The 72,089-nt window shown below is 41.4% G+C and overlaps 5 protein-coding genes and 1 pseudogene across 5 annotated transcripts in view; 3 read left to right on the top strand and 3 right to left on the bottom strand.

Moving 5' to 3' along the window:
• Positions 1 to 12,983: 12,983 nt before the first annotated feature.
• LOC105048385 (uncharacterized) lies at positions 12,984 to 20,975 on the bottom strand. The gene is given in 12 exon segments (XM_019851505.3): positions 12,984 to 13,234; positions 13,237 to 13,329; positions 13,332 to 13,379; positions 13,382 to 13,483; positions 13,486 to 13,515; positions 13,518 to 13,799; positions 13,802 to 14,063; positions 14,066 to 14,538; positions 14,541 to 14,910; positions 15,161 to 16,872; positions 16,875 to 17,106; positions 20,798 to 20,975. Coding segments are annotated over 11 exon segments (3,597 nt in total). The 5' UTR covers positions 16,981 to 17,106; positions 20,798 to 20,975; the 3' UTR covers positions 12,984 to 13,115.
• A 3,012-nt stretch (positions 20,976 to 23,987) lies between these two features.
• LOC105048246 (dirigent protein 5) lies at positions 23,988 to 24,941 on the top strand. The gene has a single exon (XM_010927502.4). The coding sequence runs from the start codon at positions 24,248 to 24,250 to the stop codon at positions 24,812 to 24,814; it is 567 nt and encodes a 188-aa protein (XP_010925804.1). The 5' UTR covers positions 23,988 to 24,247; the 3' UTR covers positions 24,815 to 24,941.
• Positions 24,942 to 27,753: 2,812 nt separating this feature from the next.
• On the top strand, positions 27,754 to 28,360 carry LOC105048247 (dirigent protein-like; annotated as a pseudogene).
• Positions 28,361 to 30,007: 1,647 nt separating this feature from the next.
• On the bottom strand, positions 30,008 to 37,319 carry LOC105048248 (uncharacterized). The gene is given in 5 exon segments (XM_010927503.4): positions 30,008 to 30,779; positions 30,782 to 31,162; positions 31,165 to 32,665; positions 36,123 to 36,281; positions 37,056 to 37,319. Coding segments are annotated over 3 exon segments (1,980 nt in total). The 5' UTR covers positions 32,405 to 32,665; positions 36,123 to 36,281; positions 37,056 to 37,319; the 3' UTR covers positions 30,008 to 30,420.
• An 11,574-nt stretch (positions 37,320 to 48,893) lies between these two features.
• LOC105048249 (uncharacterized) lies at positions 48,894 to 54,435 on the top strand. Its single transcript, XM_010927505.4, has 9 exons — positions 48,894 to 49,082; positions 49,160 to 49,225; positions 49,304 to 49,409; positions 52,129 to 52,171; positions 52,300 to 52,372; positions 52,572 to 52,659; positions 53,729 to 53,785; positions 53,868 to 53,946; positions 54,142 to 54,435. The coding sequence occupies exons 1-9, from the start codon at positions 49,012 to 49,014 to the stop codon at positions 54,153 to 54,155; spliced, it is 597 nt and encodes a 198-aa protein (XP_010925807.1). The 5' UTR covers positions 48,894 to 49,011; the 3' UTR covers positions 54,156 to 54,435.
• Positions 54,436 to 70,635: 16,200 nt separating this feature from the next.
• LOC105048251 (acyl-lipid (9-3)-desaturase-like) overlaps positions 70,636 to 72,089 on the bottom strand; it is a 2,289-nt gene continuing 835 nt past the window's right edge. The window contains exon 1 of the mRNA XM_010927506.4: positions 70,636 to 72,089. This exon is cut by the window's right edge and continues 835 nt beyond it. Within this exon, the coding sequence (XP_010925808.1) occupies positions 70,892 to 72,089 (1,198 nt within the window). The 3' untranslated portion in view covers positions 70,636 to 70,891.

Raw genomic sequence — 72,089 nt, 5'->3', positions numbered from 1 at the left:
CCCAAAAGCTGTGATCTCCAAACCCATCTCACTATCTTCTCTCAAATCTCAAATCTCAAATCTCAAATCTCAAACCAAAAAACCCTCCCCACCTCCTTCCTCTATGATCTTTGGTGATTGGCTGACTTTGGAATCATACGGCTCCAAAGATGCATCTTCTCCAACGCCAAAGAGTAACTAAAAACGAAGAAAGTACAAGAAGAAGAGGAGCAAGAGAAGCAACAACTCTAGCTTCATCACCTCTTTCAAAAATTCTAGTAAGTGCCAAAAATATTCTTTCTAGTTGTATTGTAGATATGAATTTTTTAGATTCAGAGGGATTCCGAATTGCAAACTTGATTAATTGGAAGTATGGGATAAAAATTCATCTGCATAACGGAAGCCTCAATGTTTATGAAATTAGCTAAAAAATTTTACTAGAACATCTCATTTGGAGAAGAAAATAGGGTATCATCTTTAGTAAATGGAAAGAAATTGATTTTGATGATAAAATATTTAAAAAAATTTTGAAACTTCCAACCGAAGGAGACCTACTGGACAGTATAAAAGATAGAAGTTCAAGAATAGAATGTATTCTTGGGACAGAAGACCACGATCAATTTAATAAAATTTACAGATGATACTTAAATATTAAAATGAGACTCTTCCACATCATTGTTTGCTGGATTATACAATCTAAAGCAAAAGGATTTGATATTGTATCGATAAGGACTTAGCTATCATGTATCGTGCAGTTCAATGTATTCCACTCAACCTTCCAGGAATGATTATCAGGACTATGCAAAAGGTGGTAGGTAGAGCAGAGACATCATTTTTCTGGATTTTTCTTCTGTTGGGTGGATGTCTGGCCAGGACACCACCTCCCAAGATCCTTTCAGTACCACGCGATGCAGCAGGAAGAAAGAAGAAATAAAATAAAAAAAAATAATCAAAATAGTGGATCAGCCACAAAAGGGCTCGCCTCCACGGGGCATGCAAACTTCACTATGAAAAAAAATTTTTACAAGAGGAGACCTCACCCTCAATCCTTGTACACCCAATTCTCTCTCACTAGAAGTTTCCCTCACAAAAGCTCTCTCTCTCTTGGAAGACCCCCTGAACTCCTGAAGTGCCTGGCGACCGCTGTCCAGGAGCCTCCTGCTCCTTCTCTCTCAGCACTTTTGCCTCTTTCTCTTCAATCGGGTTTGTACGGCTATGTACGGCGAGAAAACCCAAACCACTACTTTACTGTTCGTCCACAGGCCCTTTTAAAGGGTTAAAACCTAATTAGATTAGGTTTAAGAGTCCTTAATCAACCCAAATCAGGTTCTGAACCGTCGGATCAAAAAACAGATCAACCCACGCCCTCCGATCGAGATCGGTCCACAAAATAGTACCGTGGACCGCACGAAACGCGTGGAAAACGCCTGCGCGGTCCACCGGCCCACCCGTGGACCGCCCAATCCATGGTGGACCGGGGCAAAGGGCCAGCAGGCCGCCTGGGCCTGAGCCGGCCCACGCACGCGGCCTGGGCCGCGCTTGCGCGCGGGCCCATGTGGGGCTAGGCCACACGCCCGCCTGGGTCGCCGTCCGGCGCGCCGCCGCCTGCGGCCGCACCGTTGCTGCCCGCCGGCGGTCCTCCATCGCCTCGGATCTCGTACCGACTTCAAAAGCTCGTATCTCCTTCATCCGAGCTCCGTTTCGGATGATCTTGATCTCGTAGGACTCCATTTTTCATCGCAAACCTCGCTATGGGCTCAATGGGAGCTGAATCTCGAGGTATCAAGTCCTAACAATCTCCACCTCGATTCGATATTCGACCTCTTCCAAACTCTGAGAGCTTCTGGATCTCCTCGCCCCCATGCCCTGGGACAATCGCTTGCTGATCATGGATGGGCAAACATGGGAGTCGAGCAAGGCTGCTGATCCCATCTCCGTCGTATGCTGTGCTCCTCCTGACCTGAGACCTGCTCGGGGCATCATCCTGCGGCAATAGGAATCTCACCTTGCGACGTCGCCTCTCGTCCTCTCGAGTCTCCTGTCTCGTGTCCGATCCACCTCTTGGAGCTCCACCTCGCTCTGGGCTCCACCTGGCTCCCGAAGCTCCACCTCGCACTGGGCTTCCAGTCAGGTAATAATGTCCTCCGCTCCCCTTCTTCCCCTTTAGCACAATCCTATTACCGCGTAGCACCCTCAGGATTTCTCCACCAGCTACCGTCCTGTAGCCTCTCGAATCCAGTCTGCTAAGTGAGATAAGATTTCGTCTGAAATCGGATATGTATCGGACCTCCTCCAATCTCCTCACTGCACCGTCATGTGTCCTCCAGCTGACCGTCCCAATGCCTCTGATCGTACAGCTCGATCCATCCGACAGATATACAGTACCCTCACTGTTCTCCAGGGAGTCAAGCTGCTCCTCTCTGCAACATACATGATAGGGGCATGCAGAATCTAATATCCACTGCTGGAAAGAAGTAGATACCTCGTCAGATATCTCAAAGACATCTCCATTGAATCACTGCCGGCCGTCGCTGCAGCAGCCACCGTCCGATTTTTAAGTTGAGGGCAATCTCTGGCTAGATGCCCCAACTCCTCACACCGGTAACACCTGGTTTTGCTCAAGTCCCTCCTCGACTTGGACCGTCCTCATTGCGATCTTCTGTCACTCCGTCTACCGCCTTCTGCTCCTCCAGAAGCCACCAAAGCTGAGCTACCGCCACCTGAGCTCGAAGCTGGGTTCTCCCTCCTGAGAACCTCGTTCTGGAGTATCACCGCGGTGACCTCGTCCATCTTGATATTGCTCTTTCCCACTAGAAGAGCAGTCACAAAGGACTCGTACGAAGGAGGAAGCGACGCCAGCAAAATAGTGCCCTGGTCTTCTCCTCAATGTTCTCGCCAATGCTCAGGAGGTCGGTGAGGATCTTCTGAAAGTGGCTCAAATGCTCCTGCACGCTCTGTCCCTCAGTCATTCGCAGTTGGTAGAACTGCCTCCAGAGGAAAAGTGTGTTGGTGAGAGACTTCGTCATGTACAACTCCTCGAGCTTCGATCACAGCACCGTCGGGGAAGTCTCGCTCAGCACATGGATCACCACCTCATCTGCCAGGTACATGTGGATGGTACTCACCGCCTGCAACTGTAATCGTTTCCAATCCCGCACCTCTATGGTGGTCGGCTTCTCATCGCACAAGAGAGCATCGATCAATCCCTGTTGGATGAGCACGTCCTTCACCCTTGCCTGCCACAAGAGAAATTGCTCTTACCATCGAACTTATTGATCTCCATCTTAATTGTTCCTGTCTTCTCCATCTTCAGTCTTGCTCACCACCGCTACAATCTGCGTCCTTGTACCGCCTTGCTCTGATACCACTTGTTGGATGGATGTCTGGCCAGGACACCACCTCCCAAGATCCTTTCAGTACCACGCGATGCAGCAGGAAGAAAGAAGAAACAAAACAAAAGAAAAAACAATCAAAATACGTGGATCAGCCATAAAAGAGCTCGCCTCCATGGGGCATGCAAACTTCACTATGAAAAAGAATTTTTACAAGAGGAGACCTCATTGTCAACCCTTGTACACCCAATTCTCTCTCACTAGAAGTTTCTCTCACAAAAGCTTCTCTCTCTTGGAAGACCCCCTGAACCCCTGAAGTGCCTGGTGACCGCTGTCCAGGAGCCTCCTGTTCTTTCTCTCTCAGCGTTTTCGCCTCTTTCTCTTCAATCGGGTTCGTACGGCTCTGTACGGTGAGAAAAACCCGAACCATACTTTACTGTTCGTCCACAGGCCCTTTTAAAGGGTTAAAACCTAATTAGATTAGGTTTAAGAGTCCTTAATCAACCCAAATCAGGTTCTGAACCGTCGGATCAAAAAACAGATCAACTCACACCCTCCGATCGCGATCGGTCCATAAAATAGTACCGTGGACCATGCGAAATGCGTGGAAAATGCCCGCACGGTCCACAGGCCCACCCGTGGACCGCCCGGTCCACGGTGGACCGGGGCAAAGGGCTAGCAGGCCGCCTGGGCCTGGGCCGGCCTGCGCACGTGGGCCTGGGCCGCGCCTGCGTGCAGGCCCGTGCGGGGCTGGGCCGCCCGCCCGCTTGGGCCGCCCGCCCGCCTGGGTCGCGCTCCACCGCCGGCCACCGACGGTCCTCCACCGTCTCGGGTCTCGTGCCGACTTCAAAAGCTCGCATCTCCTTCATCTGTTCGGGTGATCTTGGTCTCGTTGGACTCCGTTTTTCGTCGCGAACCTCGCTGTGGGCTCAATATGGGCTGAATCTCGAAGCGTCAAATCCTAACATCTTCCCTCCAACATGCTAGATGCTTGAAACATAATTCTTTTTTCTTGTTTAACCTACTACGGTTGTGATTCCAAAACCGAGTCTTCTCGCATAACCATTATAGAAATTGTATACTTCAGCTGTTGAATCGAACTCCATTCCAACATAGGGTCAACATTATGGTACACTAAAAGAAGGTAGATTCTCGAGATAACTACTTCTGGCAGTATCATCGACTTTATCATTTGCATCAGGCTCTGTAGAAAATATACACAAATATCATTGGAGTCGGACAACGAAAATAGAATGCATAAACCGACAATACGATATAATATTATGCCAAAGTTATCATTCATTACACATAGGAAGTCATTTTGAAGTCATAAAAATCTCACAAATCTCATTAAAAATGCCTTGAGAAAAATATTTAGACTATAGGATGTTAAAATAGGTCAGAGTATAAAAAAATATTGCTAGAAGTCATAAAATAATAGAGAAAGTCATAAAATAGTGGAAGAAGTCATAAAATGAAATATAAAGTTATGAAACAATGTCGGAAGTCATAAAATAATGCAGGATATCACAAAATATTATCGAAAATCATGAAACAGTACTGAAAATCATGAAACAACATCGGATGACATGAAACGATGCCGGATGTTATGAAAAAGTGCTAGAAATCGTAAAACATTGGTGGAAGTGATAAAACAGTATCATAAGTAATAAAACAGTACAAGAAGTCATAAGACAGTGCATAATATTATAAAACATTGAGGAAGTCATAAAATAATGAAAAAAATTATAAAATAGTGCATGATGTCATAAAATAGTGCCAAATATCAAGAAACAGTGGAGGAATTGATAAAATAGTTGCGGATGTCATAAAATTATGCAAAAAATTATGAAACAATGCCGAATGTCATAAAATAGTGGAGAAAGTCATAAAACAAAATATGTCGTCACAAAATATTGATGGAACTAATAAAATATTGTCGAAAGTGCAGGAAGTCCTAAAATAGTACAGAAAGTGATGAAATAGTATCCGAAGTCATAAAATAGTTGAAAAAGTCATGAAATAGTGTCGGAAGTCATGAAACAGTGCAGGATGTCATGAAATGGTAAAAAAAATCATAAAATAGAATAAAAGTTATGAAACAATGTTGGAAGTCATAAAATAATGCAGAAAAATATGAAATATTGTCAGATGTCATAAAATAGTGAAGAAAGTTATAAAATAGAGCAGGAAGTTATGAAAGAATGTTCGAAGTCATGAAACAATGTAGAAAATCATAAAATAGTACAGAATGTCATGAAACATTTTCGAAAGTCATGAAACAGCATCGAAAGTTATAAAACATTGACGGAGTTCATGAAATGATGAATCAAATATGAAGCAGTACAGAATGTCATAAAATATTAGTAGAAGTCATAAAACAGTATCGTCGAATATCATGAAACAATGTCGGAAGTCATAAAATAGTGCAGGAAGTCATGAAACAGTATCGGAGTCATAAAATAGTGCCGAAAATCATGAAACAGTGCTGAAAATTATGAAACATTGGCGAAACTCTTAGGACTGCAATAAGTTATAATCCGCACCCAAGATGTCATGAAGTACAGGATGTCGTTCTCCTATAAAAAAAAATATCATTGGATGTCATGTATGGGCTCTAGGATACCATAGAAGAGTCACAAAAAGTTATAATCGGCTCATAAGATACCACAATTGATTGTTCGATCATCTTTAGCTCTAGAATGTCATACTCGATTTGTAGAAACTCATAATCGAGAGGTGTGATGTCATATTTATCTGAAAGGACACCATCAAAAATTATTTCGACACTAAAAATCATGATTGGATGTCGAAGGTCAAAATCGAAGACAAAACTCGACGTGAAACCTAACCAAAGTATTAGCTTCGTCCAACTATCCACGGAGATGCTGTAATAAATAAACTACTTGAAAAAAAAGGGGAGACCACAGATTCTTAGTTCTTGATTGGCCCAACATGCTGCCGTCAAGTAATTTAAAGAAAAATGATGCTATCCAAAACCTTCTATGATATGGAACAATCAGAGCATAATCGATTTGAGATGCTCCGAAGCTCAGGAAGGAAGGCGAGCATCTCCGAGAATGAAAAGAGAGGGTAGCGTTTGAAATGACAAAGCGAGAAAGAATGATTAGCCACAAAAACCCTCCCACAGAGGAAAATGATATTTTCATCCATAAAAATTAAAAAAAAATGGATGATGATAGAAATTGAATGGACACCACGATTGGAACAGACGCACATCCATTTTTTTGATGCGAAATGAGATCTCATTCCATCTTCCACGTAGATGACATGCAGTCCAACCGTAATATATGGTGCGCTCTGTGTCGGATTTATGGCTCCATAGGGATCACGACCGTCCAACCCTCCCCAACTTCTCCCGATCCAATCTACGCTGCGTCGGAAACCATGCCGTGCTTCCCGTTTCCCACTCCGCGCTTTTCCATTCCTAGAGGTTGTTAGGCTCCTACGCACATAAAGACCCCAAGTGTTTATATGAATAATCCCAAAAGTATAAAAGAGTTTTTAACATATCCGATATAGGATCATAATTCCTAGCATAAATTTGTGGTAACCTTGTCACCCACCATCTCGCCCGTGATGCGATATGCGTATTTCGAAGTTACTAAAACGCCATGCTCCGGTCATGATTTAGACACGTGCGGCGGATTTCAGGAGAAGATGATTATTTTAGTATGGTAGACAGTCAACATATAATAGCAGCAATCATGTCATGTTCGCATAATTTACAATTTAAGAACGAATATTTCTTACATATGTAAACGCATCTCATTCTATATAAATTTACATTATATATATTGTCTTTAGGCTGTTTATATGCTACATAATAACTTAAAATGAATGTTGAATGCAAAGATGAATTACAAAGCAAAATAAATTTAACTAATCTTTACTTAGATAATGATCCATCATAATTATTAGAATAGTTTACTTAGATAATGATCCATCATAATTGTTAGACTTCCCCATACAACCCCAAAAAAAAAATTAATCCTTCACAAGACTTTCAACGTATCTTTGCCACAAACAAATTCAGATGACAAACCAAGCATTTACTTTTAATTGGACATCGAAATGATGACACCTTTAAATATAGGGGTGACACAGCTTGTAGAGGTCATCAGAATACTTTTTGCCCAACTCCATTGCGCCTTCAGCAGAGAAAACACTGTATAAACTATAAAGAATGACCCTAACATGTAATGGCCATCGCAATTTACAAAAATGTGACAACAGTAATAATATCTAGTTCTGGAAATCCTGATTTACAATATCAATTAAAGTATAACTATGATAACTTCTTGGATGCACTCCAAGACAAATAACTAATCATATGGTTACATTCATGCAGCAATCTGTTATAAATATTTTAATGGTTCATAATCAGTGTTGTAAGGTGACATTTTTAATGCCCTAAAATTCTCCATAATGGTTTTGCCACAGTCATTATATTTGAATAACAGGAGCACCATGGATGGCATGTTTATGGACATTCCACTGGGAAAATTAAAAAAAACATCACATTGCATAGCAGCTCATATTAAGCTTCAAAAAACACCTTACACCACACCCCTAAACCAAGAGGATATTGGTCATGATATCAGACATCTTATTAGGACTCCCACCAGTACAAAGAAAAGTAGAATTGACCATATGTCCATGCGTTAATCCTTAATGAAAAAGAAGAAGCCTTCTGGTGGTCTATGTTCTTGAGCTAGGTAATCCTCTTCGCTTAAAATCCACTATTCTTTTGCCCTTTTTCCACCCGAATTCTGCATATTTATCTTTAGGCAGATTGTTCCTAAAAGACCATCCTCTGAACATGCTGATAATTAATTATGGATAGGTCTAACTCTTCTGAGACTCCCAAAAACTAGTCATAATTTTGATGAACCATCATGACAGATAATCAAGGTCGATAACTTAAACACTACCCATCTACCATGATAATTGCTCAATATTGCATATTTTAGTGCTTTAAATAGAACTATGTAATAGAAAAACAAAAACACAAAAAATATCCTTCGATATGTGACAAAAGCTATTAAACTTCATGCTTGGAAAATGAAGCCCTTAAGTTCCCAAATCCTTTAGGAAACTGCCTTTTTGCTTAAAACAGAAACATATAACAGAGTTGACAACAAACAAACAACTTGAGAAAGATAGAGGGGCATCCATTTCTTAGTAGATCAGGAGAACACATAATATGGAAAAAAATTGACATGGATTTTGCCTCAATTGTTGCAGATGAAACAATTATAAATAACCCAGATTTATGGCAATGAATCTGGTATATTCTGCATTAAAAAAAAAAGGGCTTAAATATGATACACAGAAAGCAGCACAAGTAAAACTAAGAAGTGAATCAAACAAGAGATTAGCTCATAAGCCAATAAAGCAAACAAGTCAACAAATGAAACATCAATAAAGCAAACCGTTCAAAGAAATAGATGCACAATAAAGTAAGCAAGCCAACATAAAAAGAACGACCATCCAATTCTTGCAGATGCCGACAATGTGAACAAGTCAGAAAAGCAGGTGCCAGTGAAGTAAACATGTCAAACAAGTCAACATATATTCATCTAAGAAAATTAGCTTACAAATGCCCAAAAAAAAAAATTTTAAGTCAAAAAAACAGTTATTCAATTCTTAATGGATCAGGAGAAGACCCAATATGGAAGAGCTTGACATAGAGTTTGTCTCAGTTGTTGCAGATGACATGATTACGAGCAACTCAGGTCTAAGGAATTGGATCTGACACATGGATGCAAGAAATTAGGTTAAAGATTATATGTAGTAAGCAGCACCTAGGAAGAACTAAATAAGATAGTTTACAATATATACCTGGTAACATGTCTGTTAAATGAGATCTTTCACGAACCTCATCTACCATTATGAACTAATATAAGAGAAGATAAACAGATAGAAGATTAAAGAAAAATTTGCTCAAAACACTCCAAAACCAAAGAAGAGGAAGGAGTAGTTTGTGATGCCAAACAGAAGAGAAGTTCATATGCTTGGAAAAGTCAAATCAAGAGACATTGGTAAAAGAAAAAACTACAAACGTTGATAGAGTTACATGATGATCATATCATGGCATTGCTATCATGATAAATTTCTCCGATTATTTAGCTCATCTAGCAAATAAAAGAGCAGCATTCAAGATACCTAAAGTGTAATATCACCATGGTATGCCTTTAAAAGTGGCGTAAAAAAATTTCTGAACTATAGTAAGAGGCAAACTGTTGTATGAATCAAAATATTAGGCTACAAAAAAGAGAAGCACAGAATATAAGTACCAAGATGGTAACATGGTGCGTACCATATGTAGCGGCATGCTGATGTCCGGTGTTAGGCATAGTCCATTTGTAAAGGCAACTTTCAACAGACAAACAGGAGGTAAACTGAGTAATAATGCGTTCACATGAGTGATGAATATATGATCGCATCATGGTAATGTTAGATGTCTCAACTTTCACCATTAAAGGATAGAAAGACCAGCAATGACCATGTATACATCCTTTTAAGAATGTATGGTGAAGAAGAACCATAGAGTGACATGTGCCCACAGGCCTGCAGAACCTTTTGTTCTCTGACTTTATGGGTTGTACTCACACCAGAGTGGTGTGATCGCCCACTTGTATCAAAAGAAGAAGAAGAAGAAGAAGAACCATAGAGTCACCACCATGGTAGTTAGTTTAAGTCTTGTTCGAACATGAATTTTATACACAATTAACAAGAAAGAATCAGAATAATGCATGTTTTCATTTCACCAACTAAATGTATATGGGAAAGGAAAGCATCTATATTTTGAATCGTAACCGAGACCTGTACTAGATCAGAAGAGGATCATCCATCATTTCTCTAAGCAACAACTCATCAGTTAAAATTTGATCTTGGTCAACACTCTGTGACAATACACATTGAGAAAAAAAGGCAAATACCACCAAATCTAGGAGTACACTCTTCATTCAACCATACCCCAAGTAGAAAGCTAATAACCCTGTGTCCATTTGAAGAGGTCTAATAATACAAGCCTAGATGCTGCTTAAACTAAAGCAATATTTAAACAAAGAGAATGCCAATGGCCAAAAAGTGGAAGAGGTGATACAGGATTTGTTTGATATTATAATGAATAGCATATCCAACCCCTTCTCCAAGTTTGATTCCCATATCTTCAGATACTAGTAAGGAAACATAAGGGAATATGGTGTAAAAAAACAGCCATGGGATACGGCAAATCAAAGTATACTATAACAAATTACCTGTTAATGTCTTGAAACTAGCGTATTGGTGTTGATTCTAACCAATGAGTGTTTGATAGTCAAAAGGGCAAATATCATGCAAAAGGTTCCCTAGACTATTTCCTTTATTGAGTGCTTTGAATGTCTTGCATTGCAATAGGACATTTGCAAATTTTCCAAGCTCTCAGGAACTCAAAGCATCTGTTTTTGTACAATGAAGACCATAAATATGTGAAATATCACAAGAAAAAATACAGCAGGTAAAACTTAGTACAGAGGACATGGTAGAGCACAAGCACCAAGTCCAGCAAAGAAAAAATGCCAGTGAGCTCTCAATAACAAAATATCAAGACCAAACAACCCAACAAACATATAGCTACAAGATCAAAGAACTGAAAAACTATAATGGCATGCAGTTTTTGACATTATGGAATGGTTTCAGTATACCACTCCCAGAGGCCAGCAGCCAAGACATTCTTTCTTCAGCCACTAGAAGTCAGAAAGCACAGGTCTGGAAGCTAATAGCTTGAAGTATACTAAATAGATAGCAGGTCAGAAACATGATAGCAATAACCATATTTCCTTAAGATACTGAGGTAAAAGAAGTGGATATGAAGTCCACTAAGGTTAATCTTTTAAGTTATATTTTCCTAATCCAAAAATATTGTACAAATATAACCCAAAGACTTCAATTTTTTTCCTTTCATGGCAGCAAGAAATCAAAGTTGCACTGAATCCGTAATATTCACAATATAGCAACTGAAATTCGAGATACTACTTGATGTTACACTCAGATGCAAAAGATAATGAATGAATGAATGAATGAATAAAATTGAATGAAATAATTATTATAAAAGGATTTGAACCTGTCTAAATAGTTGCAGGTAGGAATCCTCTAGAAACCATGAACACTGATAGTACTATATTATTAAGGTATTTAAATAGTTAATACAAATAACATGCTGAGGAATGCGAAGAGAAACTAAATTAACAAAAAGAAATAAGAAACAAAGAAAGACATAAATAATTTCTGTTAGGAAAAACTCTAGATCCCACTCCCAGCTGTGATATACGTCAATAGCAGCAGCCATTTTGAACAATCATCGCGTCTTGTATAATACTCACATTGCCTCAGAATTAAGTGTTTCATATCGTTCCCGTTCCACAGCTGATATCAGACTTCTTTCTAGAGGATGGCCTGCACCTCTCAATCACCAAGTACAAGGAATCTTGAAGAACCTGCAGAAAGAAAGAAAGGAGAAAAATTATAACCTGGCCAAACACAAAAGAAATTGAAACATCCTGCTCTATTGCAATAAAGATTTTAAGAAACTACAAGAACCTAATTCTTGAAGAGAGCGCCGGAAGCATCGAACACGAAAAGAAATTGAATTGCCTAACTCCATCGCAAGAAAGATTTCAAAAGAACGTAAAAAAAACTCGATTCTTGAAGACGGTAGCGGAAGCATTGAGCACAAAATGAAACCGAAAGCCCCAAGAAAGAACCCGTGGTATTTGGGTGGCCGATGCTCGGACACGCAGCCTCTGCCGCTGCCTCGCCGATATTGCGTACACAATTTTTTTTTGATCCAAGAATCGTTCCTGCATTAGGGTTCGAAGGATTCGATCGAAGGGGAAAGAAACCATGGGGAAGGGGATCGAGGGGATTGAGAAGAGGAAACGATCTGAAGGATTAAAGAAGAGCACATGGCGGAGGAGAAGAATAACGGACACATTTCGTGAGAGCACCAGGCAAACCACCAGGCACTGCTCCGTTATTCAGCAGCAACTAAAGAAACATTCAACAAACCACCAACTGTCGTCCTCAAATCAACGAACTTCCTCAATTTAGACCTTTTCTGTAGTCATCACCAGGGTTATACATACATACATACATATGTATGTAGATATGAATGTTAAATTTGATAAAGTATATGATATATTGTAGGCATTAGTCACCACAGGCAGGACCAATACTGAACCTACTTTCAAGCAAAATGCTGACCACATTCTCTAACAAATTGCCAAAAACAAATTACACTATTAATTCGGCTGGCCTGTAACACTACTTGCAGCTTCAACAGGTTAGTTTGTTCGTTCCGACCCATGTTCCATGCAAAAGTAGTGAATCAAGATCAATTTTATTCCAACAAATAGGAACATATAACTCAGAAAGCAGAAAAGAAACTATAAGCACAATAAAGACCGTTTTGCATGGTATCTCTTTTATTTCTCACAATACCAATAGGCAAAGGAGCATATTGCACAGCACAGAGATAACCACAAACTGTAACTTTGGCAAGCTAGTTTGTTTGTTCAAATCTCATGTCACATCCAAAATTGGTGCAAGAGATCATTTTTATTCCAAGTAGTATGAAAATATAAACTCAAAATGCAGAGAAAAATCTTAAGGCACAAAAGAAACTGTCTTACATTGAAACTCTTTTATTTGTTACAAAACAGACAGACAGAATCATATCACAGGACAGAAATAATCATGCATAGTTATAGCCTTCTCCATCATTCTCCACATGATGTTTCAGCATGCAACTTTACAACAAGAAGTCTTGGCTGGTTTGTGTCGTCTAACCTTCACCATCTTCTTCTTCTTACGTGCCAACTTCTTCTCTAGATCCTCGATTCTCCCATTAAGATCGAAATAACTCCCATGTGCTCTTTTCCCATAAGAAGCAATTTCTCTAACATCTCCCTTAGCTTCTCATTTTCTTTCACCAACTTGTCCTCCATGCTCAATTCATAATCGAAACTGGTCCAGCTATTGGAATGGAATCTTTAGGTTGAGCACAGCAATTCCCTCTTCTTCTGGAACTGGAGTACTTGCTTCATTAGTAACTGCTTCTACAATTGGCACATGAGAGGACTCTTTATGATGAATTTCCTCAAGGATGAAGGTGCATCTTTATCCATAGTTGCTTCTAGGCAGTTTTAGATGCTAAAGACATCTCTTTATGTTCAATGACCTCATCAGCAGCCCTTGAGTTGGTTCTATTCTCTATGCCAGACTCAGGAGATCTGCCCTGCACGGTAATTTGGTCCTGTGACATGATGCCAACTATTGTCGCTTGCATATCTAAGTTCTTCTCTATCATACTTCCAACATCAATACTCTCTTCAGAAGCCCCAGTAGTAACAGCTGTTGCAGATGCGACTTCAATGTTTATAGTATCAGCAGCTGCATCTCCGGATGCCTCCTCTGCAAAATATTTTCTTTTTCCACTGGTAACATTCGAGGCTCCTTTTTAGTTCCGGCTTCGCTGACATAAGTGATGGATGCCTTGTCCTCAGAGCTAAATTCACCAACTCCTGGCATGGTTTCCACAAAGTTTACTGCATTAGTGACATGTGCTGTGTTTAGAACTTCCATGGTGTCAGTAGGCACGTCTCCTACAGTCTTCCCCATAAAATCACTTTCTTCTGGCAATGACAACATTTGGAGATCCTTTTCTTTGCTGTCATCTTCAATGCTCCCGTAATAGGTGCCTCATTCTCAGAGTTAGGTTCATCCTTTTCTGGCAGAGGTTCTTGAAACTTTAATGCATTGGAAACAGCTTCATGCTCTTCAACTTTGATTTCAGTAGCTTTCTTAGCATCGCATCTCTCCAATGATTCCATCAAACCCTTCTCCATTTCTAGATTCACCTGTGTGTTTGGATGAGCTCCATAATCACACATCTCTTTCTTCACTGATTCAAAATCTTGACAGTTAGGCCTTTGTGTCTCTAAATGCTCTTCCACATCCAACTTGGTGGCTTCAGCTTTAGCAGCAGAAGGTGCCTTGAGAACCTCCTTGACACTAGATGCCAAAGATGCCGAACATTCTTCTAGCTTAAGGGAAGGCTCTTCAATGAACAATTTTGAATCTTCCAATGCCACAGCTTCAGAAACAGGTTGTTCCTCTCCCTGCATAGGTGCTTCTTTATGCTCTCCATTCACACAAGAGTCATTTCTTTGTTCAACAAATCTGCAGCCTCTCCTGATACAGATTCTAGCTCTTGATTTTCTGTTACTAATAGTGTGTCTTTCTTTTTCTCTACCTCAGCCTCTTGCATTTTTTCTCTAGATGTGAAATCTATGGTGCAGTTCTGATCACATAGTTGTTCATAAGCCTGCTCAGACGATGCTTCAGCCGCTGCAGCTGAACTTTCAAGACAAGTAGCTTGATGATCAAAAGCTTTGCTGATAGTACTTTCTTCAATCTCAGATGATTCATGCTCTACAGTGGCATGACTGCTTAGAGAATCAAGCTTCTCTTGTAGGCAAATGAGCTCTCTCGCAACAGATTTCCTGACCTCTCTTACACTTTGGTGCAAGCCCTGGTTAAGTTCATGCCAACTCAGAATTAAAACTTAAACCATTTCCAAAGCCGAAAAAGAAAAGAGTTTATGTTGTAGACAAGTTCTAGTGATGCATTCATAAAAATAGCAAATGCAAAAAATGCAACTAAAATGATCAACAGTACTTAACTTTCTCTCTTCAAACCAAGATTGCTTTGATGGGTCTTTGAAAAGTTGCAATAAAATTAATATAATGTGTAAAAAAAAAAAAATCAGTAAAGGCTCATACCTGGATGGTATCCAGCTGCAAAAGCAGATTCATTATAGCCTCACTTATGACCACCTTTTGCTTCATATCTTGCCCTTTTGAAGAGGTTTCAAAACTTTGAATTTGTTTTTTGATATCCTCCACCTGTTCATGAATTTGAGCTATCTTCCTAAGTTTCTCCAAAGGTTTCCATCTTCTCACTTCAAACCCTCTATATGCAGACTGAATAAGAATTGCTGCATCTGATTCTAATAAATTCCTTCTTTCTTTCCTTGCATCCGCCTTTTTCATTTCTGCAACCTCCATTCCTCTACTCTCCTCAATCTTCTTTTCCTGGTCATCAGATATCCCATTGTCAGAGTCCTTTATTTCTACTCCAATACTATCTGAAGCTTCACCACCACCCCAACCATCTTTAATCCTCTGCTCACAAACTTCATTAGATTTCTCTGTAATAGCTTTCTGCAGATCATTTTTTATCAAAATGGTTGGCACCACATCTTGGCTACCCTGCTCTTGTTTTTCTACTTCATTTAATGACTTATCCTTAACATCAACAACCCGAATTTCTTTCTTAGGAATTTCCTCCTTGATCTCTTTCTGAGTTGAACCTTGTTCTTTGTTATCCTGATGAATTTTCTCTTTCTCTTTAAGGCCAGGTGGACTAGGAGATCGGGATGTGCCATTTCCATTCTTCCTCCTTGGCAATGGGTCAACTCTTAAACATACAGGAGGCAGCTTTGATGACTTGACAGTTGATGATTGTTTGCCATCAGAAGGCTTGTTCACTCCATTCTCTTCCTTTTGTTTTTTAGAGATACTAGACTTCTTTTTGTCATTCTTTTCATTTTGCTTCTCATTTTCACTGCTTTCCTCCATTTGCCTAACTGGAATGGTTTTAGTTTTCATTTCCTTTTCACTTACTGGTTCTCGACGTGCTCGAGTTGCAAGCTCATCCTCTGCTACTCCTAGTTTCTCCACACGATTCTCATTCTCTAGAAATTTCAGTGGGATAATCTTAACTTTTGGCATTTCTTCTGAAACTTTTGGACTGGTACCGAACTCCTTCAGATCATTCACAACCTGCTCTGGTTTGTTATAACCAGGCATCCAGAAAATTGGCCAGGGACACTGACTCTTTTTCTCTTCATTCTGTGAGAGCTTTTTGTCATCTCCATCGTGCCTCAGACCCTTGAGGTTGTTAATGTCTAGAGGGATCCATTCATTCCAAAGTCCAGGTTGTGATTCAGAATTTTGGCTTGTGTCTTTCTCCTTTGAATAATTATTGGGAACCCACGCTACAGGATAAGGGGAGTTTGGCAATTTAATCAAGCTGGAGTCACTCTCCTGTGGCTTTGGCTCTGATTCCAGCTTTTGTTCTTCAATCTTCACACCAGTATTCTCACCCCAATGGCACTTATGATTTGGACATCCACAGCAGTGATTTTTAGCCTTGTCATAATCGTAATGAGCATGATCAAACGAATAATGAGGAGGTGGCACGAAATAGGGTGGGTGGGCATCAGGATAAAGTGGATATGGTCCATGATAGTAACATTGAGGAGGTGGCTGAATGTGAGGGTATGGAGGTCTGAAACTATAATATCCTGGAGAGTAGCTATAGTTGCAGCAGCCATGACATTCAGTTGGATTTGAGTGGCTGGTGCTGCCACTGTAAGGCCATGGTCCAAAAGAGGGAAATTTAGATGAATCTACTCTCATTTGAGGGGGACAGCCTCCCAATTCGGATAGTGGCGATAAGGATATGGAACGTGGTAAGCGTCTCTGTGGTGAGGCAAAGTCTGAGGGTATGGGTCCATACATTTGTAAGCAGGAAACATTATTTAAGAGTCTGTAATAATAATAAAGCTTAACCTTAAAGGACAGGGTCTGTGGCAGTGAGAACCTGTGGATGTTTCTACCCTTCCTCACAGGGTAAGGGCAAGTGATTAATAATACTGTCAATCCTGCAGGAACAAGCACAAAAAAAACGAAAAGGAAAAAAAAAGAAAAAAAAAATTAGAAACAAAACAACAGCTCAAAAGTGAGATTTGCTAAGAAGACAGCCAACAGCAACTGAATATTTACTTCAGAACAAGAATCTCATCAAACAAAGTGGCAGTAACACAACAAGATAAGCAAGTTTAAACACATTTTAGACAATGTAGTCCAAGCTAAACATCCCCAAATACGTCAGAAAAAGTGGAGACTCTATTAACAAATGGAATTCCATACACATTTCAAAGAATAACAATGCCGTATCATGATGAAATTTACATAATCAACTGGAAGTCACAAACTTTATTTTTGAATAAAAAATGCCTCGCAAACAGGAGAAATAAGAGATGGAAACAGACCAACAAATCACGCATACCTCCCAGCCTGAAATTTAATAAACTACTATGAAAAATGAAATGGCCCCTATCATGAAACTATGTTCTTCATAACTAAGATAAGGCTTCATTGGATGATATCTTGAATTATCCCTCAGCAGTTAAAACAAATGGGCCAGTCCCTTTGATTAAGTTAGCAATAAGGTGTCAGATTTATGGCATTGAGTTCCATGGTTGCATTAAAAACAGCTATCTAAAGAATGCAGGGAAGTCTGCCAAAAATGACTCGTAAAAGCCTAATTATACATGGGATGGATACAAACTTTTATATGAAATCTTGACGAAGTCCCAAATCCAGACCAACTTATGTTGGAGGAAGGAAGACAATCTTGGTTTTGGTTGCATCTTTCACAGTGTTCGATTGGGTATTCGTCGGTAATGATGAAAGCAATTAATTTCATCTGTTGCAGATTTTATTTCAATGAAGAGAAATGTACCTCGATTGCTCAATGGATTTTTTTTTTTTTTTTGATTTAAAGGGTTGGAATTCTATCTGTTGCAAATGTAACGACCCGAAAAAAAAAAAAAAAAAAAAAAAAAAAAAAAAAAAACAGAGGAATCGGGAGGAAGAAGACTCCCGTTGAGAGTCTTCTTCCCACCGTGAAAAGGAGTGGGGAATCCGAGTAAAAACCGGATTCCTCCTCTATAAAATCCTCTTTCCCCTTCCTTTAGGTTTTATCACGGGATTTTGAGAGATTGAGGGATTTTTTTTCAAAAGGATCCGCGGGTTCTTAGATGGAAAAGAAAAAGATTGTCGGAGTTCTTCTCGGCTGCCGGAGCTCGAGGTAAGCCCCTCCCCTTCTTCCTCTCCCTCTTCCCTTTCTCCTCTGGCCCAAAGCCTCGCCGCCGGCCACCGTCTTCGCCGGAAAATCCATGAACAAAAAAATTTCCTATTTTCCGATCTCTTTTTGATTCTCGCCGGCCGAACCTTGCCACCGGCCGTCCACTGCCTACCGCCGCCTCCACCTGTTGTCGGATCTCCGGCCAAGCTGCCGGAGCTCGAGCCGTCGAGGGGGGGAACCTTACGGTCTCCCCTGTTTCAGCCAAGGGAGGCCGTGGGAAGAAAAGAAGAAAGGAAGAAGAAGAAGAAAAGAAAAAAAAAAGAAAAAGGAAAAAGAAAAAGAAAAGAAAAAAAAAAAAGAAAAAGAGAAAGAGAAAAATAAAAATAAAAATAAAAAAAAATAAAATAAGAAGAAGAAGGAGAGAATTTTTCTCTCTCTCCTTTCTCTCTTTTTTCTCTCTCTTTTCTCTCTCTCTACCTTCTCTCTCCAGTTTCTCTCTCTAGATTCTCTCTATTTTCTCTCTCTAGATCTTTCTCTCTTTTTGTGGATTTTATCTCTCTAGAATCTTTCTACTCTCTCTCTGATTACATCACAAACCCTAAGATAAATTTGAAATAAAAATAAGATGATCTGAGATTGCTCCGAAATTCATGCGGTAGATCTGATCCCAGTACGATTCTATTTGAAATTTGTAACACTTGATTCATATTGAGTCACCCTGATAGGACCTTTGATGATCTCGATCATGATTGCCTCATCGAAAAAAATACGAAGATTCTCTCTCCACTTTCTCTCTCTACTTTCTCTCTCTAGAATTTTCTCTCTCTTCATGAATTTTCTCTCTCTAGAAGTCTTATGGATCAGTGGAGGATCCAGATACTTAGGTAAATCCTAATTTTGGTTAATCCTAAGAGAGATCCTAGATTTGTGTTAGGATCGATTATCGATAATTTTCTCTATATATGATTTTTATGTTTGATCAGGATTATGAAGAGATGATTGTCTGCATATGATATCGAGTGGAATATTTTGTTAAAGAATTCATAAATCAAAGAAGAACATTGATTTTTGTGTTTGAATCAGTCACCGGTAAAGGTAAGAATTTTTGTACATGATCATCATTATATATGTTATTTTATCGTTGGTTTAATCTCATTGATTTTGCATCGTTGGATTTGAGATCGATGAATTTGTTATATCTGAGATATTGTTATTTATTTATTTATGTGATTTTGAGCATGAGTATGCTATATCAATACAAATGTATCAGCGATTGATGGCATGATTATGTGTATGACATATTTATTACACTGCAAAAGATGAATTGATTAATGAAGTCAAATATCATAATTTCATGAAAAGGAAAAGAAAGAGAAATATGGTTTGGACTGGCCTTATCATGTGGAATAACTTGCCAGGAGTTTATGCCTGGGACAGCCCCCACAGGCTTATGTGTAGAAGAATATGATCCGAGAAAGATCATGAAGAATCTGATCCGAGAAAGATCATGAATGATTTGATCCGAGAAAGATCATGGCCACTTTGATCCGAAAAAGATCATGAATATTTCGATCCGAGGAAGATCATAGAAATCGATCCGAATAAAAGATCGTCGCATGATCCTGGTAGTCCAAAGCCAAAGCCAAAGCTAAAGCTAAAGCGAAAAAGAAAAGGATTAAATATGATGTGATAATAGAAGAAAATAGAAAGATAAGACATGAAACAATCGTTGAATAAAATTGTTTCACTTATTTAACATATGATGATGCATCTCTTTGATAAAACAGATAATCTATAAATGTTTGCAGTATTCTGGACAGTGAACATCGACTTTTACGTGTTATTGCCTATCATTATTTTCAGATTATATTATTATATTGGTGTGATATGGAAATTCTTACTGGACTGCTCACATCCCTTCATTTTTTTTTCTTCTCAGAGTTACAAGATGTCCATGGTTGGCTATGGTATGAATTTGTGAGTGAGCGGATGCATAAATAGAGTACCGTTGATACCTGAGCAGAGGATTGAAGGAATGTTAATTGTAATTATGCAATATTTTATGAATTATTATTGAAATTAATTGTTATGGATGTTAAGGTTGTAGTGATTTAAATTGGCCTTGCATATTCTTTAGGGCTTGCTCTAAGGAGTGTGCGGCCATCACGTATCCGACCCGGATGTTGGGTTCGGGGCGTGACAGCAAAGATGCTCAAGAACACATTTTCTGAAGGGTAGAATGCAAACCAAGACAGAAATTACTTAAGCTACACGGTTCTCAAAAAAAACAAAGGGGTAACAGGACAAGAATTCATCTGTTCCATCCAAGAACCTAATTGTCTCAAATTAAAAAGAAACCTCCAAGAAATCTAAATTTCCAACCCCATTGCTCCGATAACTCTAAAGAAGGAAAAAAAAAAATCCAAGAACCCCAAAGAATAGATCTAGGAGCGATGAGAGAGAGAGAAGGGGAGAGGGCTTACAGATGAGGTGGATTTTTGATTGCTTATAACCTTCCGAGCGATCCACGAACCAAATGACTAGCAACGGTGCGATGCAATCCGCCAACCCTTTTGCTTTCTCTCCTTTTGTTTCTCTCTACCTCTCTGCTTACGCTTTGAAGCTTCGCGATCTTCTCTGAGGGGTAACTGAAGGGGCTTCTCCATCGCTATTTATTCCGAAGTCCCCAACGGCCAACGACCTGGCTGGCGCCTTCCAGAGCTTTCACGACGTGGGCGCGGGCCTTCGGCGTCGTTCTGGACGTTTCTCGGGTCCCACCTCATCCCGCCACGCGAAAAGACCTTCAAGTCCGTCTTCCCAGCAAAATTGAAACGACATGGGTTCATTAAGGGAGGGCCCACTAAAGATCCACCCAGGATTTGGACGTCAGCATTTGGAATTTGGATCACGGAGAAACTATTGGTGAGAATGATTTTACTGTATATATTTTGAAACATCTGTTAATAAATCAATATATTATTTATAATAAAAAATTATATTATTATCTAAATTTGATTAAAAATTTAAATACAACAAAAGCTTCATTGTTAATTATAATTGATGAGTTGATCAATTTTATCATTTCTAATAAATAAAAATTTATTTTTTTAAATAGTATGCTAGTTTGTTATTGGATGGTTCAAAATATACACGATAGAATGGTCCTAATTAATAATTTTTTTGAACTATAACCCTACAATATAAGCCTAAAATGATTAAACACAACTAAATCATGTGATTACGAAGTCAAGCTATTATCTATTAATAGCTCAACCCAGCCCTCCATCCAACATGGCCCAACTTAAGCCCGTACTACACATTATGCGGTTGGCTCAAGCAAATCAAGCTCCCAAGTGCAACACCAAATAATCATTTATTTGACTGCTAATAAATGGTCGAGAGTCTCTTATCGAAAAAAATAAATGGTTGAGAGTCTCTTATCCTCTATTGTTCTCTAAAAAGGGGGGGAAAAAAATCTTGAAATGCCAAAATTTTCTCATTACACTATTTGATTGTTGAAAGACCTTAACATTGTTACATTCACATCATTATTTTGAAAAAGACTATAATATCATGTTAGCACCTCTAAAATCCTATGTGAAGAAATATAGTTGTAGATCTAAATCTTATCGTTGTGATGCAATTTTCGTTTTCTATATACTTGCGTTACAACAAAAACAAAACAAAGGTGCAAACGTCATATGTGGGCTTCATCCAATCATTAACCTGACAGATTGTTGGGCCAACCTAGTGATAACATGATAGTGGGAAATTGTTAGGCCAGCCTCTCAAAGCCCAAGCTAGGTCCAACCTCTATAACCGTGGGACGGCCATTTAACTAGGCTGGACGATGGGCTTTATCAGACCAATGGCCATCCCTCTCCGCATAGCTATGGAAGCAGTATGTCTTTGGCCTGTCTCACGGCTAATTTGTTTTAGTATAACCATGACTACCAAGTACTCGAACCATCTCTCTTGCAGGGTCTATTGGGATACCACCATGGTTGGAGGCATATAAAGGAGGAATTAAAGGCCATCTTTGAGAATGCTTCAATCCCCAATCATTCGATGTACTGGCCATCAAGCAAGTGCACTCACTAACAATCAACTACTCTGGATGCAGGATGGCAATAAAAGAAAGTGTTTTGTCTTTCAAGATGGCTAGAATCAACCTCATCACGTAAAACTGCCATAGCGGCATTATGGGTGGAGAGTCAACTCCAAATATCCTCAGATTGAATCTTCATCACTTCACATGATCAGCCAGGCATAAGTAGCAATGCCGGTCTCTCAATTGCACTAAAAAACATCTTTATAACTAGAGAAATTCAGCACTTGATTTTATTCATATTTCTCTCTTATGTTGTACATCTAAATAAATAAATAAATGAATGGGATGTTTAGTTAGGAGGAATTAGGGTCAGAAATTGGAACGTGAATAGATGACTCCTATTTCAATTATTTGGTTGGAAGAAATCTCATTTCGATTTCGATTTCGAAGTGAAATGAGAATAGCCCAATCTACCTACAACTCCATCCCAATGTTTCCTTAAGAATTCAAATTTCTATTCTATTTCCAGTCACAAATCAAATTTTTTGAAAGATTCGGCCATTCCGATTCCGATCCAATTCATTTCGATAGATGGGTTACGAATCAAACACTCTCAAAATAACCGGAGAAAGCTTTAAAATGAGAGAACAAGGTTCAGTTAAGTTTGGCAATCATGGTTGTCCCGACTTCATTGTCAAGTTCACTCTAAACTTGGAGGGGATCATACTCAAGAAAGATGCCGAAATGACCAGAGATAACTATGTTAAAGATGCCCAATGTAAACCAGGCCAGCAGCCTCAAACCAGTGGGACAAAAGAATGAGCATCATACTTAACTCCCCCACAAAAATAATTGCAAAAGAAGGACAAGACCTCGCTTTTTTCCCTTTTTCCATTTTTTTTTTCAAGAGAGGATACAGGACAGATAATGGCCGGCAGAGAGACGCTTGCAGGAGCCGGACTCGAATCAAAGCATGAGCTGATGATGACGGAGGAAGAGAGAATATTCTATTCCACATCAAATTAATTTGGAACAACCAAGTTCCAAAAAGATTTGAAATCAACCAAGCGATTCACTTCTTGTTTGGTTTCAGTGGAATGGCAGTTGACCACCAATTATACCATCGGTCAATGAAATTATATATATATATTACTAATATCTATCCATATTTCTTCTAATATTTTTTTTTCATATAAATATTATTATATATAATATTATAATCTGATATATCATATTATATAGTTTATATTCATAAAATATAGATTATATATGTTATAGATAACATAACATAATATTGATAATATATATACATATATATAATAACATTATATGATATGTTATATTATATATTATCATTATTATATTACTACATTACTATGTTATTGTATTATTATAAAAAGATTAGCGGTATATCAGAAATAAAATTAAAAAAATTATTTTTTTAATTCATGAAAAAATGACTTACCCTATTCCTAGATGGATAAGATATTTTTTTCATTTTATGAATAAATGCCATCTATTGAAAAATAATCTATCCACTTAGAAAAATATAAGAATATAGGTAAATTAATCAATAAAAAATTTGATTAATTTTCCTATGGTATGCATCCACCAATAAACAGGCTTTAGTATATACTTCACCCACCATCCGGGCCTTGCTATAATTCTTTTCCTGTTCCCACTCATTCTGGCATAACTAGGCTAGTCGGCTTTATTTGCATCTGCCACTCAAAAAAGACCAAAACCTACTGGCAGGGGAATCCCTGCAGGTCTCTTTTACATTGTGGGAAGGCACCTTCACGCCAAGTAGTGTGTGTATATATATATATATATAAGGAAGAGTGGTCTAGAGTTCCACCAAAGTGCTTCAACAACAGTAACAATGCAGGGATCACCAACACCATCCGCCAAGTCTTGTTCGCTTCTCCTCCTTTCCTTTCTACTAGCCTTCCAAATAGGCCTTGCTCACACGAAAGCTACCATCTCCAAAGACAAGCCTTGCAAGCGCCTGGTGCTCTACTACCACGACATCCTCTTCAATGGAACCAACGTATCTAATGCCACCTCTGCTGCCGTCGCCAACCAAACAGCCCTCGGAGATTACAAATTTGGCATGTTCGTAGTGTTCGACGACCCCATGACCGAAGACCACCACCTGCTGTCCAAGCCGGTGGCCCGGGCTCAGGGCTTCTACTTCTACGATATGAAGAAAGAGTACAACGCATGGTTTGCGTACACGCTTGTGTTCAACTCCACTGAGTACGGCCAGGGGACTATAAACATAATGGGGGCCGACCTGATGGGCCAGGAGACGAGGGACCTCTCCGTGGTCGGTGGCACCGGGGACTTCTTCATGGCGAGGGGAATCGCAACATTTAGGACTGATACATTTCAAGGTGATGCATACTTCCGGCTTGAGATGGATATCAAGCTGTTCGAGTGTTACTGAGGGAGTGAGAAGAGACTTGAGTGTGAGGATGGTATAGGACTCTAGATGTTGGAATCATGTTAGACCAAGCCTCGGCTTGATGCTTATATTGTTTTTGAGATGTAGTGCTTGATGCTTATAATATAAGATGTTTGCCTTTATTAAGATGGCTCGATGTTTACTTGTCTCTGCCTGCAGGTTATTTATCCATAGAAATAGAAATATACGCATTAGTGATCATGACACCATCAGAACTGTCGGCTTCTAGTTCATTAAACAGTTGATCATTAAATATTCTCTATTGGTCTCCTAGAAATACACATTAGTCTAAAAGTTGGGTGGTTATTCTCCGCTGCTTCTCTTTTTATCGGGAAAAAGGAAAATACACATCAGTCTAAAGGGCTATTGCCTCCATCCATGATCCGTATCCAAACCAATGAGCAAAACTGGAATTTTCTCCGAACAACATCTAGATAGTAATACACACACACACACACACACACACCCACACACACACACACCACGCACACATACATACACACACACACACACACACACACATAAGGGAAATTTATGGAGGTATGCAGCACTCCTATATTGAGAAGAAAAGTTAAAACATTTGGTTATCCTGATACTTGGCAATATTTACTCTATTTCTAGTTAAATCTCTCTCTTAATTTTATTTTTGCGAGATTCTAGTTCTCTATAAGCAGAGAAAACTTAGGAGACACCTCGCATTGCGGCCATTAGAGGAGTAGGCATCAGACGTTATAAAAATTTCACTGTTTGTTCTCTACTCACAAACAAGAAATTAAAAAAGCAGAAGGAACACCAAAAGACCTCCATATGTCTCCCTGAAAATAACAGCTCAATGTCAAAGTTGCAGGTATGGGGAAAAACCATTAGATAGAAGTTTCCAAAATTTTCGGCTCAATCCCAGAAACGCACCCCCAAACGAGCCATTTTGTTTGCCGGCGTTGGCGCAAGGTGCTCTCTATCAGACTGATACGTTGTGGCGTCTGATAACTCTATACAAAGAATTGGCCTCCGTCGCATGAAGTTAACGGATTAGAAGGTTAATTGCCTCACCCGATCCACCTACCAAAGAAAATGAGTCATTTGAATGTAAAGACGCCTAATAGCTACGGAAAACCTACTCCTTTCGAAGCGCTCGCCACCAATTGCCTAACACCTACGCCTAATACCCATCCGGCACCTACGCTGGACCGGGTCAAGAAGAGGTGCAGATCAGGCAGATTGGATAGATAAATGGAATGGGATGAGATTGGATCGGATCAGATATGAATATCATATAAATATAGAATAATTATAATTTTAAAAATATAATTTAGATCAAAATATATCGTATAGAATTCAAGATGAAATATATTATTTTTCTATCCAATCCGAATATGTTTCAGATATTTTTTCTAGAATCCATATCCATCCCAAATTCTAATCGAATCAAATAAAATCTATCCCATTCAAATTAGATCGGATCAAATACCCGAAAGATAGGCTTAGATTGTCATCTCTAGCTAAATGCATCGGGAGATATGGGCATTTTGATTTTCATTATAATCATTCTGATTCTAATTTCAATTTTGATTATAATATGACTAAACATATCTCGAGTACAATAACTATGAGATTCTTTTAGTTACATTAGTGAAAAGCAGGATCGGTCTTATAAACACTTTTCCTTCAAAACACATGCGCAAATTTGACCGGGAAGATAAATTAATAATTAAAAATTCAATGCAACATGCCTGGATGCATCTGCCATCCAACTGTCGATCGTTGATGTGTTCAAGATAAATTGGTGATGCATGTCCATTTTGGCACAGCAGTAAATGACAGCTGGACGATCACAGGAGGGAATCCCATACTTGGTCGTGCAGCTAGAGGAGATTTCCATAAGCTTCTCTTTTTAAATCCCGCACTTTGATTTGGCTAGCTGGAGGAATACCAGATAAATATATATAATTGATCTTGGAAAAAAGTGTCCATGTTTAACGCTAGTGGATTATCACTTCACTCTTCCACTCACGACATATCTTGAACTCTTTGTAGACACCCACCATGAAGTTAGTTTGATTTTTTTTCTTTTTTTAATGTGCGAGTGTGAGAGAGATACTGCTATTGATCGAGATACCATATCATTTGTACTGAGGGAAGAAGAAAATAAGTGGTGGGCATCTCACCATGGTTGCCAGCCAGAGAGCAAATGCAGAAGTGGAAAACAAAAGCTGTGGTAAGAAATGGTTCTGAAAGCACGAACGCTGGATGATGTAATAAAGCAGGTAAGAAACTCGAGAGAAACCAGAGGAAGACAAAAAAATTTGCAGAGAAACCACCTAGGGAGCAATTAGTAATTGTCTGCCACTGGTCTCCTTTTTATTTAGAATTTATTATCCTATGCGCAATTTTTTATTAAAGCAAGTAATTGTGCAGCAAAACACGTTTTGTACAGCTTCCTTAGCTTAACGTAAGCTTTCGGCAACTTGCCAGGACTTGGTAGTTGATTTTTTTTTTTTTGGTATAAAAAAAAAGGCTGAGCTCTAGCTTGACAATAGTTGGCAGGGTTTGACAGAGACCAGATGGTGTAGTCCAAGGATCTTTGGGAGTGATGTAAAGACTTTGTTATCACCAATTTCCTTCCTTGGTATATTATGTGATGATGATAGCGTGCAAAGAAAGCTAGCACAATTAAATGTACCCAAAAAAAAAAAAAGAAAAGAAAGCTAACACAACCGCTCAAGGACTCGAAGGCTTCTCCTCTCTTTGGCCGGATCATAACTAAGGTGGAAAATTAAGCCAACACACCAATGTGTTTGAATCAAAGGCACCCCTTTGAGCCCTCCTCAATGCTTAAAATAGGCCACAGTAGGAGAGCAAGCCCTGCATCTCTAGCACAACAAACCTACCTCTCTTTTTTTGCTTAGATTACAAAAGATGAGATGGAAGGACGAAGAGCCTTTATTTTCCAACCCCTTCTCTAGCTTCCTCCTCATACTCTTCTCGGTGGCCGAGAGCCAAAAAAAAATTTAGTGCCCTCCACCGATGCAAGAACTAATTGGTGTTCCACTTTCACGATATACTCTACAATGGCCAAAATGCTGCCAACGCCACCTCGGCCATCGTCGGGGCACCTGCATGGGCCAATCTCACGACGCTTGCCTGGTTCATGCACTTCGGGGACGTGGTTGTGTTCGACGACCCTATCACCTTAGACAACAACCTGCACTCCAAGCCGGTAGGCCGAGCTCAGGGCCTCTATTTGTATGACAAGAAGGAGGTCTACACGGCATGGCTGGGCTTCACCTTTGTGTTCAACTCAACAGAGCTGAAGGGGACCATAAACTTTCTCGGTGCGGATCCTATCATGAACAAGACGAGGGATATCTCGGTGGTTGGCGGCACGGGAGACTTCTTCATGACTCGAGGGATTGCCACATTGATGACAGATGCATTTGAGGGTGAAGTCTATTTTCGCCTTCGTGTCGATATCAACCTCTACGAGTGTTACTAAGAAGCAATGTATGATATTAACCTTCTGCGTCTGTTTTGTAGCATGCAGGGAAGAGCGCTTCTTATGTGTTTGTTATATATGGTGGTGTTTTATAGAACATTTCTTTGCTTTGTAAAATCACTATCAAATGCAAAGCTGAGATTAGTTAGTTGGAATTACGGATTTGAACTACTAAGCTTTATTATATCAGCATCAAATATGAAATGGATTTCAAGTACCAAGTTTGACCACGAATACAAAGCATCACCTACCGATCTAAAATTCTCTAGCTAGCTAAAAATGTTTTGCTCACACTATGAAACATCTCAATTTTGACAGGTAGGAACCGCCAATGGGGGTGTATTTATTATGAACGGATATATCTATCGAATTGTGGAGAGGGTAAACACTTGTAGTGGTGTGAGAATGTGGGTCAAAGAGCCATGCTTCAACAAGAGCAGCAGTTCACAGGGATGACCTGCACAACGGACTTTGGGTTTTTGCTAGTTTGAACTAATCTCGGCATGTGGTTTGCCGGCACTAGTTCAAATGATTTATAAACCACCTTGCGCATAAGACCGTGTTAGAAGAAAACAATAATCACGGGGGTTATAAGTGAAAAATGAAATGGGAAATTTGGTCTAAGTGGATTAAGTTGGAAAGTTTAGACAAACATACACTGCTCTTAGGCAGCAATTCTCTAATTTCTCTCCCCCAAATTTACTACCCAGTGCAAGGGCAACTGTATTTATTTTTTATATAATTATTCTTTCAATCATTTTAATAATCTAGGATACGTTTAGTTACACCTTTTGATTTTTGATTTTTTAATTTTTTTTTTAATTTTTACTATTGAGTAAAATAAAAAAAAAAAAGTATGTTCGATAACTACATTGCTATAAAGCAAAAAGCAATATTTGGAGACGGTGAGAGAAGGAGGTGGGGAGGTGAAGAGCTTGACGAGGAAGAAGGGTTCAGGCTCTTTACTTTTTGATTTGGATTTTAGATGTGCGGAAGCAAAAAAAATAGAAAAGTAAGTTTTAGAAAATAAAATTTTTTGCTTTGCATATAAAGTAATTATTTTATTTTTTTTTATTTTTACTTTTTACTTTTCATAATGTTACCAAATATTATTTTTTAATTTTTATTTTTTATAAATTAAAAAATATATTTTTTAACGACTAACCAAACGCACCCCTACTTGATGAAAGCATGCAGCCATACCAGCCATAGGCCCCTACCCCATATACGCCATCTGTTTGGATTACACCATATGCATGGTCCGCGGTTGATGGTTAATTTTGTTCGAGATGTCGGGATGGTGTTGGGGCCCAATCTAACAGAAAAACTCAGGAATTTTTAGCAAGACACATCCCCAAATGCTGATCAATTACTCCTACCATCATATTGTTTGCTGGCAGCAAAAATAGTCATGTACATGGTAAAGGTTCTCATCAATTGACAAGGAAAATGCACAATATTGATAGATAAACAAACCGATGTATGTGTACAGTACAGAATGTTAAAAAACTTAGTACCGCGGACTTGCATTTCATTGGAGTCCCCGTGCTGCTGCAGTGAATTACAGTCCATCCCATGTAGCCAGAAAACTGTCCTGAACTAAATTCCTTTTCTGCAGAAGGGACACTACCATTTGTTGATAAGCTAGTTTACATGTTAAAAAATTACAGTTACAAAATATATCATGTAAAAGATAGTCACAGACAAGTAACAATTTTATTATTTCAATATATTTTAACATATAGCACCTGAAAAGTTGATTATGTACCCCCAGAACTGCATATACAATTTGTAAAGAAGAAAACCGCCGTTCCAACACTAATGTCTGAAACACAAATTTTGATGGCTACACTAAAACACCTTAAAAGCTTTGACCAAGCTTTCTTTTCCCCATATTTATCTCACAAAGGGGCATCAATTGAATTACATACAAGTCCTAGGCAATACAAGCAAGGAATGAGAAAAGCTTGATTTCCTCATTTTCACATGAATCACTTAAGGAGGAAAAACCCAAGCACAGGGAAGAAAGCGCACTATGCCAGAACCAAATCAAACAGAGCAACGGATGGAACAGAGGGATCTCACTGCTTTGTCTTTACAGCCACTTGGGAACAGAAGTAGATGGTACACCCTGCTCAGAATTACCACCCTCAACTTGGCTTCCAGAGTGGCTCGCAAGACCTGCATTACTAGACAGCACCACCATTAATCTCCCACCATGCACCCTACCTTCTGGAAGAGAAATTACCCCAGAATGGAGAGGGTATGCAGGATGCATCAGTGTCCTCTGATCAAGCCTGCTCCAACTCAGTTGACTTTCCCTGCCAGCTCCCATCTTGGAGAACATATCTTGATCAACAACGACCTCTTTCATCTTCTCGGATTTGCTGGGTGCTGGGTACTGGGCAGTGACTGCTCCCAATATGTGGCCCCCGTGAATTTGATGGTCTTCAACTGGGCAGTGTGCGCAGCACAGAGCCCAATTTTGCCCCTGGCAAAGTGATCACAAGGGGGGCTGCCAGCTCCAAAAACTGACCCTGCTTGGCCCCAAGCGCAGCGCTTACCACCCCCATGTGCCTTGCAGAAATCAGTGCTCCCCTGAGCACTCTTCACACAACCCTCAAACTTGCAGCGCTTTCCCCCACCATGACGAACACAGAAATCAGTCCGCCCTCTAGCACTCTTAGTGCACTCTGGTGCCGCACACCTCTTTCCCCCACCATGGGCAACACAGAACTGAGTCCCACCATGCACGCTCTTTGAACAACCACCCTGGAATGCACAACGTTTTCCTCCACCATGCCCCTTACAGAAGAGTGTGCTTCCTTCAGCTCCCTGGTGCAGCCTGGAAATGTACACCTTTTACCTCCACCATGTGCCTTGCAAAACATTGTGCTGCCCTGTGCACCCTTAGTGCATTGTGGATATTGGCAGCGACGGCCACCCCCATGGGAGATGCACAGACCAGATTGACCTTCTGCACTCTTGGTGCAATTCTCCCTCTGGCACCTCTTGCCACCACCATGCCTGATGCATAGACCAGATTTTCCCCTCGCAGCTCGAGTACAGCCTTCATGGCTGCAACGGCGACCACCACCATGAGCAATGCAGTAATCAGTTCGGCCTTCAGCACTCCTTGTGCAGCCCAGGTACTGGCATCGGCGGCCACCTCCATGGGCTTTGCAGTAGATGGTCCTGCCCTCGGCTCCCTTGTGGCAACCAGTTCTCTGGCACCTGCGCCCACCACCATGGGCTATGCATAGCCCAGAAGCACCTCTGGCCCCTTTTCCACATCCCTGGAAGCGACAGTTTTTTGTGCTGCTGCTATGCTGCTCTGGGTGAGCAATCCCGGAAGTAGAGGCAACCGGACTTTTCAGCATTTTGGTCAACATAGATGAGAGATCGAGCACTGGAACTGAAGAAGATTCCCCAGGAACTGTTTGGTTCGAAAAAAATCTGCCATTTTTCTCAGGGGCAGATAGATATGGTAGTAAATTATTCCCATGTTTCCACCGAGATGATGTTGATCCTTCATCAACAGTTGGCGTTGAACCAACCATTACTGATCCATCCAAGATATCTGGATGTTGGGCTGAACATGGAGAGCTATTAGTAATAACAGATTGAGATGGCCCTACTGAAAGACTTAGCTGAAGGTCAATCTTAGGATCCTTTGGAGCGGCAATAGCAGGTTTCTGTTGGCTCGGTGCATTTTCATTGCCAAGATTAAGATGAAAACTTAGGCCCAAAGCCATGGAAGACTCATCATCAGTTTCCTTGGGCGAAGACATCATACAGGCAGTTGTTGAGCTCCTCTTGCTGCTGTCTGACAAAATTGTAGAACACCCTAAACTTAGGGACAGCGAAGCATTTTTCGGAACTTCAGTTCCATCAATATCATCCCACTTCCTCTTTTTTCCCTTCAAGTTAAAATAGACACTGGAGGTGCCGGGGGAATCAAGGCACAATGTGGTGTCTGCATGATATTCAGCCCCTGATCCAGCTCTGCTCCAACATATGGAAGAATTTATAGATGAGGCATTGACAGGAAGTCCAGAGAACCCAAATCTGTTATCCATTGCCACTATTTAAGGAAAGAACTCCAATCTCAACCAACAGTTTAGCCTGACTTCTGGGACTTAGTAGTTAACAAGAATTAAAACAGAGGTCAGAGGACCATGAAGTAATTGCCTCCTCCACTAACAAATCCTGAGGTATCATGACGGTCCATTTCCAAATAATTAGAGAGAAGAACTACAGAGACAATTGCTGAGATTAGGCTACAACCGATGATTCGCAAAAACTGCTGTCATTAGACATGATCAAAGCAACCAATGTTCCTGTTGGAGAAAAAACTAATTAGCAGATAACATAGCTGAACCAACGAAATCAAGATTACTTCAAATTAAACTCTCCACAAAGCAAACACTATAGTTTATAACATGAAAACTAAAAAGCAACAGTAGTTTTTATTAAGTGCATATTCAAGGCAAATGGGATATATAGTGCATAATTAAGAAGTACTACTTGCAATTCAGAAAGCTGATATAAAAAATTTCCTAAGTCCTTTTTAGTACTATCAACTTTGTAAGAGATTAACCCTTTGAACATTATGAAATAGCCTCTTCTGAACAAAATTCTATGAGTGAGCATTACAAGTCTCAACAATACCTAGAAATGCTCAATGCTTCAAAAATATAACATGGACATTATCTAAAGGTATGGGGCCAAATGCCTACTTTACTGCATGAAAGAAATCCAACAAGCCCATGACATGATTGTGGCCAGCTGCTAACTTGTTTCAGCCCATAATTCAGATGAAAATAGGACTTGAGGCAACCATAGAATTTCCCATCCTATCAAACAGAAAAGCAACCACTTTAGAGAGTGTATGAAGGACTAAATGACAGGTTAGTGGCCTAATGCAACATCATGCACCATCAATTAAGCTCAAGCTGAAGAGGTGGTATATCAATGAACAGCTTAACTTATAAGTGATTGGCCAATAATTATATCACTCAAACTTGCTGAATGGCCATGAAATGTGGATTGATGACATGCAACAAAAGATTCAATAGGCTCCCAATAGAACTACATTTAGCTAGGCATCATATCAGGTCATCATTTGGTAGAACAGCACGCCGTCATTGAAGCGGCACCCCTGAAAAGAAGGGCATTCTAGTGACCAAGGCTTCCACCACTGCAGAATATGGGGAGGGTCAGATGTGCACAACCTTGACATACAGAAGGCTGTTTTCATATTTCAAATCCATGACACCATGTCACAGTGGAGCAACCATACCATTACAACAAGGTCCATCCTTTGCCGGCCTAATTATAAAGGATTAGAGCTTTTTTACGTGATGAACTAAGGTGGAGCAACCTAACTACAATACTACAGCCACACCAGCTTCTTGGACCAACTTCCATAGCCTAAAAGAGTAAACTAAAATAAATGTTCCATCATGTCATTGAGGTGACACAGATTTGATGAATTAAGCTGGGATAAAATCTGACTCAGATCCCGTGCATGCCTGCTAGACATCTAGGTTTCAGACCTAGTTCCAATCAGTCAGTTGATGGGCTTGGTTGACCTGAAACTCATCAAGGGTCAGCCTCAGTTTCCTTTGGGAAACTGATTTCTGGATCATCAGGTTATCTGTTTAGCGAGCCAATCTAGTTTGGATTCAGCTTTGCAAAGCAACAGTCCTTGGGGACCCAGTAACCAAGTGAGGTAGAATCCACTCCAAGCATCCCCCCCCCCCCTCCTCTCCTCTTTGATAATGGTTACAAGCACTTTCCGATGCACCTGTATACCTCAATAACATTATTCTATCACAACTTCATCGTTACCAGACTTGATGATTTAGTATTGTAAGAGGGTCAACTATACAAAAAGCCATTAGATTTTTTTTTATTTATTTATAAGAAAGAAGTTCATAAGGTTTCTTAATATTCTTGGTCGGGTTTGGTTTCTTACTGTCAGGTTGTAGTTCTGTGAGTGATTTAGGCAAGGATATATAATGTATAGAAAAAAAGAAGCGCAATATCTGTTATTAGTATTGTAAAAAATAAAGAAAATAAAAAGAAATAGTAATAACAGTAGCTTACCTTAATATGTCAATTGCCAGATCTGCACATTTATTGCATGAACGATTGCACTATTACACAGATCTAGTCATGGTTATCGAATTGTAGATATTGAGCATTTGTTAGCTCACAACAGTCATGCATGATTGCACGCACATCTGGTGTAAATTTTGAACATTTTAGAATGTGTATGTGCAAATTCAAAAAAAAAAAAGTCAAGTATTGATCACAGGATCCCATGATTTAATTATTTGCAAAGTTATATATACCAGGATGTCAACTAGTTTGATGGCATCGAAGAAATAGAGTGCCAGTGGAAGATCTGGGCATAATAAAGGGAGAAAGAGAATTCAAACATATATTAATATATTTGATAAGCTGAAGAGGGCTGTCCCTTTACAGGCATAGTTTGGATTAGATTGGTGCTTGCAAAATGTGCAAGATGAGGTCAGAGAAGAGGCTCTACTAAGTAGCAATGGCAGATTTGGGATCAGACGGGCAAGAAAGAAGCATCAAATTATGCTTCTTGAAGAATTAAGATAGCAGGGTTTTGGAACAGGCATGAAGATAGAGTAGGAGTCTTCTGGTGCTTGAGTTTTCAATGTGCTCCGAAGTTTCAGTCAAAGCATTTTCGATTCACTAAAATGAATATCTAAAAACTGGGGCAATTTTCAGAGTAATGTCCAAGGCTAAATTCATTATGTATGAGCTGTGAATGTCAATTTTTTGTCATTTCTTCATTTATTTCAATCTTGGAAACACTTCTCTAACTTAAAACCACTGCAACCTTGCATCCCAAGAGATTAAGCATGAAATAAATCTTTTGGCATTAATGAAAATACCCTAAACTCAGATCTTATAGCCATTTCAATTATCCTTTGTCATATTGCCATAAAAAAGTAATAATAATGGCATATTATACCCAAATTGTGATTTTTGATATCACATTTGCAAAAATAACATTTTTATGATCTTATTGCAAAACCAACAAAATGAAATTTCCAAACATCCAAATCAATGTACCATACTTAAAATGATTTCTAATTTATATCCTCAACATAGTTTTTTTTATTAGGCTTACTTCCCTAATTGTGGTTGATGTTTTAGTTGTGCAGTAATTATCAATCGAAATTGTTGGAACTGAAGCTGAAAGCAAAAAAAATACCAATTTTATCTGGCAAAAATCAAAACTAAAACTGAGTTTTCAGACCTTGGTTCTCCATTAACAGAAATTACTACCATGGAAACTCATGAAACACATTATAGGATAAGTTAATTATCAAACCAAAGACAATACAACCCAACAGCACAATCAGTCCATTAAGGAAAATAAGTGAACTAATAACCACAACATATTTACATAACAACAACAATAAGAGTATTCCTTTGAAAACATTAAAAATAGAAAAATGGAAGAGGTTAAGTTGTGAGTAAAACCAGTAGATATCATGATATTAGAATAGCCTCAGCATTTGAACAACATATACTCTTTAAAACAGAGGAACAGAAACATGCATGACACCTAAAAGATTAGAGAACTTAACTAAATTAAAAGCTGCAATAAGGACATGAATCTGATCTGACAAATCCATACAGATAACACTTTTACCAAAATAGATTGATGAAAAGTTCCAATCAGCCAAAGCAAGCTGCCAAAAACTTGCCCAAAAATACTGACATAAATAGTTGTTAGATCAATAAGCTTACTGGGGGGATCTGGTACTAGAAGAATCCAGCATGTAGACAGAGACGCTAGCTTGTAAAACAGTGGCATGAACCAGCTTGTGAGAGCTAGACAAACCTAATGTCACGAGCAAAGTTCCAGCAGGGACTATGTTTAGGTTTCCAAAACCACTGATGATGAGTCTGTATGAGGAAAATAGTAAGAAAAGGGCAAAGTTAATAGCTTTAAATTTGTTCATGTCATCAGATATAGGTGGCAGCCAAGAAATTAACTTAATACTAATGAATCATAAGACTATATGCTTGTATATAGTAAATAACACTCCGGAATCACTAGACCTTTATATACCACCACCTTCCGTATCTGAATCAGCAGTGAGAAAGACACAGCTCCACATAGAATACGGAACATGAGTCTATCTTCGAACTGAAGATGAGGGGTTTTCCTTTTTCTAAGAGCAAACGGTGACAGTTTCTTCAGAGACCAAACATAGACGGAACAAAAAAAAACAAAAAGAAGAAAAACAAAGAAAAACCCTAACAAATCAAGAAATCACAACGGCAACCAGACCAACACTATAAAAATCAATCGGGTCTTAACTACAGAAACGCGAATCCCGCATGCGTTCTTGCATCGAGAGCCAAAATTTTCAAGAATCCGACAAAAAAAGACCAAAAACAAATTAAAAAAAAAAATATATATATATATATATATGAACGAAGCGAAAGCGTGAGTCTTGAAGCCAAAAAGGGCAAACTTTAACCAATTAAAACACGAAATCTCAACAAGATTTTTCAATCCAACAGAGGCATGGCACGCAAAAGTTTCATCAGAACACAGGCTACCTCCAAGGAAAGTGGAACCGAGCAGGAAATATCAAAAGATAGCAGAAACCAGTATAAGTACACAGAAAATCGCGCCTTCGAGGCGAGAGAGACAGAGAGGAAGGGGCGAACCTCGAAGCGGCGCTTCCAAAGAACAAGGAATCCGAGAACTCAAGCTGTCAGAGAACCCAAGCGGGGCGGTGGGGACTAGGGTTTCCTTGGACGGGAGCGAGAACCAAAGCAAAGGAAACAGAAGCAAGAGGACGAGAAATTCCCGTCCGAATAAGAACAGCAGAACAACAGAAGCCGGTGAAAGTGGCCGGAGAAAAGCATTGATATAAAAGGTGGAAGGGATGGAGCTAGATTTGTGATTAGATAAAGTTGCATGAGAATCAGATATGCTTCTTTGGTCCAGCCCAACCATATCATTTTAGGATTCATTTGGCTAATATCGTATAAAAATATCTCACACATCAGATTACATATTTGATAGATAATAAATATAAAAAAATTATAAAATAAATAATATATTTAAATTATTTTGATAAAAAATAAAATAAATATTACTAGAGGGTGGCATTTTTTTTTTCCTATGTGAGATTATCAAGTGAAGATAATTTAAAATTATCATTATTTGATAAAAATATCTTCACTTATATTATGTTAATACTATAATATTTATATTATATAATTAATATGTTAATTATATTAATATTTCAAATAGATATTAGGTATAATAAATATTAATATTTTTATTATTAAACATATTATCTATGTTAATATGATACATCTATAATAATACTTAATACATTTCAACTATATATTTATATTAATTATTTATTATAATTATAATTAAATATTAATAAATATTAACTACTAATAAAAATTTAATAAATATTTATTAATTGCTAATAAGTCTAATGTGGCAATTTTTAGTAATCAATACATTTCATTTATTAATACATAGATTTATAAAACTTGTAATATATATTTATAGATATACAAAAAATATACTAAAATTTATTTATGATAAAAAATTATCCAGGGCACTATGAGCTTTACTAAGAAGTTGTTTAGAATATTCCTATTTGATGAGCAATGTTAAAGTTTATGGTATTCTAGACAAAGAAGATCATAAAATATTGGAGGAAAAATAAAATGGAGATATCCTAGCAAATGCCACAAATGAGCCAAGTTTTTTGGAATGAAATGTTGTTTGCTCTCATCAACTTTGGCTATGTCATTAATGGTGAGGGTTTCAATAATGAAAAAGAGTGATCAAAAGTTGGGTCTTGGTGCCAATGTTGATTAGAAGGATAGGGACAACATAGATAAAGGGCGAAGAGAAGGTAAGGTTAGTTTGGCTGGACAACCAATCTAACATGTTTTGTGTGCTAGAGTATAATGAAAGAGACAATATATTTTTTTTTTGTGGGGGGAGGCGGGAGGTAAGTAAGAGCGAACATGTTTTTATGTAGAAGAAGAATACCAAAAGAAAGAGGGTAGTGAGAAAGAAGGAAAAAGAAGACTGTGAAAAAATATTTTTATTATTTGTAAATGATCATCACCAATGTCATATAAGAGATGATGGTGGAGGAATCACGTTGTCATGAAATATAACATTAAAGATTTGATTGAGATTTTTTTTTTGATAAGTAATTGAGATTTTTTTAAATGCATGGGTGATATATAACGCAAATAAAGTTTCTGAGATCAAAAAGTAATTTTATTTAAAAAAGATATTTTGGTATTTTGATCATCTTTTCTCAACCTAATTTTAGAATAGTTTACTTTGCTGAAAAATTAATTTTCCTAAGAATAAATTTTTGGTGATTCCTTCATGCGGTTGCTCGCTGCGGCGTCAGGTCTCTTTCTCGGTCTCATTTCCTCGACGCTGCTGCACATAGTTGGTTTCCACGTCTGGCCCCAGAGAACTTATTCCCTGTCTACGGTTAGGTTCTGGGTTGAGGCTCTCCTGCTGACGGATCTAATTAAGATCCCAATACTTGGACTAACATTCGTCTTGGGAATTTTTTATTTTTAAATTTTAAAAAGGAAGAGATTGTGGTGTATCTGCCTTTGTCCCTGATGGGTTCATTTTATACCTTGGAGGTAGGATCAGAATAGTTTTTTTGTTAGCAAAAAAAGCCTCAAGACGGTTCACAAAGAGCCTATAACAAAGTCTGCGATGACGATAGAGTTCAATAAATTCAAAAACATCCAAATAAAATCTCAATAGTGAAGATATGTACGAGAGAAATCAGCACGGAGACTGATACGGCCCATAAATCATTGGAGAGGCCCATGAGCCGATAGAGGCTGGGGCGGAGCGAGCACATGCGGTAGCATGCAAGCCGACCATGGGTGTGTAGCCCAATACGGACGTGCATGAGCCGGCCTAGCCAGCGAGTGGGTGCTGGGTACCCCGATCCATCATGGACTGGCGTCCATGGCTAAAATCGTGGACTGCGAGAGCATTTCTTAAGTGCTTCTCATGGTCCACCATGGATTGAAGGTGGTTTCTCCGTATTTTTGAGGTCTGGTGCACGATCGGATGGCCGTCATCGCATGTGGTCTCGATCAGATGCTTGGAGGATTTGATCAGGCATGAGTGGGTGCAACAGAGGCGCGATCGAGCAGCCAGAGTGAGTCGCAGTAAAGATCGAATGGTCAGAATGAATTGTGGACTTCGATCAAGACTCTGATTCCGATTTGAACACAATTTTGGAGCTTTAAATAGCCCTGTGGGCAAACAGAGATAACGGACAGTCGAGAGAGGCTGAGGACTGAGGCAGTCGCAGAGAGTGCAACCTAGAGGGGTGTGCAGCAGCAGAGAAGTCGAGGGAGCTCGAGCAGTCGTCGAGAGAGAGTCCGGCAGAGTGTCGAGCGTGAGTAGTAGGCAGAGCCAATAGAGTAGCTGCAGAGAGGCATGATATAGTGGTCCATCACAGGAAGTATCCAGGGACATCGAGAACCTGGTATTGGCAAACCTGTGAGAGGATCTCTTGGAGGATTTTGAGAGAGCTTTTGTGAAGATAGCTTCTAGTTGAGAGAGGTGTGTATATGAGAGTTGAGAGTGGATGTTCTCCTCTTGTATTTATTTTTTTTTATAGTGAAGTTTGCATGTCCCATGGATGTAGCACTTGGCTATTCCACATACTTGATTGTGTAGCAGAGCAAGTGATATAACAACAATTGGTATCAGAGCTGGGTTGGTACCAGCACAGGTTACGATGATGGTGGTCAAGATCGAAGATGGAGAAAACAGACGCAATCAAGATAGAGATCTACCGCGAGGGTTGATCGATACTCTCTTGTGCAAGGAGGAGCCATTACATGGAGGATGCCAGTGAGAGCTCAATGCAAGGTGGAGCTCTAGGTGGATATAGATCGGACATGAGATAGAAGACTCGAAAGGATGATGAGCGACATCGCCAAATGGCTACCCCGAGCAGATCTCGAGTCAGAGGATATGATGGAGATGGGATCGAGCAGTCTGGCTCGACTCCCATGTTTACCATCCATGAGTAGCAGGCATTTGCCCCAGAGCATGGAGGCGAGATCCAAAAGCTCTCAAAATCAGATGGAGGCCAAATATTGAGTCGAGATGGAGATTGTTAGGAAAAATACCTCAAGATTCGATCCACAAGGAGTCCATAACAAAGTCCGCAACGACGAATGAAGTCCAATGAGCTCAAGAACAGTCCAAACGAAATCCAGATGGTGAAGATACGTTCGAGAAAAATCAGCATGAAGGCTGGTGCGGCCCATGGGCCAGCGGAGGTCATGGCAGAGCGGCCAGACTGACGGGAGCGAGCACGCGGCCCACATGGACACGTGCGGGCACACGCGGGCGGCCTAGCCAGCGAGTGGGCACTGGGTACCCCGATCCATTGCAGACCGACGATCCATGACTGGAGCCGTGGACCGCGAGAACATTTCCCAGGCGTTCTCACGGTCCACCTTGGACCCAAGGTGGTTTCCCTATATTTCTTGAAGTCTAGTGCACAATCGAATGGCCGTCATTGCATGCGGTCTCGATCGAACGCCTGGGAGGACTTGATCAGGCATGAGGGGTGCAGTAGAGGCACGATCGAGCAACCAGAGTGAGTTACAGTGAAGATCGAATGGTCAGAATGAATTGTGGACTTCGATCAAGACTCTGATTCTAATCTGAATGCAGTTTTGGGGCTTTTAAACAGCCCTGTGGGCGATAGAGACAAGGGACAGTCGAGAGGGGCTGAGACAGTCGGCAAAGAGCGCAGCCCAGAGAGGCATGCAGCAGCAGAGAAGCCGAGGGAGCTCAGGCAGCCATTGGGAGAGAGTCCAGTAGAGCGCCAAGCATGAGCAGCAGGCAGAACAGACGCAGGCAGAGCCCAGCAGAGCGTCAGACAGAGCAGCTGCAGAGAGGAATGATGTAGTGGTTCATCACAGGAAGTGTCCGGGGACGTCGAGGACCCTGATATTGACAGTCTTGTGAGAGGATCTCCTTGAGGGATTTTGAGAGATTTGTGAGGATGGCTTCTAGTTGAAAAAGGTGTATATATGAGAGTTGAGAGTGGGTATTCTCTTCTTGTATTTGTTTCTTTCTCATAGTGAAGTTTACATGTCCCGTGAAAATAGCACTTGGGCTATTCCACGTATTTGATTGTATTTCTGTTTTATTTCTTCTTTTTTTCTACTGTAATGGATGATATCGGATCCGTAATAAGTGGTATTAGAGCAATTGATATCACCATAGTTTTTGTTAAGTGAGGGTGCTGTCCACTAGCTAAAATCTTCCAATGTGCAGATAGAGCAGGCTAAAGTCATCCCTAGTGAGTGCCACTAGGACACAACATGCTCTGCTAGGGCGTTAGAACGTCAATAGAAGTTGTGAAAATGCACGCGTAGGTGCCTCTCATCTAGCTTTGCAATATTGTTATTATTTTTTGGATTGTGAGATCAAGGCAGTATTGTTTCATGTTTGGTAGAATGTGAAGGTAGAATGTTTTGTACTTGACAACGCATGAAGTTTTAAAAGAAAGCTAGTTTTCTTCCTATAACTAGTTCTGGAAACTAGCTAGGTGTGAGCAAGACAGATGCCATCCAGTATAGCCAAGATTGCTTGATCCAGTGGAAAAAGCCATCTATAACAACAAATGGCTCCATCTATAATAAAACTTGATGAAAATTGGTGCCAACTATTGTCCAACAATTGCTTTTAGCATTGAATTAGCTGAACCCCAAATGGATATCCCCTCTATTATAAAATTGTTGGACCTACCCATTTGCATGTGTTATGTCATCGTGGAAGGCTGGGAAAATATTAATATGCTCTCTGATGCCATAATGTCTATCTACTTCAAATATCATTATAGGATTAAGTAAACTTAAGTGATTGAGATGCGAAAATAGAATCAATGATGAAGAATAAAATTTTAGGCATGCATGCTGTGTGAAAGTGAAAATACTATTGAGTGATATGAAAAATCAATTGGCTCGAACCTCAAAATGTCACCCTCTTTCGCATGTCTTTTTATACCGCAGACTCAACTTTCTGCGGAAGCTATTCCTTCTTGCCTAAGCATAATAAAAGCTAGGGCACCTCGAAGAGTTTGTTGTCAACTTAATGATTTTAGGAGTCTTTACATCATATGCAAAATTCTGACCAATATAGAGGCCTATGTTGAAGGTGTGGGCTCGCCGTCTTCAATGAACTAGATTTTCCTTCTGTAGTCAGAACCGACAATATAATGACAATATAAGTCCACCAGGCTTGTCTTGACTAAGAGCTCTCGTCTTCATCTCCTAGTCATCAGTTAACGAGGGTTACATAGATAGGGACCTGGTTTGAAAATATTCTATGCTTTTCTTCAACAAAAAGAAAATGAATCTAAACCAATATGATGAAGTGGAGGTGGGTTTTGGTGCACTTGAAGTGTAAGGGTACTTCCACTCTCCATTAAATATATCTTAATGACTTTAACATATATATATATATATATATATATATATCTTAATGAGATATGACTCCCTCTTCACTTGATCTAAAGGTTATTTTCCTCAAGCATTAGGCGGCAGGCTTGCATCTATTCTTGACCATTGTGTCGCACCTACTCTTGATTAGAAAGTCAAATTAATCATATTTATTAGAAACATGTTAGAAATTGCCATGTATTTTTCTCTATATCAACCATCCTCATCATGAAAGAAAGCTATCTTGTTTTGAGATCAATGCGATCTTGACTCTTGTTACAAGAGACCTGCTGCATGCTTTCACCATGAATGGAGAACTTTTCAGCCATAGAGTAATTCATAGTATATCTCGGTAGCGGATAGGTAGGAACATCCATGAGAGTTTGAGAGTTCTGAGCTAAAAATATAATAATAAAAGGAAGATAACATGAGCTTATATATATATATATATATATTATGATGATGTTATCTTTGAAGAAGTTTTCTTTTTATAAAATTATTTTATTAAACAAAAATCTTGCTACTCACTTTGCTGGTTTGTGGACACATTTTATATTACTTTCTTCTCATTTTTTGTGCTAATAAGAGGAAATAATCCCCACCCTTTCTACTTTATACTCACCCTTTGAGAGCCAATTCGATCGGAGTCAAATCCTCGTCTCCTTTTTCAAATGGTAGGAAGCGATGCCATCCAAAGAAGCACTCCATGGTACTACACATTACCAATTCAAAAGAAATGAAGGATTCACAGTCCATTATTTTTTTGAGTATGAGATTTATAGGTTATTAAAACATATTTATTATTTTCTTCAATTTAGCTTGGGAGAAGGGGGAAGAAAGAGAAAAGGTGTCTTGCTATCATCCAATTCACTACAATAAACATTTTGAATCTAATATCCAACGACAAGAATCTTACCAATGTAACAAGAGACCAAGGACCAGGAAATTAGCATGGGCCATGCCAACTGCTACATGTGCTCATTAGCGATTCCAAATATCCTTTCAGATTTCCATCCCCTTTCCTCCCGTGTCAAAGGCGCGTAGAATCTACTCTTCCTCATTTTCTTCCGTTAAATAGAGACCATGGTCTTCTTAGTCTTGAAAAAAGTTGTATAAAATAATGGACATCATTATCCTCAAGAGGAAGAAGTGCAGCTGCTCTGAAACTCTAAGAAACCAACCTCTACTTAGTTGGTGATGATGCATGCTATTGTGGAGTCAAGCTAGATGGTGATTTTGCCGATTTGAATTTAGAAAGTAATGTTAGTTTCCAAACTTACCATTGTTTTAGGCAATAGTCTAGTATCTTCCTGGTTATTGAACTTCAATTTGATAAACTTAGAATTGAAAACAATATATCGAAAGCTTCGACAAAATACTTAATGATAAATATCTTCTCAATCCAATAACAACAAAAATTATTCTTGGACTTCACCTTTTGTCCAATCAGACGATCAGTCACTTGATAAATTAGAAAAAATAGACTTGAATCAGATTAGATGCCACCATCATTTAATTCACCTACATTCACACTAGCATACAGTAATTAATTGACCTATATCTAATCCAATAACAACAAAAACCTACTCCTCAATCCAATGACAACGAAACCTACTTCTTGGACTTCACTTTTGTCCACGTAGAAAAGACCAGTCAGTTGATAACTTTAAAAAATAGACTTGAATCGGATAAGATCAGAGCCACCATCCTTTAATCCGCCTACATTGACCACATGCTTGTCACTAGCATGCAGTAATTGACCTAGATCCTAATGCAGTAACAACAAAAACTACATACTCAATCCAATAATAACAAAAACTACTTCTTGGACTTCACCTTTTGTCCAAGCAAAGCAAGACTGGTCAGTTGATATAATTTTTTTTCTGAAAAAAACTTGAATCAGATAAGATCAAAGTCACCATCCTTGAATTCACCTACATTACATATGCTCGGCACAAGCATACAGTAATTGACCTATAACTAACCGCAATCTCAAGTCAACTTTGTTTTAAATAACAATGACTCAGGCCGTGCCATAGCAAGTTTAGACCACCTGCATTGCATCAGCGAAGTACAGAACATCACATAAACTTTGTGATGATCGATGATTTTTGATTCATAATCATGACATCAACATAAATAACATGAAAAAGCTTTCATTACATGTGTTCCAACCAGTATATATGTGTTGCACCTAATTCTCATATAACATTCGAGCCAGCTCTTATTGACATCATTTCAACAAGTTATTACATGAGGAATTATTATTCCATGATATTGATGTTAATGTATCATACGGCTAACTATACAACACCATCATCAACAACAATGATCATAAGACTATAACATAGTTAGATAAACTATGCCATAACTCAAAAAAGAAAATAGTCAAATGTTATTACTCATTGTTATTACTTCGAATAATAACTATTAAAACACATAACTTTAATTCAAAAAAAGGTCTTGAAAAGGTTTTTGGCTTCCCAAAAATCATTGAGGCAACACCACAATTAACCATGAGAATGGCTCATTGATTAATTTCATTTCATGGCATCTTTGATGAATGAGCTTTAAAACAACATATCAACGTATGAATAGCTTTCTCCTTTTGGAAATCAATTTCCTACAAACGTCTACGACAGATAATCATTTTGAGCTACCAAAAAAAAAAGAGCATTCACATCTTTAAAAGATTTGGGTTTGATGACATGATCAGCAAGCCAATGCGTTGTTCCAATATCCAGCTTCAAATTGCATCAATGCTTGCTACCGAACTGACCCTCCCCTCACTGGTATCCTAGGCAGGCACCATCTTAGGCAATGTCTCGTATGGGAAGTCTTGATATCCAGTGATGGCAGTGATCCTTATCCATGTGTTAGGCTGTGTAAGTGATCGAATGAGGTCATCGACTTCGGAACCAGAATATCTAGCATTTTCTTCAAAACCTTTTGGCAAAATGGGTGAAACACTAAGATGTTGAATTGCTATCGATCTGGGTGCTCTAGAATATCTAGGTGACTAATTAATAGTCCTTCGATAGTTCTTCTTCTTCTTGTACTAAAAATGATTATTTCTTTATCCAAACCTGTGCCAACAGAAAAAGGAGAAAAAAAAAAAAAAGGAAACAAAAGTTGCAAGGGGGTCAATTTATCGCATTTGAAGTTACATCAGCTACGGGAAGAGGACTACCTGTTCTTCAACTTCTGCAGGAACCGCACCATTGATCACAACTGGCTCTCCAATATACGTCTTCATCCTAGTTCCAACCAGTCAAATATTGTTTAGGATAATCTGTAAATCAAAATCCACACAGTCAAATGGGTATGACATTGATTAGCTGCCAAGAGAAACACTTTGAATAAGAATAGAAGCCTGAAGGACTGCAGAATGAACTAGAAGGTTTTTGAAGATAGTTTGAGTATGTTGGCTGATAGATAATTGAGTATGCCATATTTTAACACCTCACATTTTAAGATGTTTGATGTGTCAATACACCCACCAACAACATGGCATGTCATTTCACATATGATACTTAGTAATATTTCTTCAATAATTTTTCTTTTATCTACCGGTTACGTTTTTATTTGAGACTTTGCATATTGTAAATATATAAACACTACTGCTTTTTGTACACCAAGTCTTCCCACGAGAAAATATTAGAGGGTTCAAAAGTTGAACTTTAGAGACACTCCATCATGGCAAGTTTCCCATAACATTGATTCTTCATATATAAGAATAACATCTGTGCATATCAACATACGAGAAACACATTTGAATGAATAAATCTCCATTTTTTTTTTATATGGTAAAATCACGTTAGCAGTCTTTTGTCTCTAGGATTTTTCTTGTGGCTAAAGATTTTACCATAAACCTTTTGCAGTATTTCTTCATCCGGTTAAAGCATCATTGTGCTCGATGCCGTCGCTCCAGCATCGGAGGCGAGGTCGTAATTGCCGACATGCTCATTGATTCGAACTCTGCAGCGGGCACTCGGTCACATAACAGGGAGACTAACGTGCACCACAAGCCACAAAGGTGGCAACCGAACCCATGCAATTAGGAGAATCCTCCATCTTCCACAAAGGTAAGTTATCTGATGGCAAAAGATGCTATGCATGCGGCAGCTGTCGCTCAGGTTAAGGCCTATTAGAGTCCTTCAGGCGCTCTTCTCTACTCTACGTTCTCTGCCTTCCCCTAACCTTCCAGTTGTCCGGGGTCCTCGCTGCAATATTACGATGGGATGTTACAGTATGGTTTAGATGGGCTACAGGTCTTGGCTTTGACGTCCACAACTAGAGTCAGTACAATCTCTGGGTTCTGGGATTTTTGTTCATATCTTGTGTATAACTTGGCGGGATAATCACTGTTCCTGTAGTGTTTTGGTAGTCTGACCACCACTTGTACTGCCTTTTTTTTTTACGAATACTACTATGGGAATGGCTGCAAAAAAAAAAAAAGGCAGCATCATTTTGTCTCGTGTGTGTGCCCGTTTTGTGAGGGAAAAAGCACTCAAATAGCTTGGCTTACTTCCAACAGGATTCTCGTTTTGATGATCGGACTTCCATTTCAATCTAAAAGAAAATTCAAGTCTCAAAAAATAAGCATGCAAATGGCCAAACCAACAACCTAAGACAAATTCTAAACCACCTTCTCTCTCTGTCTCTGTACGTGTGTGTGTTTACTAGCATAGCTAGAAAAACAAAAGAACAATAAATGAGTACATGATACCTCTTTCATTTCAAATGAATTAGAAATAGCTAGGATAGCTGTGGCCCCTACAAAATGTTCAGTAACCAGATGGACAGCTTTTCCCAAATTCCCCTGCATGAACTATGGCGCACACCCTACAGTTTGAAGTGACGTAGGTCCTATAAACTCGTGGAAAATAAGGTCTCAGCTAGCATTTAGGAGACACCATCTGCTTCACCGAAACATGATTAGAACCAAACGTCAGAATTCCTTTCCCTCGAAAAGAAGTTGCTGATTTTCTTCTTGCTTCAAAATGTATCTCACCGCTTCTAGATCCCAAAATAATCCATCATATATTGCAAATTGAGTCACCCTCAACCTCTATCTTTCTTGCTCTTTTGTAACATTATAGATACTCTTATTATTGTCGGCACTGTCAGTGTAACCGCGGTTGACCATTGCGCTAGTTTCACTGCATCCACCGTAGTTAAATTATCACTGCTATCATCACCATAATTATTTTTTAAAAATAATTAATTATACCATATATATCTATATTTTAAAAAATAAATAAAAATTATTTCTTAAATTAAAAAAAAAATGATGCAAAACAATATTTTAGCTTGAAATTTCTATACTTCCCTTTCACCTTCCCAATGAAGCATTTATTTAATAGCCATCTCATCTTTCCCAATGATTAAGCTCGCTCATGCATTGGTCTCATGGGTTGAACCAGCACATGGGCCGGACTGGGATCAAAAAATATCAATTTGTAAATAGCTCTGGTTTGAAGCCCAATTAAAATTGGCTATCGTTTAGGCTCAAGATTTGGCCCATCATGAGCTCTATGTTCAACTAGCATTTTCCTGCATATGTAAATCTTTAGAATGGAGATGCAAAATATACGATCGATCCCCTGGTAACTAAACTCGTCCGAGCAACTAACGTGGTGTACGTATCCATAGATTCACCCTAGAAAGTGAATTTATATAAAAGATTTCTCAAATATATGTGAAATCCTAACTTGTTTTCCGGTGGACCGACACGGTGTGGGCGTCGGACGCGACGCTTCTCGGTACAAAATTCCCGGCACTAGATCCGGACTGCAGCCCATGCTGCATGGGACTGGATAGAGGGTCCGTTTTAACCTTTAACGCTCACGTGCTTCGTGATTCGTGAACCACGCAAGCGTTCGGGTCCACCGTTCACCAGACTCTTTTAGATGGTCCCACGGAACTACACGGCGATCACACCATTGATCATGTCCCGCGATGCGTGAGAAACGTAGCCAGATCGGACCGGTTCTAGTTCTCCAAACCGAAGCCGCTCCTTCTAGTCCTGGGCCCTGGTCTTTTGCTTATTTAAAGCGGCAGCTCTCACGGGCGGCTGCTTTCGTCCGGCGGATTTGGCGAGGGAATCTTGTTTTAGGGTTTTGCAGCGATGGGGAAGGCGAAGAAAGGCCCCAAATTCGCCGTCGTGAAGAGGCTCGTGAGCTCCAAAACCCTTAGAAAGTGAGCAAATCCTTTTCTTGTCTTCCCTTCAGTTCTCTCTTCTCTAGATTAGCTTCTCAAACCCCCAGTGTTCTCAGATATAAGGAAGAAGTTCTAAACCCGAAGAAGAAAGATCTCGAGAAGGACAAGCTTCCCCGGAACGTGTAAGCAATTGCCGTTTTCTCTACTTCCCCCTGGAATTCTTCTTTTTTTTTTTTCTTATGTTGGTTGGTGTTTGATAGGCCGGCCGTTTCTTCAGCTCTGTTCTTCAAGTATAATACTGCACTTGGCCCGCCTTACAGGGTCATCGTGGATACTAACTTCATCAACTTCTCTATACAGAATAAGGTAAGCTTTGCCCAACAATTTTGCTACTTTCTTGATTTACTATGTCTATTTCTACAGATTTTAAATGGAACAATGTTAGACATAAAAAAGTTGGTTTTATAATGACCTAACTCATTAAGGAATTTGTTCACACACTTATTGGGTGTTCGATAAGGGTTTCCTCTTCTTCATGGATATAAAGAAAGGCTAAGAAGTGATAAGAAAAGTTAAATAAAAAAAAAAAATCTTAATGCGCAAATTCCTTGAGATATTTCCTTTTTTTAGAAAAAAACTGGAAGAAGAGCTTTTTAGTCTAAAGTGGCTCAGGCAAAGTTGAAGATGTCTCTCTGCACAAACAATACAAGGATAGCTTGCCAAATCTAAAGTTTATTCAGTTGTGTTCTTAATTATATCAAAAGTATTGGTACTAAAGCTGAAGCAGCCTTTAGCATAAACCAGCATGATATCCAACCTATCATCCTCCATCTAATAGACTTGCTTCTTTTTCAATTGAATCCACCAAATGGCAAATGGAAGAAGCTTCTTTTGAAGAAATTCTCTCACCACAGCCAACCGTCATGTTTATCAATAAGACTAGAGCTTCATGCTAAGGTGATCATTTCCAACACTTCACCACTGTAGCCAGGTACTACCACTTGCACTTTCCATTTGATAAACATTTAGGGGCGGTCTTACATTCTTTTTTGATTCTTGGCCTCCTCTGCACCCTATAAATATACCAAAGATTACATCAAGATGCTTCTACACTCATCCCTCACTCCTGACGTTCTATCCTAGTGATCATAATAAATTAATTGTCATGATATGACATACAGAACTTGCCAATTGAAGCAATCTTCTCGAACAACAAAAATATTTTGTTGACTTCAGGATACTCCTTTCTTTTGTTCATTGGATATTATCCTGCCAAGACCTTAAATTAACTAAATTATTAAAATAATCACTTTTCATTTAAAGGTTATGACTAGTTTTTTTTTAAAAAAATATAATCTTGAGGTGGCAAGTACCAAAGCTTAGGCTTTAATGGACGTTCAAAGACCGGATATTAATTATGTTAACCACACCATCTATTTTGTGACATTAGGAGCCACCCACAATTCCATGAGATCAAATAAGTGTCTTATCTTTTGAGGTGATGTTGAATTCTGACTGCACAGCTACCATTATTGGTGGTGGTATTCATGATATATAGTTGATTTTTCAAAAGGAAAACATGTCTGCCCCTCCAAAGCTCTAGTTGGATTCATAGGTCTTGCAAATGTGGCAAGTGTTCATTTGTGAAAATATCCTTTGCAATAGAGGTCACCAATGTCAGTATGTTTCCTCAAGATCTAGTTCAATACCTCCTTTAGGTGTAGTAAATGGGCCTCCAAAATTCTCTACTAGTGTGTAGGCAATTGATCACCCATGTGAACATGTAGTTGTTCAGTGTAACAGTTATCGTAAACAGGTTGGGTCCAACTATTGAATGAATCAATGCCAGTGACTTCTATACTATTCAAAATAATGTTTTCCATGTTGGTTGGCACTGTTACATATTGAGCATACCGTATTGTACCGGTACTAAAATAGTACACGGTACCAAGGTGTACTAGTACACGGTATGCCGAATGGGCCTCCATATCGAACGTATTAGCACAGTAACAGGATGGTACTAGTATGGGGTTTAATACCTGGATGGCAAACCTTGATTCAAAACAATAGACATGAGTGGAACTATATCATTGGTCGACGTTAACTCTTTGCAATAGCTGGTTTTAATAGTAATTTAGCTTTGAGACAAGCATATAATGGGATCTTGGGTCTTTGGAAGTTTCATGGGGCATGAGTATGTTTTTCATTCTTTATCTTTAGCTGTTTGCACTTTTTTTTTGTTTCAGGCACCATCCAGTTAAATCTTGATGAAACTTGCTAAAAGCATCATGTCTGAATATTTAGGTAGTTGCCATATGTTTTAAGGTTACCAAAGATGCTACTCCTTGATAACAAATATTTCTGCTACTTATTAAGAAGCATGCTGGAAACAGGGAAAATAAATAAATTAAAAAAGAGTCAGTCAAAGAAGCAGTGGCCTCCCATTATGGATGGTAAAAGTGTTGGCTAGCAAACTTCGTTGGTACAGGTCTGTGCCACGAAGAATAGAGGAGGCTTTGATGGTTTTGGATTCTATTGTAAAGGTTGGAAAAAGGAAGGGGAGTCATGAAAAATAATGGGAAGTAGCATGAGAATATTTGAAGAAGTTATAAATGATCGAGAATTGTTTTGATTGTAGGGCCAAAATGGTGACGGTGGATTGGCATGTTCTTTTCCAGATTAATGGTAGAGTTTATTGATTATTTGTTATATGGTTCCATATACCTTAGTAACCTTATCAATGGCAAATATTTCATCTAGGTGGTCTTAGTTATGTGTTTCAAATTATCATTCATTGATATTCGAGTACTTCCTGTGACTAGTTATCAACCTGATTTGGTTGGTGAGAATGTTGGTTTACCATAAAACTACTGAAACAACTACCTAGGATTCCATGAGATTTGGTAAGAGTCTGGGTTCTAGATGAGGGAAAAAATATTATTTGGTATAGATAACAATTGTTGTCTTTGAAGTTTGAAGCACAAACTATCATATGAGACCTACTAAAAAGATTCTGTCTTATGTTATTATGCTAATTTATTGTCTTGATGTTCGCACTATGAATGATGCTTGTGTTCTCATGCAGTTGGATTTGGAGAAGGGAATGATGGACTGCCTCTATGCAAAATGTGAGTCGACACAAATCCTAGCAGTTTGTTTCATTTAATTAATTTTTTCATCTTGTATGTGCTGCTTGGTACAAAAACCTGGGATTTTTGTTTTGATTTATTGCATCTTTTGTTATTGGGTTGTCAAGGTACTCCTTGTATCACAAACTGTGTTATGGCTGAGCTTGAAAAACTTGGACAGAAGTATCGTGTGGCTCTAAGGTAAGAATGGTTCTTCCTCTTTGGTCTGACAAGCATGGTCATTTTCTTGTTACATGTGGGCTTAAATAATTTGTTCCTCTTGCCTTATCATGATTGCAAACTGTAAGATTGCATGTTTCGGTGCACATGCAAATCCCTAATAACCTTTGCAGCAATTTGATTTCCTGTAAGCATTGTGCCTTCTCTGTTTTCATGACAGGATTGCCAAGGACTCTAGGTTTGAGAGACTACCCTGCACGCATAAAGGAACTTATGCTGATGATTGCATTGTTGAAAGGGTCACTCAGGTAATATTGAGTGCATATCTACTTTTCTTTGCATCAAAACTTGCTATCTTTTATCAAAATGATAATCTGGCAGGGCTCTCCTTAAGGTATTTTATCAATCTTACTTTTTGAGAAGTTGTGATCGTTTATCTTAGGATTTTGATTTACTTAATTATACACAACCACCTTTATTCTGAAAGAATGCGAGGTGTATTTTCTAAATATTTTTTCATATTATTGTTTATTCCATAGTATGCCATAATACCTGGAACTCCAGATATTTGTGAATGTGTGCACACGCTTGAATGTGTTGTGAGGTTCAGAGTGTTAGTAATGTTAAAAAAATATGTTAGATCAGGGGAAAGAATAGTGAAAATACAATTCAAACCATAGATTCAAACTAAAAGAACGACCAAAAAAATTAATATTGTCAAGTGAATGCAACAGAAGTGCTAAGAAAGGAAGAACTTGTTTGAACTTGGAGAGAATTATGTGAGGATTCTGGTTATGTATTTCTTTTAGAGTATGTAGATTAATGTACATTACCTATGGGTGTTTTACTAAAATAATAATATTTATTGGGTTGCACCAATTATAGCCAATTGTTAAAGGCAATTTTCTATAAAAGCTCATTTCCACCTAAGTATACTAAGCGGGGCAGCCACTTATTAAGATAGCACTATCATCTTGCCAAAGTAAGTGTTCACTCTAGTAAATAGAGTGAGAATCACACTGATTAGAAGAATTATGTGGTCTCTTTCTCTCCATCACAGGGTGTATTGGTTGGGTCCAGATATGGTGTCTGGTACTGAGACCGCAACCGTATTATTGTTTGAGCTTTGAATCGTGGCAGCAATGTGCCCTTTTATTCTACTCAGTGTTGCTTATCATGTCCCTACAAGCTTGCAAACTAATTACTCTCATTTTCTTATGGGCTTTGTAATTGTTTTTATTCCCTTTACTAAAGCATTAGTTGCATTTTTTTAATCTATGATATGCTTACCATAGACTACAAGGTTCGAGAATGCTATGTATTTTGATTGTGTTTTACCTCTCTTACTATTAAGAAGTGCTTTCTTCTCTCAAACAGCACAAGTGTTACATTGTTGCTACCTGTGATAGAGACTTGAAAAGAAGGATACGCAAGGTATGTGTGGTTGGTAGATCCATTTTTATCATCTAAAGCTCTTCTAATTGTACCAATGGAATGAACGTGACGTGTTGGGCAGATTCCTGGAGTGCCTATCATGTACATTACACAGCATAAATATTCAATTGAGCGGCTGCCAGAAGCCACAATTGGTGGAGGTAGGCTTTTTATTTTTTTTTTTCCTTGTTAAGTTAATGTTTATGATTTTTATTATATAATTTCTTTTCTTTGGAAAGATTGTTTTCACTTCTCATCTAATATTCTACATCATCTCTACCAAATAAAAACGAAAAATTTCAACGCAAAGTTTCCTTTTTTTTAACTCAAAGGTTAATGTTGGATGTTCCATGCAGCTCCAAGAATTTGATGGCAAGGGTACTCTCAGCAAGTGGAGCCATCTCTATTTTATGTCAGGTGCCAGCTGCTGGTTATTAGTTCCTTTGTTTTTTTTTTTTTTGTATGTCTTTTCTGGAGGGAAAACTTTGCAGTAGAATTCATACTTTAGCGTCTGGATATTGCTGTCTTGCTGATGTAGCTAACTATTTTCCTGCCTGAAATCTTAGTCGTTCATAATGTTTGATCTTTCGTATGATTTATTGACATCAAGAAGAAAATGGAGTTCATAATTGGCACCTTTCGTTTGACTATATGCTGTGTTCAATCACCCAAATGCAGTTGAAAGTTTTTGCATGCTTGTTTTTCTTTTCATTTATAAAATATGAAAAAAAAGTGCATGTACTTTTGGAGTCAGCTCAGTTCATAATTATGCAATTTTTCATACTAAACTTCGAAATCATGGCTTCTGTTGCCTATGGGAGAGACTAGAAAAATTAATCAACCTTGTTTATAAGCATGTAACTTAGGGTCGTAATATTAGTATAATCTTCCAAAGCAATTGTTTAACTGCACTTATTTTTAGAGAAAAGAAAGGGTAGTTTATACCATCATTTTTGCCATGTAAACAAGATTTAAAGTTACTCTAGTATACAAAAATTTGTCCATATTATGACAAGATCCTCCAAGGAATCAAATCCACATCTCAATTGGAGAGGGTTTCTTCCCAAGCGGATCAGATTCTCTGGCAGGGTTCGGATTATTTTGAATAGAATCCCGAGAGAAAACTCAGCATGTGGACTTTTCAGCTTTTGAAAGCATAAATTTTCTGGAACTCCGTAAAGCTTTAAGTTTTACTGTCAATTATAGGAAAACTTATCTTGATGTGACCTAGAGTCTTGTTTTTTGGGTGTAGCTAGTCTTGTTTTTGTTCAAAATGAGATTTATGGTCGGAAGTTACTGTTGAAAGAACTATATTTGTAGGGCTAAGACCTAGTTGGATGAGAAGTGGACAAGTAATGTTGAGGTTCTGGATGATTTCGTTTTGATCAGACAATTAATGTTTAATCAGTCTAGCAAATCTATTTGATAATTGTGTATCAGGTTCAACTTAATGGATCTGAAGCATGTTAGGCAGAACTCCAATCTTGAATGCTGGTCCATATCTGTTTGACGACCAAAACAGGTCATTGTCCTGTGAAAGGTGAGTAGATTGGGATTGAACAAGCAACATTAGCGAACAGATCAGTGGGAAAGTCCACAACGATTCATGACAAGGAATTGAAAGCTAGATCCGTGAGTTCTACGATCTTCCAGCTCACTGATAAAAAACTTAGGCTTGGAGCAATTACCTTAGTAGAAGTTTTTCAGAAGGTACAATTGAGGAAGGCAACACGCAGTGAATAATACCTTGAATATCAGTAAGAATTTTCATCAAAAAAAAAAATGAAAAAGGAATATCAGTAAGAATTTGCGTTTTGTAATTTTGAGCACCAAAAGTAGTTTGTCTTTTCATCAATGGAAGGTACGCCAAACCATACCTATATAGTAATATGTAAAAGATGAAGCTTAATAAAATCAAATTGTTGCGGCTAATCCCCTCGTCGTCTGGTCGTCGGGAACGAGCGCCTGCAGAAAGAAAGTCCACACTGATCGGAGAGGGCTCCGGCGGGGATCTTCCGACGGTCAAGTCAAGGAGGAGACTGGGCAACAGTGAAATGAAGACAGAGCTCAATCGAGAGAGAGAGAAAGGAGCAAGCCTGAGAGTTTTCGAAAAGTCCTCCTACACTGTTGCCTTCCCCGATATATATAGTAGAGCCGTCATTAATGACGCGGACAATTGAAGAATTGTCAATTCACTGTAGACTGTCAGAGTCGCCGTGAAGGTGTCACATCATCGTGGGCTGTCAACTCGCTAGGGTTGACCCATGCCTTAGGTGGGATAACGCCCTTAGGCGGTAGTGCCGTATGCTGTTGTCAGGACTGACAGTCTCTGGCGGTAGTACGACGATTGGAGAAGTCGATCAACCTTAGGTCGGTGGCCAGTTGAGGGGCGTCGGGTGAAGATTCGGACCCCTCCGACTGTCAGTCGGGCACGTCGCGGGGGCCGGACACTGGACCCCCCGATGTAGCCGGTCGGGAGGGCGGAAAGGGTCTGCCCGACCGACATACTCTCGGTCGGTCGGTCGATCGGCTGGTCGGTCGGTCGGTATATCCCAACAGATGCCCCCCCACTCCCGAGCCTGATGTCGTATTAGCCCGCGTCTCCACGCAGGCGGGACGTTGGGCGAAAGGAGTGGATTCCTCGCTGCATCCAGGACCAGATTGGCCGACTTCACCGGCGGATGGTTCGGGCAGGTCGATGTCGGGTCCCGTTGTCCGATGATGGGACGTCAAACAATCTGGTGCCAGGCGATCGGGTGCCGGACGATTCGGTGTCAGACGATCGGGTGCCGGACGATTCGGTGTCAGGTGATCGGGTGCCGGACGATTCGGTGTCAGGCGATCGGGTGCCCGGTGCCTTTTGGGGAACGCAAACTGCCACCCAGCGTCGGTTCTGGGGGCGCGGGGCGCTGTCAGGTGTCCCATCGGGAACGCGAATCACCGCGGGCGATTTAATTCCGGATCGCGGTCCTTCCGCCACGTGTCAGGGGTTATCGGGCCGGCATCCTTCGCATTTAATGAAGGCGGCGTGGCCTTCCCGGGATGGGTGCGCCGAACTGCCAGGCCGAAAGGGGGCCTGGATGCCACCACGCGTCGTCCATCCGAGAACTCTCGGTCGGCGCGGCGTCATCTCGGCCGTTGAATGGCCCTATATATATAGAGCCATTGGTGCTTGAAGCTTCGTTCCTGACGGTTTGCTGTGGAGACTCTGCCCAAGTGGTCCTTCCGTCGTCGCCGGCAGCTGCCTCCTCTTCCGCTCTCGCAAGGGTCCACTCGGGTTCGTGCTCCTTCCTGTTTTGCCCTAGCTTTCCTTTAAACCTTCTTTCTTCCTTCTCCTTCTCCTTTGGTCTTGTCTTCCTCTTGGTTTCGGTGTTATGGCCGGAAACTCATCTCAGGGAGCTCGGTCGGGAAACCCGACCGATGACCCTCGGTTGACTCCGGAAGTTGAGATTTCCTCGCTTTCGGGGCCGAATGTTGATCGGCTTCGGGATCAGTATCGTATCCCGGAGCAGTTCCAACTTTCCGCCCCAGGGGTCGGCGGGTTAACAACCCACCGACGGGCCAGGTGGCACTGTACGTCGAGGACCTCCGGGCTGGTCTTCGGCTTCCGATTCCGAAGTTCGTCCGGAATCTGCTGGATTATTACGGACTTTGTCCGGCGCAACTGGCACCGAACTCTGTTCGGCTAATAATCAGCTTCGCCTTGTGTCAGCTTCTGCCGACCAACCCTCATATCTCTCTCTTCCGGGCATTTTTTGTCCTCCGACCCCATCCTAAGGCCCGAGGGTGGTGGCTCTTCAACCCCCGGAAGGGTCTTTCCTTCATCACTGGCCTTCCATCGTCCATTCACGGGTGGAAGAACCAGTTTTTCTTTGTTTCTTCTCCTTCTCCCTGGGGCTTTCCTTTTCATTGGGGCGCGCCCCGAACCGAGGCGAACGAGAACAGTCGGGTGGAGGCGGACGACCGGGAGGACTTCCACCGACTCAAGGACATGTCGGTCCTGAAGCAGAGGGAGCTTGTTACCGAACAAGCCCTCTATGACGCTGGCCTGAGCTTGGTCCCCCGTCTAGGTATCGCCCGATCCATCGGTTGTCTTTTTATTTGGCCTTCGTTCTCGTGCATATATTAATCCTTCTGTCGGTATCGCAGGGACACCACCGAAGATGAGGCCGACCGACGCTGAAATCCGACAATATGCGGCGAGGAAGAGGCCGGCGTCGGGGGTCGGATCTTCACGACCGCCGAAGAAACCCTCCGCAGCGGCGCCGACCGTCGCGGCGTCGGCGACCGATCAGTCAGAGCCGGTGATCGCACTCTCGGCTTCGACGGTGCAACCGGAGGAGTGGCCGGCGGAGGAAGCGGTTGAAGGAACGTTGGCGGCTTCGCCGACGGGAGTGGCGTCGGACGCCGTTCGAGAACCCGAACGCCATCCGACGGTGTCTGTAGCTGCAACGGGGGTGCTGCGTCAAACTCGAGCATCCCCTCCTTACCGGATCCACTGGCTGGGGTAGCCGATCGGGGGAAAGCCCCGATGGACCCCGCTGATGACACAAGGTCGGGGAGTCGCACTGCGCCGCCTGGTGCTCAGTTCCCGAAGGAGCGTCGGCGCTGGCCGACCACAACCTGGCCAGGAGGCTGTGCCAGGGGATCCTCCTCCCAGCCGATGTGGAGGTGCTGAGGTCTCGACAAGTGACCGAGATGCTATCTTCGTTCTACCCGACCATGGTTGGGGTAAGTTCTACTTCGCCTCCTTTTTCCTTAGCGTTTTCATTACTTCATTTTCCTGACGTAGTGCCCGTTCCGCAGCTGATCTATACCATGTTCGAACTCGAAGTCGGGTACCGGAGGTTCAGAAACGTCCGGGCGGCTTGGAAGGACAAGGCGGCGGCCGTCGAAGCCGATCGGGCGATGTTGGTCGAACACCTGAAGCAGTCGACTGATCGGGAGGCGAAGTTGGTGGACGAGGTCTCTCGTCTCGGGTCCAAGCTCAAGTCGGCCCGAAAAGAAGCCAAGCGCAAGGGTCGGACTGCGCACCGTCTGCGGCGCGAGCGGGACGGCGTCGCCGCCGAGCTCGAGGCCGAACGCGGGCAGCTCCGGGTCAGCCTGGAGAAGCTCGCCAAGGCTGAGGAGGACCTGTCGATTGCCCAGCCGACGCCGACATAGCGAAGGCAGAGGCGGAGTCGGCAAAGGACTCTCTCGATCGGGCGGAAGCGGAGGCAAGGTCGGCGAAGGAGTCGGCGAGTCGGGCGGTGGACGACTTTTGTGGCTCCGACTGGTATCGAGAGGAGCTACTGGAGTCCGGCTTCGCGTCGTACCGGGTGGGGTACGAGGATGGTCGGGACGCAGTCCAAGCTCTGTACCCGGAGCTGGACCTCAGCAGCATCATCCCACCGGGGGTCGAAGATCAAGCCACGGAAGAGATGGCCGACCCGTCGTCCGGAGGCGTCGCCGTGGCGGGAGGGGCCGTCCCGGAGCAGATTGCCGAAGGAGAGACGGCCCTTACTTCTGGTCAGGCCCCGACCCATGATCCGACGCCGACCGCCAGTCCAGCACCGACCGACGATCCTGCTTCGGCCGTCGACCCAGTGCCGATCGCGGTGGATACACCGGTCATCCCCGAGCTTCCGTCAGTCGAGGAGATCGACTCCGAAGGATGATCGTGGCCTCGTCTTCTTTTATCATTTTTGTTTTTCTTAGCACACTTGTAACCGGGCTTCGGCCCGATTTTGTAACCGAATGAACTTAAGAACTTTCTAGTTTCTCTTTCGACTTCCTTTTCTTGCCTGCTGGGATGTGCTTGTAATCGCAGGGTCATAAGGTCGGAGGGAACAGCCTTGGCGTGCCGCATTAGGACACCCAATCGTCATCCCGAGTCGTTAGTTGAGATAGTCGGCGGTTCAGTGTGAGGTGAGCAAGACGAACCCCGACCACTGATCGCCCGTCTTAGGATCTAGACCAAACATCCATCGTTGGGCCGCAAACCGAATGCCAGAGTCGAACGCACGCCGTCCTTTCGTAAGTCGGGGGTCGACCGTCCTTTCGTGAGTCGGGGGTCGACCGTCCTTTCGTGAGTCGGGGGTCGACCGTCTTTAGGGCACGAGCGCGCTGAGTCGGCCGCACTGGCGGAGTCGAAGGTCGTTCGTGGAGAAGAAAGTCGACTGACCTTCGTGCGCATCCCGGTGACCCGAATGTCGTCCGATGTGATCGGTCAGACTACGTCTGTTACATTGTCGCGCGTAGTCGATGCGTCTGGTCGGGAAGACGGTGGCAAGTCGAGTTCCCCTCACCCAGACTTTGGTCGGACGCTTGTGTAGCGCCGTGTGATAAACGGTGGTAAGCTGAATACCCTTCGACCGGCTTCGACCCAGTCGGTAAGTCGCGAACGCAGCATTGGTTGCGTTGGCGTTTTTGCCTTTCCCGGTCGGAGCGGGGTTGGCGAGTTGGCTGATCGTTCTGCCCGAATGTTCTAGCCGAAAGTTGTAGAAGGAGTGTAACTCCCGCTTTCGCAAGCGCGTCGGTCCTTCAAACGTTCGACACACCGTCGGCGGTCAGTCCGACGATCCGCAGCAGAACGTTAAGTTCGTGTTGGGACGTCGGGGGCTTGCATTCCTTGGTGAGCACCGAACCACAGTCGAAGGGCCGAAACTCCAGGCTCCGAAGTTTAAACTGAGTTCGTATTCCAAATGGGGGGAGGTACAGATTTCACTGATGATACAACCTCAGATTGTCGGCATTCCAGGTTCGGGGGATGGTTTTCCCTTCCAGGGTTTCCAGTCGGTAAGCTCTCGGTCCGTAGGCGTCGGCTACCTTGTAGGGTCCCTCCCAGTTTGGGGACAGTTTTCCCTGATCCAAGGGTTTTGAGACTTCCGCCTTCCTCAAGACCAGGTCTCCAGGTCGAAAGAGCTTTGGCTTTACCCTGGCGTTGTAATATCGAGCCACCTTTTATCGGTAAGAAGCCATACGAAGTTGTGCCTCGCGTCGGAGCTCGGGTAAGAGGTCCAAGTCGGCCCTCCGACACTCGGAGTTATCCAGCTCACGATATTGCTCGACCCTAGTCGATGGCAATCCGATCTCCAGCGGGATCATGGCTTCTGTTCCATAGGCCAAGCTGAAAGGTGATTCTCCGGTCGGGATACGGGGTGTCGTCCGGTATGCCCATAGGACGGAGTTCAGCTCTTCGACCTAGAGGCCTTTGGCTTCGTTCAGTCGGGTTTTGAGCCCGTGCAATATGGTCCGGTTGGTCACCTCGACCTCGCCGTTGGACTATGGGTGCCCGACTGAGGTTAGTCGGTGTGTGATGTGAAACCTCGCACAGAAGTCTCTGAAGTCCTGGTTGTCGAATTGTCGCCCATTGTCGGTAATGATGGTGTTCGGCAGTCCGAACCGAAAGATGATGGACTTTTGTACGAAGTCTTCCATCTTCCGCTCGGTGATTTGTGCTAAGGGTTCGGCTTCCATCCATTTAGTGAAATAGTCGATCGCAACAACGATGAATTTTCGTTGTCCGGACGTCGGGGGAAAAGGTACGAGTATGTCGATTCTCCACTGGACGAAGGGCCATGGGGCGACGACCGGAGCGAGCTGGCTGGCGGGTCGGTGTTGTATGTTGGCATACTTCTGGCATGGCTCGCACCTCCGAACCAATTCAGTAGCGTCTTTCTTTATAGTGGGCCAGTAGTAGTCCTGTCGCAGGACTTTGTAAGCCAAGGACTTGCCCCCCAAGTGATCGTCACAGATTCCTTCATGTACCTCTCTGAGGGCGTAGTCCGCGTCGGTCAGCCCCAGGCACTTCAGCAAGGGAAGAGAGAATGACCTTTTATACAGTCGGCCGTTGATCATTACGTACTGGGAAGCCGCCACCGGAGTCGTTTGGCCTCCGCAGGGTCTTCGGGGGTAGATCCGTCGGTCAGGTACTGACCGATCGGGTCCATCCAGCTCGGCTCCGCCACTAATTGCAGTACTTCCCCGACCTCGTCGACGTTCGGCCGTTCAAGACTTTTCACGAACGTCCGGCCCAAGGCGCAGTAGTCGGACGTCGCGAGCCTGGAGAGCACGTCGGCTCGAGCATTTTCCGTTCTGGGGATGTGGGAGATCTTGAAGTATTCGAAGGGCGCCACGAGATCTTTTACTTTTTGGCGGTATTTGACCAGGGTTGGATCTCGTGCTTCGAACTCACCTTTGATCTGCCAACGACCAGTTGGGAGTCGGAGAAGACTTTGAGTCGGTCAACCCCGAGCTCCAATGCTAATTTCAAACCTGCGACGAGCGCCTCATACTCGGCCTGATTGTTGGAGGCCTTGAAGTCGAATCGGAGGGCGTGCTCAGTAACCACCCCCTCCGAATTGGTGAGTAGGAAACCGGCCCCGCTCCCCTGATCATTGGAAGCTCCGTCGATGTGCAACACCCAGGTCGAATCGGGGTCACAGTCGCGGGTCCCGACCTCCGCCGGGCTCCCCTCCCCCGATAGTAGGTCGGTCGTCGGGCATTCAGCGATGAAGTCGGTCAGAACCTGAGCTTTGATGGTAGGTCGCGGTGGTATTGGATGTTGAATTCGCTCAGTCTCATGGCCCATTTCGCCAGCCTTCCTGATGTGTCGGGGCGGTGCAAGATGGCTCTCAGGGGCTGGTCGGTGAGGACCACGATGGCGTGTGCCTGGAAGTACGGACGGAGCCGCTGTGCCGAAATGACTAGAGCGAAAATCATTTTTTCTGCTTTCGTGTACCGAGTCTCGGCTTCGTGGAGCACCTTGCTGACATAATATATCGGTTGGTGGACCCGGTTCTCGTTCTCTCGGACGAGCACCGAACTAACTACCTTCGGGGAAGTAGCCAGGTAAAGGTACAGGACCTCCCCGACCTCCGATCTCACGAGGAGCGACGGAGAGGCCAGGTACCTCTTCAGTTCTTCGAAGGCTTGCCTGCATTCGTCCGGCCAAGAAAACTGCTTGGCCTGTCGCAAGGTTTTGAAGAACGGGAGGCATCTCTCAGCTGACCGAGAAATGAATCGGCTGAGTGCGATGATCCTTCCGTTGAGTTGCTGCACCTCCTTCTTGGTGTCCGGGTGTCGCATGTCGATGATAGCCCTGATCTTCTCGGGGTTAGCCTCGATTCTCCGTTGTGAGACAAGGAATCCTAAGAACTTCCCCGAGGTCACCCCGAAGGCGCACTTAGTTGGGTTCAGCTTCATCCGTTGTCGTCGTAGAGTGCGGAAGGTTTCTTCGAGATCCCGGACATGATCCGGGATCTGCGTACTCTTTACCAGCATGTCGTCGACGTACACTTCCATGTTGCGCCCTATCTGATCTTTAAAGACCTTGTTAACCAGCCGTTGGTAAGTGGCGCCAGCGTTCTTCAGTCCGAACGGCATTACTCTGTAGCAGTAGAGGTCCTTGGCGGTCACAAAGGCGGTGTGTTCCTCATCCTCGGACGCCATCTGGATCTGGTTGTACCCTGCGATGGCGTCCATGAAGCTGAGCAGTCGGTAGTCGGACGTCGCATCCACCAGCTGATCGATCTTCGAAAGTGGAAAGCTGTCCTTTGGACAGGCTCGATTCAAGTTGGTGTAGTCGATGCAGATTCTCCATTTTTCGCTGGCTTTTTTCACCATCACCACGTTGGCGAGCCAATCGGGATAAGTGGTCTCCCTGATGAAGCCCGCCTCGAGTAGCTTATCCACCTCCTCGTCGATGGCCTTCTGTCTTTCTGGAGCGAAAGATCTTTTCTTCTGCCTTATCGGCCTCGCTGATGGGTCAATGTTGAGTCGATGGGTCATCGTCTCTGGGGGAATTCCCGGCATATCCACCGCCGACCAAGCGAATACGTCGGTATTTGCCTTCAGTAGCTCTGTCAAACGTTGCCGCTCGGGGTCGGGTAATTGAGACCCGACCCACACTTTTTGGTCGGGGTTCCCTGCTATCGCGATGGGAACGAGCTGTTCGGCCGGTTCGCCCCGCTCTTCTTCCTCCCGTTGGTCCAGCTTGTCGGCCGTCAGGGGACCTTTCGATTCATCGATTTGAGCGGAGATCTGAAAGCATCGACGGGCGAGGTGTTGATCTCCGCGCATCTCCTCGACGTCGTTTTTGGTCGGGAACCGAACCAGGAGATGATACGTCGAAACTATCGCCTTAAGGGCATTCAGCCTGGTCTCCCGAGTATGGCATTGTAGGTCGAGGGCACCCGGACGACCGCGAAAGTTAGGAGGACCGTGCTTCGTCGCGGTTCGATACCGACTGTCACGGGCAAAGTGACTTCTCCTTCCGTTGTGACTGCGTCCCCAACGAAACCTATCAGGGGCGTAGGGACTCTCTTGAGTCGGTTGGCCGACAGTCGCATCCGTGAGAAGGTCGAGTAAAACAGAACGTTCGTTGAACTTCCATTATCTACAAAAATTCTCTTTACATCATAGTTGGCTATTGTTGCCGAGACAACAACAGCGTCATCATGGGGGACTTGGACGCCCCGAGCATCTTCTTCTGTAAAGGTAATCGCATCGTCCGGGCGTAGCCTCTTCGCCGGCTCCCCTCCAGCGGACGTCCTCGGGCCCAGCCGTTTGGAGATCATGTTGATGACTTTGGTCGTAGATCGATTATCGGTCGCTTCTTGGGTCGGCTGGGGTCGGTGGTCGGCAACTGGTCGAGCTGGTGGGTTCCTCCGAAATTTATCGAGATACCCCCGGCGGATGAGGGCTTCGATCTCATCCTTGAGCTGGATACATTGCTCGGTATTGTGGCCGTGGCCCCGGTGGAATCGGCAGTATTTCCGTCGGTCGAGGCCCTTTGCCTTCAAAGGCGGAGGCCGTCGCAGGTACTCTTCCCTTTCGATCTCCATCAAAATCTGTGCACGAGGAGCAGAAAGGGGAGTGTAGGAATCGTACCTAGGGCGTATCGGTCTCGGGCTCCGACGTCGGGGCGACCTCTTGTCCCGTCGTGGGGGCGACACCCGACCTTCGATCGGGGGCCCGCCAGGCATAATGGGTCCCGACCCTTTCTTCGTTTCTCCTTCGGGCCTTTAGGCTAGGCCAGGCGTCGGTCGGAAGCTCCCTCGTCCGCGCGCATGTACTTGTACGCGCGCTCCAGCAACTCAGCGTTCGTCCGGGGGAGGATTTTGTCCAGGGAGTAGGTAAATCGGAACGCCCTCAGCTCCCGTTTCATGGCCGAGATGGCCATGTCCTCATTGAGGTCTCGAACCTCGAGCGTGGCCGCGTTGAACCGCGCCACGAAGTGTCGGAGCGTCTCATTTTCCCCTTGTTTAAGGGAGAAAAGACTGTCCGATGTTCGGGGCGGCCTTCGGCTGGTGCTGAAGTGGACCGCGAAGGAGTGCTCGAGCTGCCCGAAGGAGTGGATACTTCCCAATCGAAGATCGAAGTACCAGGCCCTGGCAGCTTTGCGCAGCGTGGCGGGGAAGCCGACGCAAAGGAGAGCGTCGGTTGCCCCTTGGATCGTCATGAGAGCTTTGTAGCTCTCCAGGTGGTCGATGGGGTCGGTGGAGCCGTCATAAGGCTCCACGTGCGGCATCTTGAACCGACTGGGGATCGGTTCGTCGAGGATGAGTCGGGAGAGATGTTGGGCGGTCTGGAAGTCAACGTCGTTCGAGGATTTCTGCCCGTCCACCTGCAACTGGGCAAGCCGGCGATCGATCTCGTTGAACCTGCGTTCGTAGTCGTCGATCCGTCGGTGCTGGGAGACCCCAGGAGTAGAGTCTCCAGAAGAGTCCGAGAGAGAGGCGGACGGCGTCCGCGGGCGCTTCTCCTTCCTCGCTCGTTCTAGCTGGGAGGGAGAGAGCCGTTGGGGCCGATGGGTGTCGCGCCGCGGCCGCCCCTCCTCCTCTCTGCGGGAGCGCTGCGGCAGGTGCTCCTGCGGAGGCGATGGAGATCGATGCGGGCGTCGGCGGCTGCCCCTGGAGGGCATCGGACGTACCGCCGGTTGCCCGACCGGTGATGGCGGCAGCTGGACCGGCTGTTGCTGAAGGCTCTTGACCGCGTCCGTCAGCACGGTCATCTGCCGCACGATCGTCGCGATCTGCGCCTCCGCGGTCACCGCGGGTGCGGTAAGTTGGGTTTCACCGCGGAGGGTGGAGGAGAGGCTTCTTCCCGGCGGGAAGAGCGCCTCGCCGACCCGGTGACCCTCGATCGCTGAGCTCTCGTCTTTGTCATCTTAAACTTCGTGGGGACAGCGTACCGCAACGTCCTGTGCGTGTTTCCGTCCCTTACCTGGCGCGCCAATCTGTTGCGGCCAATCTCCTCGTCGTCTGGTCGCTGGGAATGAGCGCCTGCAGAAAGAAAGTCCACACTGACCGGAGAGGGGCTCCGGCGGGGACCCTCCGACGGTCAAGTCAGGGAGGAGACTGGGCAATAGTGAAATGAAGACAGAGAGTTCAATCGAGAGAGAGAGAGAAAAGAGCAAGCCTGAGAGTTTTCGGAAAGTCCTCCTGCACTGTTGCCTTTCCCGATATATATAGTGGAGCGTGGTATGGCGCCGTCATTAATGGCGCGGACAATTGAAGAATTGTCAATTCACTGTAGACTGTCAGAGTCGCCGTGAAGGTGTCACATCGCCGTGGGGCTGTCAACTCGCTAGGGTTGACCCATGCCTTAGGTGGGATAACACCCTTAGGCGGCAGTGCCGTATGCTGTTGTCAGGACTAACAGTCTCTGACGGTAGTACGGTGATTGGAGAAGTCGACCGACCTTAGGTCGGTGGCCAGCTGAGGGGCGTCGGGTGAAGATTCGGACCCCTCCGACTGTCAGTCGGGCATGTCGCGGGGGCCGGACATCGGACCCCCCGATGTAGCCGGTCGGGAGGGCGGAAAGGGTCTGCCCGACCGACATACTCTCGGTCGGTCGGTCGGTCGGTCGATCGGCTGGTCGGTCGGTCGGTCAGTCGGTATATCCCAACACAAATCATATTCGAGAACTACAATCCACAAACGCTTGTCCGGCCTGTTCCCAGGATTGCAGATAAATAAGATTGAAGGGGAAATTTCAACTTCGAAGAATCAATCCTTCTGCCAATTATAATCTTTTTGAAAAAAGAACAAAATATACTCTCTCTGTTTTTTTTTTTTTTTTTTTTTATACAAACGAACGATCACATTATTCTAGTATGAGTTCAGTCCAAAAAATTCGAATATAAAATATCACGTAATGCTTCTGGGCATTTATCATCTTGACGCCAAATCCAGTCTTTAGTATTGTCGGCAATAAGCGAAATAACCCAATCTATGGTGCTGTTTGCTTTTCTGAAAACGAGTCAAACAACCATCGCAGGGGAATGATAGAGGGATATTTAGATGTCTCGAAGCAGCGGATGAACTTCCAACTGCTTTGCCTCATCCTGGATCCAATCAATAACTGTAACTAAGTCATTCTTCATAAAGATCCTCTCCGTCCATAATTTCTATCGTGTGCAAATGATGTCCGCCCAGATGGCAAGGAGCTCCGCTCCAAGGATCGATGATTTAAAAGGGGTGAGCCTCCGATAATTAGCAGTCTGACATCTAGGCTCTGGATGATGTAGTCCACACTATCTCTACCATTTCTAACACTATAATTGAAATTAACTTTGACAAATCAGGTCTCCCAAAAAATCAAAAGAACTCTACAAATCGTTGCATGCGCAGCAAACGAGTCTTTAGAACTTGGAGCGATAAGGGACTGGCCAGCGGCCGGCGTCGAACCGACTGTACTCCTCAACAAGATAACAGGCTCTCTTCAGCATCCGATATACAAGCACAACTTTGGTATCAAAGACTAAACTATTCTTGAACAGCCAAATCTGATAGGCGACATATGCTATCCTACGACTCGATAGTTGGTCCACTATTGTATTCCGATGGATCACATCCAAGAAGGAGGAGAGTCAGGACCCACTAGTTGCCTTCCAAGACTAATCATCTATCATACTCCAGATCAAATATGCTTTCAAATAATGAAGCAGAGTATGCTCTATCATCTCATCCTCCAGCTCATAGATCGGAAAAGCAATCAGCAGCTCTGTCTTTGTCCTTGAGAAGTATTCGAGTCGACGGTTAATCTTAGGCAATCTTTCAAAGGAAGAGCTGATCTTGTCATGGACAATCATTCTTCAGATTCAAGTAGTCTCGGTTTTCCTCTCTAACACTGCTCTGCACATCACAATAAGATCTTTGATAGAAATCTTGAGGTAGTACGATCGGTCCTGTGCCCTCAAATCATTACTCTGGTGGACAGGATAGGGATTGGGAGAATCAAAGAACAAAATATTCTTAAAGACACTGAGAGATGCTTTATAGAGTTTGGAGTTAGGATGCTCAGCGGCAAGAAGAACTATATACCTAGATAAAATTATTTGTTTCAGCATGGAATGGGCCAATAAAAGAAAAACATCGAGCGGAGAGAACCATTAATACTGATGCACAGGACAAACAGTTGGCACCGTTATACTCAAAAAGAGAAGTGATGACATGCAGAGCCATGGAGTGCCTTATTTAAATAATTTTAAAAAAAATTATTTATAAAAATAATATAATTTTTAATTTATTTATTAAATTAATATAAATTTTATAAAATATCATTCAAAATGACGTTTTATATGTTTACGCCATCATTTTTTTTCTATCAATTTTTCACGTAGACGACGAAAAAAACTCACCATTTGAAATGACGTTTCCAAAAACACCATTTCAAATAACGAGTTTAATTATTAATTTTTTAAAAAAATAAAAAATTTATAATTTTAAATTTTTAAAAAAATAAAAATTATAATTTTGATTCAAATAAAAATCATCATTTCAAATTAATATTCCATTTCAAATTATCTTTTTAAAAAATATCTGAAAAAAATTAGTATAAAAAAAATAAAAAATACAATAAAAAAATAAATGAAAAAAATAAAAATTATAATTCTAAATTTTAAGAAAATAAAAATTTTAATTTTAATTCAAACAAAAATCATCATTTCAAATTACAATCCCTTTTCAAATTATTTTTTTTTAAAAATACCATAAAAGAAGAAAAAAAGAGAAAAAAATAAAAATTATAATTTTAAATTTAAAAAAATAAAAATTTTAATTTTAATTTAAATAAAAAATATCATTTTAAATTATTATTTCCATTTCAAATTAATTTTTCTAAATTAATTGGTGTAAAAAAATATTTGAAAAAAAAATTGGTGTAAAAAAAATAAAAAATATCATAAAAAAAGAGAAAAGAATTTAAAAAAATAAAAACTGTAATTCTAAATTTTAAGAAAATAAAAGTTTTAATTTTAATTCAAACAAAATTCATCATTTCAAATTACAATCCCCTCTTCAAATTATTTTTTTCAAAAAATATCTTAAAAAATAAAAAAATAAAAAATACCATAAAAGAAGAAAAAATGAGAAAAAAATAAAAATTTTAATTTTAAATTTAAAAAAAATAAAAATTTTAATTTTAATTCAAATAAAAAACATCATTTCAAATTACTTTACCCATTTCAAATTAATTTTTTTTAAAAAAATATATCAGAAAAAATATCTTAAAAATGTACAAAAATAAAAAATACCATAAAACAGAAAAAAATGAGAAAAAATGGGGAAAAAATAAAAATTATAATTTTAAATTTTAAAAATAAAAAATTTTAATTTTAATTTTAATTCAAATAAAAAATATCATTTAAATTACTTTCTTCATTTAAAAATAATTTTTTTAAAAAATATTCCAAACAAAGGAAAGAAATACCTAAAAAATACCATAAAAATAAATTAAAAGGGTAAAATTGGGAAAAAATTAAAAATTTAAATTATAAAAAATTAAAAATTTTAATTTTAATTTCAAAAAAATAAAAAAAATAAAAAATGCAATAAAAAAATGAAAATATGGGGAAGAAATGGGAAAAGAATAAAAATTATAATTTTAACTTTAATTCAAATAAAAATTATCATTTCAAATTACTATCTCCATTTTAAATTAAATTTTTTATTAAAAAATCACATAAAAATAACTAAAAAAATTTAAAAAAATTAATTTGAAATGAAGAAAGTAATTTGAAATGATATTTTTTATTTGAATTAAAATTAAAATTTTTATTTTTTTAATATTAAAATTATAATTTTTATTTTTTTCTCATTTCTTTCTCTTTTTTTATGATATTTTTTATTTTTTTAATTTTTTAAGATATTTTTTTGAGATATTTTTTTAAAAAAATTAATTTGAAATGGGGAAAGTAATTTGAAATGATATTTTTTATTTGAATTAAAATTAAAATTTTTATTTTTTTAAATTTAAAATTAGAATTTTTATTTTTTTCTCATTTTTTTCTTTTTTATGGTATTTTTAAAAAAAATTAATTTGAAAAGGGGATTGTAATTTGAAATGATGATTTTTATTTGAATTAAAATTAAAATTTTTATTTTCTTAAAATTTAGAATTATAATTTTATTTTTATTTTACATTAATTTTTTTCGGATATTTTTTTAAAAAGATAATTTGAAATGGGGATGCTAATTTGAAATGATGATTTTTATTTAAATCAAAATTATAATTTTTATTTTTTAAAATTTTAAAATTATAAAGTTTTTATTTTTTTATTTTTATTTCTATTTTTTTTTTGAGAATTAATAATTAAATTCGTCAAAATGATATTTTTGAAAATGCCATTTCAAATTGCGTTTTCAAAAACGCCATTTAAAATGACGAGTTTATTTATTTATTTATTTTTTCTATCGTTCACGTAGAAAAATGATGAAAAAGGGGTGGTGACGTGGACACTATAAAATATTATTTTTAATGACATTTTATAAGATTTACATTAGTTTGATAAATAAATTAAAAATTATATTATTTTTATAAATAATTTTTTTTTTAAATTATTTAGATAAAGCAATCCAGAGCCATGAATCTGCAAAATTGTCCTTTTGAATTATTCCTTGGTCTTGTCCTGTGATGCGAGAACATAATTATGCAGTGCTACCAAAAATGACAAAAGCAGAGGTAAATGCAACAATATTTCACTTTCCCAACCCTATAAAATCGTGAGCTCACACGGCAAATCCCACCCATGTTGGCAGAGAACTTTGGTGCTTTTCTTTTTCAGAACAGTGGGAAAGAATGGCAAGTTGAACTGCGCCAGAAGAACAACCCTCCGAAGACTCAGCCATGGGTGTTCACAGCCTCCCAGACCAAATTCCTGGGCACCGGCTTCGCCAGGTCCCGAGCTTGCAATGCCGCAGTCCTCAGAGTCCCAATCGTTTTCACATTCGCATCCCAGAACGATGCAGCCGTGTATGGCAAGCCATGCTTCTTGCAGAGCTCCTTCACGTACGGAGAGATCCTCCGGAGGTGGCACCTCGGCAGGCGGGGGAACAAGTGGTGCTCCACCTGGAACTGCAAACCCCCATGGAACCAATCCATCCAGGGATGACACAAGATGTCGAGCGTCCCCATCGTCTGCTTCTCGAACCAATCATTGGCACGTGGCGGCCCGACGTAGACGCTCGCCGAGAAGTGGTTCAAACAGAACTGAACGTGCTGGATTCCGGTGACCGCAAAGTTCGCCGCGACAAACATCACCCTCTCGGTCCAGTTGGGCAGCGTGGAGACGAGCAGAGGATACCAAATCCAGAAAACGACGCACCCCACCGTCTCCTGCCATCGGCCAGGGACCTTCTTGTTGGAAAGCAGGAGGATCGCCGACTGCGCGAAGAGATTTACCCTGGCGACGCACATGACTGGGTAGAAGGTCCAGTGCTGGTAGCTCACCAAGAACCGGGCGAAAGAATTGAAGGCGAGCTTCCTCTCGTAGAAGTAGGAGGTCAAGGAGTTGAAGAACTTGGAGGAGACGGCGAAGAGAGGGATGTGCTGGACGTCGGGGTCGAACTCCAGGCTGTTGCAGGCGATGTGGTGGGCGTTGTGGTTCCTCTTCCACCAGCCGATGCTTATCCCGGTGAGGCAATTGCCGGAGAGGATCTGCATCAGCCGGTTGATGCCGGGGGTGGTCATGACGTTGTAGTGGCCGGAGTCGTGGCCGAGGAAGCCGGACTGGATCCAGAGGAGGCCCATGAGCAAGCCGCTCATGAGATGGACGAAGGTGTTGGTGGAGAAGACGACGCCGGAGACGGAGACGAGGAAGAGGATGAACATGAAGATGAGGGAGTAGAGGACGCCGTGGCCCTTCTTGTCGAAGAGGCCGAGGCGAGCGAACTCGGCGACGAGGCGGCGGTAGTCCTTGGAGACGGCGGAGACGCGGTAGTCGGCGAGGTACCCGACGAAGAAGCGGTCGAGGAGGGCCCAGGTGGTGGCGGGGTGGAAGGCGACGAAGGCGTCGGTGACGTCCTGGCCGGCGAGGTTG

Source organism: Elaeis guineensis, chromosome 7, assembly GCF_000442705.2.
Source record: "Elaeis guineensis isolate ETL-2024a chromosome 7, EG11, whole genome shotgun sequence".
Classification (NCBI taxonomy): Eukaryota; Viridiplantae; Streptophyta; class Magnoliopsida; order Arecales; family Arecaceae; genus Elaeis; species Elaeis guineensis.
The sequence above is the reverse complement of the archived record's forward strand: the minus strand, read 5'-3'. Positions and strand labels throughout refer to the sequence as shown.

What these genes read in the sequence shown, in the direction of transcription:
- LOC105048246 (XM_010927502.4), top strand. Translation starts at nt 24,248, where the DNA reads ATGCAGGGATCACCAACACCATCCGCCAAGTCTTGTTCGCTTCTCCTC.
- LOC105048249 (XM_010927505.4), top strand. Translation starts at nt 49,012, where the DNA reads ATGGGGAAGGCGAAGAAAGGCCCCAAATTCGCCGTCGTGAAGAGGCTC. An exon ending in GGACTGCCTCTATGCAAAAT is followed by an intron (nt 52,172 to 52,299) that starts GTGAGTCGACAC and finishes TGGGTTGTCAAG; the next exon opens with GTACTCCTTGTATCACAAAC. An exon ending in TGAAAAGAAGGATACGCAAG is followed by an intron (nt 53,786 to 53,867) that starts GTATGTGTGGTT and finishes CGTGTTGGGCAG; the next exon opens with ATTCCTGGAGTGCCTATCAT.